At 32.6% G+C, this 72,089-nt stretch overlaps 2 protein-coding genes across 4 annotated transcripts; both read left to right on the top strand.

Annotated features, from left to right (window-relative positions):
• Positions 1-38,774: 38,774 nt before the first annotated feature.
• Positions 38,775-41,353, top strand: LOC112290164 (histone deacetylase 8). Of its 3 annotated transcripts, none has more exons than XM_024536174.3 (5): positions 38,775-38,944; positions 39,216-39,476; positions 39,770-40,032; positions 40,180-40,497; positions 40,601-41,353. In XM_024536174.3, the coding sequence occupies exons 2-5, from the start codon at positions 39,218-39,220 to the stop codon at positions 40,904-40,906; spliced, it is 1,146 nt and encodes a 381-aa protein (XP_024391942.1). In that variant the 5' UTR covers positions 38,775-38,944; positions 39,216-39,217; the 3' UTR covers positions 40,907-41,353. The 3 variants fall into 3 exon arrangements, with proteins under 3 accessions (XP_024391942.1, XP_073394376.1, XP_090111515.1); XM_073538275.2 differs by having other exon boundaries at positions 38,832-38,944; positions 39,204-39,476; XM_090255389.1 differs by lacking the exon at positions 38,775-38,944 and having other exon boundaries at positions 38,982-39,476.
• Positions 41,354-67,102: 25,749 nt separating this feature from the next.
• LOC112290112 (uncharacterized) lies at positions 67,103-68,701 on the top strand. The gene is made up of 2 exons (XM_024536070.3): positions 67,103-67,834; positions 68,050-68,701. The coding sequence occupies exons 1-2, from the start codon at positions 67,789-67,791 to the stop codon at positions 68,409-68,411; spliced, it is 408 nt and encodes a 135-aa protein (XP_024391838.1). The 5' UTR covers positions 67,103-67,788; the 3' UTR covers positions 68,412-68,701.
• Positions 68,702-72,089: the final 3,388 nt, after the last annotated feature.

Here is a 72,089-nt window from a genome sequence, read left to right as displayed (position 1 = left end):
CCTTGTTTCCACTGACTGTTTTATTAGATTAACCCAATAAATTTCATTCACTCGGCATACTCAATCCTATAGACATCCTTTTAATTCTTGAATCACAGACGTAACTTCAATTTTACAAAACAGTCAAGAATAATCAGACCCACTTCATTAAAACTCCAATTCACCAATACAACACATCGACTATTCAGCAACGATTGCCTTAGTCTTCCCAAAATCCTATAAAGAAAAAAAAATCCAATCCTCTGTCTTTTTTCCCCGCCCGAAGCATGAAGCTAGCTTTCCGACCCTTCAAAAAACTTATTCTCTCCCCTCTCATTTCTTAACCTATCCTCTCCTTTAACCCTAATTCTCACCTCTTTCAAACCCTAGCCTCTGAATTTCTTCAATCTTCTGTCTTGGATCCGAAATTAGCTCCGTCATCAGAGCTTTCTCCTCCGTTTTTACCTTTAAGAGATACTTTTATCGAAAGGACGTTCCCGGAACGACACAAAGGACGGAGCAGCCTGAAACGGAATCGGAGCCCCATAATCGGGACCACATTGAGTTGCCCGACCAATTCAGGTCTCATATTGGCTAAGAGGCCCGTAGTAAGACTTGGATGTTCCTGTAATTGGACCGCATTGTGTTGCCCAACCAAGTCAGGTTTCATATTGGGTAAGAGGCTTGTAATAGGACCTGGATTGGATGTCTTGAAATTGGACCCAATTGGCTCTTCGAACCAGGCTCACCCGTCGTTGAATTGGTCCTTTTCCTTTCTGTTGACTTTTGTTATTGGAATCAAATGGAGCATTTCAGTATGCCCCAGCTGACTGTAATGAGGTGAGTGAACCTGGCTTCTCAGTGTTTGCACTGGAATTGGTTGTTGCTCCTAATATTCGAGGTAACTGAACATCAATAAAAGTCCCCTTTCTTTATATTTTCACGGTATACTCGTGTTACAACACGACAACGGTCCATCTTTTGGTAGGATAAAGAGATTGAGGAAAGAGAGATCAGGGCCAGGTTGTGATAGTCGTAAGCCGGGGTAAGCTTGGTGCTACCTCTTTTTTGTTTCTTTATTGTTGACGATGTCGTGTTGTAACACGAGTATACAGTGAAAATAAAAAGAAAGGGGAATTTTATTAATATTCAGTTATCTCGAATATTGGGAGCATCGACCAACTCCAGTACAAATACTGAGTGGTCAGGTTCAGTGACTCCGTTACAGTCAGCCGGGGCATACTGGAATGCCCCGTTCGATTCCAATAACGGAAGTCAGTAGGAAGAGAAGGACCAATTCACACGACGGGTTCGAGGAGCCAATTGGATCCAATTTCGAGAATCCAATCCGGGTCCTCTTACCCAATATGAGACCTGTATTGGTGGGGCAACCCAATGCAGTCTAGTTACGGGAAATCCAGGTCTTACTACGGGTCTTAGCCAATCTGACGCGAGGACCAATTTGACCCAATTATGGGAACATCCAGGTTACTACGGGCATCTTTCCCAATATAGGACCTGAATTGGTCGGGCGACTCAATGTGGTCCCGATTACGGGGTTCGATTCTGTTTCAGGCTGTCCTGTTCTCTGTGCCGTCTCAGGGAACGTTGTTTTCGGTAAATGGATTTCTTAAAGGTAAAAACGGAGGAGAAAGCTTGAGGTGGGAGCCAATTTCGGATCCAAGCTTGAGGTGGGAGCCAATTCCGGATCTAAGACGGAAGATTGAAGAAATTCAGAGGATAAGGTTAGGGGGGATATAGTTTGGAGTGGTGTGGATTTTTATTTGGGGGGGATGGGAGGTTTTTGAAGATAAATGGAATTAGAGAGAGGAGCTTCATGCTTCAGGTCGGGGAAGGAAAGACATAGGATTTGGATTTTTCTTCTTCGTAGAGTTTTGGGGAAGACTGAGGCAATCGCTGCTGAAGTCAGTGTTGTAATGGTGAATCGGGATTTTTAAATGAAGTGGGTTTGAATACTCTTGAATGTTTTGTGAAATCGAGTTACGTCTGTGATTGAAGGATTAAAAGGGTGTCTATAGGATTGAGTATGCGGAGTGAATGAAATTTATTGGGTTAATCTAACAAGACAGTCAGTGGATACAAGATCGTAAGTACAAAGGAGTATTGAAGGTTAACAGTTTGGGTTGTACGGGGTTCTCTGTAACGTCTAGAGACCTACCGGCTGGGGCAAAAAGGACTCCGACAAGCAGTCGAAGAGCACCCGTATAGATTTACGGTATATTCTTGCAATCGTTTGTATTGCAACAGTCAAAAACTGATAGACTGCTTGACTATCGGCGAATCTCCATACTACCTTCTACAGCCAGACGCCCGGCGCGTTCTCGAGCAGGAAAGCACGTAATACGACATAAGTGGTGAACCCGACGTGAAAGCTTGAGGTAGAAGGTATTGGATTTCGGTTGATTTTATCTTTATTTTTTATGAAAAACGAAAATAAAAATTTTGAAGGATTTTTGGGAGAAATTTCTGGTGGGGAGTCTTCTAAAGGACAAGGTATGCACATGGATCCGTCTATTGCTAGTTTGTTTCAAGCCTTCTCATTGTCAATGCAGCAACAGCAAAGCAATGATCGAAAGGAAGCTTTGGCAACCAAAGCATTACAAGCAGTGGTCAATAAAATTGATCAATTCGATGGGAGGAATATTTCAAGGTATTTAAGATGTTATGTTCGTGAAATGGAATTAAATCGGGTTTCTGAGAAGAAAATGGTTGCACTATTTGGACTTGCCACGATACCGGAGATAAGGGACCACATTACATCGATTACGGATCATTGTGGGAATTCATGGGAGGATTTTTCACATGCATTGAAAGACGAATATTTCTTAGAAGATGCTGATCGCGTTACTAAGAAGCTGTTTCTGGGATGGATTGAACGGCCCAATAAGAATTTACAAGCAACAGAGCTACTAAGGGAATTTGAGAGGCAGTACTCTCAATTATCGAAGGTAGAAAAATTGACATTGGAGCCGAACAAAGTTGATTTATTTCTTCAAGCTGCTGATGGAGAATTGCAAGAGAAATCAGAACCCCTTCTTGAAGACAAAGAAGAAGATGAAGGATTGACAACGAAGTGGAAGAACGTTGAAGATGCGGTGGGGTTGCTTACAAAAAATGAAAGGAGGAAGGATAGGAGTAATATTCCGAAACAAGTACAAGCATCCAAAGCTCCAATACGTACTACACCACCGACAATGCCTACAGTTCAACCTTCGACATCCTTGTCAAAGAAAACAGATATGGGTATGGAAGAAATTATACGAGGAATGCGAGATCTTCAAATCAAATTGGCAAGACTTGAAGAGAATACTTCTATAAACAATTCGAAGAATGTTTCAAAACAAGGATATGTACAAAGATGCATTTGGTGTGATGATGCTTCACACACTAGAAAAGATTGCAATGAATTTAATAATATGATACGGCAGGGAATTATTTGCTGGAAAGATGGGAAGATAGCATTGAAAGATAGGGAGGATCTTCTTCAAACCAATTTTGGCAAGGGAGGAATGAGAGCATTGGTTCAAGATTACTTAAAAGAGCATGAAACAGTAGCACGAGAAAGTGCAAGTTATGGTGCTAGAGTAGATGATGAAATTGGTAGAAGTACGGAAACTAGTGAGTTTTGGGCTTCTGCCGTTTCTACAATGCAAGAAGGAAAATTACCTCGAGAAGCGTTATTGAGAACTGCAGCTACAATACGAGGAAGAACAGGTTGGGAGGATCCCGTTGAGTCTCTTTCAGTTCATGCATATATTGCTAAGAGCCAACATGAAGCTTTGATGGAAGAGAAAAGACGAAGAAATTTTGATGATACTAGAGAAGGAAATTCTTTTAAGAGGCAAACTCGAGGAGACAAGGCTCGGGAGGCAGCTTCACAAGAATTGCCTGTAAAGGATACCTCAGCATCATTGGAAGAAAAAACAACGGAGACAAAAGATAAGGGCAAATCAATTGCTTATAAGCTACTTTCTGACATTGAAGCAGCAACAAATTTGAAATGGGTGTTGGAAGAACGTATATTAAACGCTAAGGTGGAATTCACATTGAAAGAAGTCTTGGGAATTGCAAAGAAGGAGTTTCATGATGTTATCATTGACAGCATTAAGCGAAAGAGGCAATTAATGAGCGAAACTAGAATGAGTCATGCTATTGACGCAAGAATATTTAGAGATGAAGAAGAGGTTGATATTGGTTACAAGCAACCAATAAATGAAAAGAATTGGTATAATCAGCGAGTACGTTTCGAAGATTCTAGTGACAAGGAAATGGAAACTTTGAGCCATTATACTCGAAAGCATTGGGCAAGGGCAACTACTGAGGTATTGGTGAAGGTAGGAGATATAGAAGAACAAATAGTTGCTTTGTTGGACCATGGTTCTGAAATAAATCTCATGTCTAAAGTTCTTTATAAGAAGCAAAAATGGCCAATTGATATGGAACATGGATGGGCAATACGAGCAGCTAATAACACACGAGGCGAATTATATGGAGCTTGTCCAGATGTCAAAATTCGGATTGGGGATGTTGCTACGGAGCAACATTTCTTCGTTCAAGATACAACGTCTTATCCGTTGATTTTAGGACAACCTTATATCACGGCATCACGGATGGAAACAAAGGTACTTGACGATGGTTCTGCTTATGCAAGGGTACGGAGCGAAGATGGGAGGAAAGCTGTACAATTTCTAACAGTACTTCCTAACCATGAACGGAATCGAGATAGGTTGAGGGAGAAACCATTGCCAAAGATTGTTGAAGGATTTAAGGATTTTGGGGAGGTACCACTGTAAAGCGAGATTATGGAGGTACAAAAGAGGAGGTACTCTCGCGAGATGAAGGTGCCTTTGATGCGAGTTTTATTGGTATATTGGAGAATGGAAATATTATGTATAAGAAAGTTGAAGATTTTAAAAGAAAAGAAAGAAAAAGATTATATGATATTGAAGGATCGTTACGCAAGATAGGTACATTGCAAGATGATGAGAAGATTTTGGGTGTTTATGAAGAAAATGGGCTGGAAGATTCATTGGAATTGATTACATCTATTGGGTTAGGAGATAATGATAAGATTATTGAGATTCATTCGAGAGAGGTTTATACCATGCTTGAATCTTTTCAAGCACTAGAAGTCACAGTAGAGACGAGATATAAAACGGCAGATAAGAAGGTAAAGCCTGTTGCCGGACCATTACCAGAGGATTCTAAAGAACAAATGGGAGAAGCATCAAAAGAAGCAAGTTTAAGAGATCCAATGAGTATTGGACATCAGTTTCTTGAAGAGACTTTTGAAGAATTGAAGATTGGTTCTGATGGTTCTTTATTGCCGGAGGAAATTACTTGCTTCGAAAAGATGTTGGCTAAACAAGGTAGATCGTTTGCCTTCGAATCTCATGAAATTGGGTGTGTGGATCCAAATATTATAACACCTATGGTTATCTTCACTGTACCGCATGTACCTTGGAATCTAAGACCGATTCCAGTACCGAGGGTACATTTACCTAAATTAGTGGAACTATTGAAAGAAAAGATAAAGATGAAAATATTAGAACCTTCATTTGCGCCGTATTCTAGTCGATGGTTTACGGTACCTAAGAAGAATGGGTCACTGCGGTTTATTCAAGATATGCAGCCGGTGAATGCTGTAACTGTCAGGAATGCAGGAATTGGACCTATTGTGGATGAATTTGCTGAGGCGTTTGCTGGAAGGGCGATCTATTCAATGGGTGATTTGTATTCAGGTTATGATCAATTTCAACTTGCCGAAGGAAGTAGAGATATGACAACGATGAGGACACCGCTTGGATTGGTTAGAATGTGCACTCTTCCTCAAGGCGCGACCAACTCAGTTGCGCATATGATGAATGGGATGAATAAGGTATTGAGAGATTTTATTCCGGAAAAGACTATGCCTTTTCTGGATGATGTTCCTATAAAAGGGTGCAAAGAAGGAGACAAGGATGAAACTTTAGATACGAGGGGGTGTCGCAGATATGTTGTTGATCATATACAAGATTGTGAAAAGATTTTAACTCGGCTTGGAGAAGTTCATCTTACATTATCGGGTATGAAGTCCGTATTTGGAGTGCAAGAGGTTGTAATTGTTGGACATTTATGCGGATCTTACGGAAGAAAACCAGATCCGACTAAAGTTGATGCAATTGGAAGGATGAAAGAGGATTGTGGTTCTTTAACAGAGGTTCGCAGGTTTTTGGGTGCATGTGTATTTTATCGAATCTGGATCCCTCATTTTGCTCACATAGCGGATCCATTATATGAACTGTTACGCAAGGGTTACCGATTTGAATGGGAAGAAAGGCATATTCAGGCAATGCAAAGATTGAAGAAATTTTTGATGTCACCTCCAATATTGAGGAAGGTTGATTATAAGTGCAATAGACCAGTGATTCTTACTGTAGACGCTAGTCCAATTGCCGTTGGATGGGCTGTGGGTCAAGATGATTCGAATGGGAGTAGATTTGCAGTTCGATTTGGAGCTAAAGTTTTAAGTATTCGTCAGCGTGCATATTCGCAAGTCAAAAGAGAACTTTGGGGAGTCGTTTCGGTTATGAAAGCTGAAAAGAACTATTTGATTGGGGCAGTAGTAGTAATTGAAACAGATTGCTTGCCATTGCTTGGAATGATTATTAACTGTTCAACGCCAGATATTGCAATGTTGAGATGGATTGCTTATATTAAGTCACTAAATCCAAAATTTAAGCATATCACTGGAAAGGACAATTTAGTAGCAGACATGCTATCTCGAGCAAGATACGAGAAGGAGGACGAAATGGTTGAAGACATTGATGATGTCGGATTGAAATTCTATTCAATATCAAATCTCAACAGAGAAGACAAGCTATTTCTTGAAGAATCTTATGAAGGAGAATTATTGGATATTGGTCATTATTTGAATACCTTGTCTAAGCAGGGGAATCGGTCTACAGAAAAATTCAAACAAATAAGAAAAAAAGCATATGGATTTTTACATCGAGATGGTCTTCATCCTACGTATCCTCTGGCTATTCATTTTAAATGGGTTGTTGATTTGGTTATTATGCCGGTTGGGTTATGGCAGATGAGATATTTGGTTTTAGCTCGTGAAGATTTATCAAATCAAGTAGAAGGAAGAGCATTGAGGACAAAATCTACAGAAGGGATTTGTAGGTTTTTGCTTGAAGATGTCATTTGCCGTTACGGGTGCGTAGGAAAAATCACTGCAGATCGTGGAGAATTAAATGCACAAGAAGCTCGTAAGTTCTTTGAAAAATGTGGAGTTAAACTATCACTTACTACTGCTTATAATCCGGAAGGGAATGCGAAAAGCGAACGCGGTCACCCGCCGATTGTGAAAGCATTGGTTAAAGCTTGTAATGGGAAGGTTAAAGAGTGGCCACGGCTTTTGTCATTTGCATTATGGGCTGATCGAACAACACATAGTTCGGTGACAGGATATATGCCAGTAGAACTTATGACAGGTCAAAAACCAATTATGCCGATTGAAGAAAAGGTACTTACTTGGAGTATGCTACCATGGGAAGATGGATTGACAAGAGAAGAACTTCTGGCTATTAGGATTCGACAATTGGAGCAAAAAACGGAAGATGTCCAGATAGCATTGGAAAGGTTAAAAAGAGCAAGGTTACAAAACAAGGTACGATTCGATAAGCAACATCGATTGAGACCAAAAGCAATCGAGGAAGGTGACTGGGTACTTGTTTATGACAATAGTCTGGATAATCAACATAGTACTTTGCGGAAATTTTCAAAACGTTGGTTTGGACCATATGTTGTAACAACTGTTCATGATAATGCGACTTACTCATTACGGGAGTTAGATAGTACAAAATTGAAAATACCAATTGCTGCGAAGAGAGTAAAAATATTTAAACGAAGACATGCAGAGATGAATATGGAAGACCTTAATGAAGGCACAGAGATTCCGCAGCAAGAAGATGAAAGTGATATGGATAATGAAGGTGACGAAGACGAACTGGACAAAGACGTAGGGGATATATTCTGAATCAAACAGGTATTGGATAAATTGGTGCATACCGGAGGATGCACAGGTTCAGAGGGGGTGGATGTCGTGTTGTAACACGATTATACAGTGAAAATAAAAAGAAAGGGGAATTTTATTAATATTCAGTTATCTCGAATATTGGGAGCATCAACCAACTCCAGTACAAATACTGAGTGGTCAGGTTCAGTGACTCCGTTACAGTCAGCCGGGGCATACTGGAATGCCCCGTTTGATTCCAATAACGGGAGTCAGCAGGAAGAGAAGGACCAATTCACTCGACGGGTTCGAGGAGCCAATTGGATCCAATTTCGAGAATCCAATCCGGGTCCTCTTACCCAATATGAGACCTGTATTGGTGGGGCAACCCAATGCAGTCTAGTTACGGGAAATCCAGGTCTTACTACGGGTCTTAGCCAATCTGACGCGAGGACCAATTTGACCCAATTATGGGAACATCCAGGTTACTACGGGCATCTTTCCCAATATAGGACCTGAATTGGTCGGGCGACTCAATGTGGTCCCGATTACGGGGTTCGATTCTGTTTCAGGCTGTCCTGTTCTCTGTGCCGTCTCAGGGAACGTTGTTTTCGGTAAATGGATTTCTTAAAGGTAAAAACGGAGGAGAAAGCTTGAGGTGGGAGCCAATTTCGGATCCAAGCTTGAGGTGGGAGCCAATTCCGGATCTAAGACGGAAGATTGAAGAAATTCAGAGGATAAGGTTAGGGGGGATATAGTTTGGAGTGGTGTGGATTTTTATTTGGGGGGGATGGGAGGTTTTTGAAGATAAATGGAATTAGAGAGAGGAGCTTCATGCTTCAGGTCGGGGAAGGAAAGACATAGGATTTGGATTTTTCTTCTTCGTAGAGTTTTGGGGAAGACTGAGGCAATCGCTGCTGAAGTCAGTGTTGTAATGGTGAATCGGGATTTTTAAATGAAGTGGGTTTGAATACTCTTGAATGTTTTGTGAAATCGAGTTACGTCTGTGATTGAAGGATTAAAAGGGTGTCTATAGGATTGAGTATGCGGAGTGAATGAAATTTATTGGGTTAATCTAACAAGACAGTCAGTGGATACAAGATCGTAAGTACAAAGGAGTATTGAAGGTTAACAGTTTGGGTTGTACGGGGTTCTCTGTAACGTCTAGAGACCTACCGGCTGGGGCAAAAAGGACTCCGACAAGCAGTCGAAGAGCACCCGTATAGATTTACGGTACATTGTTGCAGTCGTTTATATTCCAGCAGTCAAAAACTGATAGACTGCTTGACTATCGGCGAATCTCCATACTACCTTCTACAGCCAGACGCCCGGCGCATTCTCGAGCAGGAAAGCACGTAATACGACAATGAGTAATGGATAGTTTCTGAATATTGAGAAGTTAGTGTGGAGTGTCAGACTGTGATAATCATAAGCCGAGATATTGAATTCTGTGTGATGAATTGAGAAACTGAATTCAATAAGGAAGCTGGAGATCAGTAATTGAATATATATATAAACCACAAAGAGAGTAAGTAGGAGATGATTGGATAAGAATATGGAAGTATTGTTGAATTGATAGTCATAGAATGGATTATGGGTTGAATTAAGACAGAAGTAGTTAGCCTTGGTGTTTTGTAGTTGATAATTTATTTCAGATAGGTAGAGTATAATCAATTGTGATACTAACAAATTCAATTCATATAATCAGTCTTTTCTCGTGTTCAAACCCACCTCTATTAATTCAATTGCTTTATTATATTCAAGCTTGAACACAACAAGAACAACATTTTGGCACCGCTCTTAGGAAAATGATAACAATATGAAATGTTAGAAATTGATTATATGGGAGATGGAATTATATGTTGAATGAAAACGTGAGAAGAACAAGTTTTAGGATTAAAAATATGTGAGTTATAATTCAAGAAAATATTGATTTTGTAAAGAAAAATGAAAGAATATGAGTGATAATCATGAAGGGGAGGATTATCAAAGAATTAATCAACAAGTGAAAGAAAGACATGAGCGGTTACGTATAAGAAATCTCCTATAGGAACGACAAAAAGGATTTGTAGATCCAAGTAAAACCAAAGGAAGAAAAATTCAAATTCAAATAGCAAAGAGACCAATGATAACACCAATGGTCGTGGGAGTGCCAGAAGTACTAATTGCAGTACGAATGGGAGCAGTATGAGACTAAACTACAAGTGTGGCACCATTACCTACTTTTAGTGGTTGACCGGGCTCTGATCTCGATCACCATATATTTCAATTCTTGACACCCTGTATGACTAATAATAGTAGAACTGAAGATATTTGGTTGAGATGGTTGCCAATAACTTTAAAAGATACATCTTTTGAATGGTATATTCGGTAATCAATGGATAGATTTTCCAATTGGAAGGCCTTGAGGAATGCCTTCCTAACCCATGTTAGACCAATTGGATTTGAAGATCGGCTTAGAGAAAGTTTTATGAATAGCAAGATGTTTGCGGGGGAATCAATGGAGTCCTATTATGGTCGGGTTGGAGATATACTTCGTAAATAGGTAAATAATCAAATGCCAGATGCGTTTATATTGTCGATATTAATCAATGGTTTGCATCCACCAAAATTAAAAATGTTTGTAAAAGAGGCTTGACCAGCTACGATAGAGACATCATTGGCATGAACAAAGGTATGGGAAGAATGTTATTATGACCAATTATTAATAGTGGGGGCGACGATGATTCCAAGTTTAGGAAGCCAACAAATACAACTAGTAAATGTGTCGATGGATAATTATCCACAAATGGCAGCCTCCAATATGAAGAATGTTATATTGCAACAACCAATTAATGCTACACCACTCCAAGCAATAGCGCCAATAATGATGACACCTTATTTTACATCGCCAATCTATCAACAATCGAAGTTGTTCACAAATGCAACTGTTAAAGATCTAAATGAAGCCTTGTTATTAAATGTAATAAAGAAGATGAAAGAATTGATCGTAAATTTAGCTAAAGACAAGGAGAAATGACATAAGCCTTCTAATACGAGACCTAATATATGGTGTAATAATTGTAAGGAACAAGGTCATTTTGATACGAAATGTCCATCATCCAGACAAACGGATGTTCAATGTACATTTTGTGGAGGAAAGTATCCTATCCAAAACTGCTGGCATTTACAAAGGCAACAACAGTTTAATAACTAGATAATACAGCCAACTTAATGGGATGTTAATCAAGAACAGACTGAAAATATGAGTGGTTGGAATAGTAATCGCTCAAATCAATCTAATTATGGCTTTGGAAATTTTCAAAATACTAATTATAATCCGATTTATGGAACAAAGATGCAGAACGGTGGAAATAATCAAGGGGATAATCTCCAAATTATACCAATTTAGAAATTTAATTCTCGACCAATAGTAATTGGTGAGCCAAGATCATCTACTATGGCTATGTGAAATCAACCTAGTTGATATATTCCAGTGGAGACTCCAAGTATATCTGATGATATGGATCAAAAACCACTACATTGCTACCGGTGTCGGCAAATTGGTCATTATACCAATGAATGTCCTAATCGAAGGTTTATAGATAAATATGCTCAAGTATGTAGAAATTACAAGTAGTTGAGTCATTTTTATTATCAATGCAATGTTCCATTTAACCGTAATAATCATGATCAGAAGATACAATCGATTGTATAAATTGTAGTGGAAAAAAATAACGTGACACATGAATCACCAGTTCATCGGATAGAAGTAGTCCAAGCTGTCCATACAAGAAGTCAGCAAAAAGAGAAAGGACCAATTCAATATTTGGATGATCTTGAAGCAAAGGGCCAATTGGACCCAATTATGGGGCCATCCAATCCAAGTCCTCACATGGACCCCTTACTCAGTATAAGACCTGATTCGATTGTGCATCTCAATGAAATACCAATTACGGAGGCTTCGGTTCCGTGTCGAGTTGTTTCATTTTCTAAACAGTTTTAGAAAACGTCCTTTCCGTTAAAAGATCTTCTAAGAGGCATGCATTCCAAAGAACCAATATTAGTCCAATTGGGAGAATAATCTTTCTCATTGAAAGAATCGATTTTACAGGCTCCATCAAATTCAATTCTAGTAGCTTTATCAATTTCCAATATAGAGAAAATCAATTTACTTGCGTCGGTGTCTAAGACTGAAAAGAAGAAATGGACATTGGGAATTACCACTTATATAGAACCATATGATATTCTAAAAGATTTGGACACCATACAACCCACGATCTCTATGAAGTAACTATTGGCGATAGCACTTGAGTGCCAAACTATCTTCAATTCCTCATTAATTCGTTGCAGATCTCAAAATAAAGAAATCCGATAAGTAAGTTTGAATCCCGATCCGGGTGCACCTATGATTGATGTCTCAATTGATAGAGTGTTATTATCGGGAGTGCAAGTAGACAGAGGATCTAGTGTAAATCTTATGAATGCCGCTACAATGGAGGAACTGGGTTTGGATTACTTATTGCATTTTACAGTGGATTTAAAAATGGCTGACTCCAGTCGAGTGAAACTTATGGATATTTTATGAAGTATTGATATAGTAATTGTGGGGATTACCTACAAAATTGATTATATTATTTTTTAATTGCAAAGCTCTATATTGTCATATCCAATTTTATTGGAGCAACCGTAGTTGTATCAAGGTAAAGCTCGAAATGATTGGGACCGTGGTACATTGACAATTGGAAAAGGTAATGATAAAATTGTCCTTAAAATATATCCTATCCAATATCATGGAGAAACTCAAGTTGTTAGTTCAGAATTCACATCGGATTATGAAGATGAGTCTAGAAAAGAAGAAATTGGTGCACCTGAACCAATTTATGCTGATATAAGGTAAGTTGTCGAGCACACTAGAATGAACTATCGGTGCAAGTGACCAGGAGAGTACTTAGTTCCTCTAGATGTTATTGATGATTCTCATCATATGATTGCATATTGGATGAATAGACAGGATATTAATCACGTTAGTACTATGGAACTAAAGTTGAAAAGCTCTAATATGTCGGATTTTATAAAAGATTCTAGAATTGAGCAGAACATCAGTCCAAAGACACCTGAAATTCCACAATGTCAACCAATTAATTTAGGTACAGGGGAGGCTCCCCAAATCATTCAGATTTATGATAGTATAAAAGGCAAGGAGAAAGAAATTTAGATGGATTACTTTTTAATGCATAAAACTACTTTCTCAAGATCATATGCGGATTTGAAAGGAATTCCAGCAGAAGTTTGTGAGCATCGAATTATATTGGAGGAGAATGCTACACCAGTATGTCAAAGACAACATCGACTTAATCCAAAATACTCACTTGTGGTAAAAGAAGAACTGGATAAATTCTTGGAGGTTGGATTTATCTATCCAGTTCCTTTTAGTGAATGGGTTTCACTAATTATTATGGTACCGAAAAAGAATGGAAAAATTCGCTTCTGTCAAGATTTTTGAAAATTAAATGCGGCTACCAAGAAGGATTATTTTCTTTTACCATTCATGGATAGTATATTGGATGTCATCGCTAGATATGAAAGTTATTCATTTCTTGATGGATTCTTCGATTATAATCAAGTTAAGATTGCAAAAGAAGACCAGTTAAAAACTACTTTTACTATGGATTGGAGGACCTTTGCCTACAAGATTATGCCGTTTGGGCTTTGTAATGCACCACCTACATTTCAAAAGGTAATGATGCAAGCATTGCAAGATTATCTACGAATTTCAATGGAAATATTTCTAGATGATTTTTGTACATTTAGTACGAAAGCTAGGCATTTAGAATGTTTAGGTCAATGTTTGAATCAATGTGTCAAATATGGAATTTCTTTAAATTTAGAAAAATATCAATTTGATGTGCCTTCTGGTAAAGTATTGGATCATATAGTTTCGATGGCAGGCATTGCTACAGATCTAGATAAAATAAAGATTATAGTAGAATTCAAGCAATCAGACACTGTTATGGATATTTGAGCATTTGTCAACCATGTTAGTTATTATCGGTAATTTATCTATCTATTTGCAGTTATATGCCTTCCCTTGACAAATCTCTTGAAGAAACCATCAAGCGATGGGACCAGTCCATTTTGGACAAAAGAATGTACAATTGTATTTGAAACATTGAAATAGAAATTGGTTTCAGCACCAATATTGGTGGAACCTTGTTAGATAAAACCATTCCAAGTTTATGTGGATGCATCTAATGTCGCGATAGATTCTGTACTGAGCCAGAAAGATGACTGGGGTTTTGATCACCGTATTTATTATGCAAGTCATTAATTAGTAGCAGCTGAAAGAAATTACACAACAATCGAAAGAGAAGTATTGGAAATGATTTATTCCGTACAAAAGTTTCAACATTATCTTCTTGCTTATAAATTTGTTTTCCATGTCAACCATGATGATTTAAAAATATATGATTAATAAGCCTCAATTGAGTGGTCGTATTGCACGATAGATTCTATTCTTGCAAGAACTTGACTTTACTATTCAGGTAAGATCAAGGAAATCAGATTCCAATGTGGACCATTTATCTTGGTTATCTAATATATTGGGTAATGAATCCATTAACGATGCATTATCTGATGCAGAACTGTTTACAGTAGATGTAATTACTCCAAAGTATAGTGAAATAATTCAATACTTGACATTTCAAACCTTCCCACCCAATTTCAATGTAAAGCTTAAACGATACTTAATATTAAAATGTACACCTTATATGATGATTGGTGAAGCTTTATATAAACAAGGCAAGGATGGAGTTTTGCGATGTTATATTTATTAGACTAAAATGTATTTATATTAGAAGGTTGCCACTTAGACAGTTGTGGTAGACATTTTGCAGGGGAGAGCACGGCTCGTAAAGCTTTACAAGCTTATTATTGGTGGTCAACAATGTTTACAGATGCCCACCAATTCATCTGTCATTGTGATCCATATTAGAGAATGAGTCGACCTATTGGAACTTTAGCAATGCCATTGGTACCAATTCTGGCTCTAGCGCCTTTTGAAAAATGGAGAATTGATTTTGTGGGACCAATTGTACTAGCCTCAAGAAATGGACAAAAATGGTATATACTGATAGCAATGGATTACATAACAAAATAGGCTGAAGCCATAGCTACGAAAATCGATAGTGCAAATACAATAGCAACCTTTTTATATGAAAATATTATTATACGGTTCGGTTGTCCACGAGAATTAGTTAGTGATTGAGGAATTCATTTTATAAATAGTACAATTGAAGCACTCATGGCTAAATTCGAGATAAAACATCAAAAGACTACACCATTGTCGTAGTGTAAATGCTTATAGTATGTAAAAATTAGTTAGAACACATTAAATGTTAATAAATCTAAATGTATGTTAGAGTAGATAATAGATTAAATTAAAAAGAGTTGGTATGAAAAAACTTTATTTTATTTTCCTTACTTAGTTTGATTATAGTATATAAAAGTTATAGAACCTTAATGTTAAGTATGAAGCCTTGAGAGGAGATAGGGGCCTAAAGATGAAGATTTAAACTAATAGGAGGTTAATTGGGAGGGATGAAACCAAGGCATGGTTGGATGAAGGTAGAAATAAGGATCTTCATTTCCATTGGTCGAAATCCATGTCCAATGGGCTTTTAGGAGGCTGCCCGCGACCTTGATAAGGATTTCGGCGACTTCAAAGAGGCCATTAGGAAATCATAGGCAAGGGTTGTAAAGTTTAGGGTTTTGGCTACAATTTTTGTGCAAATTTTATAGGGTTTGGAATTAGGGTGAATAAGTTATAGCCGTTTGAAGTTAAGGTGTCAATTTGAGACCTACTGTTACTCTTTTGAGTTTAAGAGGAGTCTTACGGAAGCTTTTGGAGATCGGAAGGTGCGGCTGGAAGGGCAACTTCAAGACATACATCTTTTGCGAAGGAAATTTTGCATTTGGAGTTTATGTAAAGGAGTTATAGGGAGTTAAAGACAGCGCATTCAAATCAAAGGTAGTAAGTGAGCGGTTTTGTTCAAAGTAGTGTTAGGAGCCATAACTTGAGTTTTCAAACGAAATTTTGGCTCAAACTTTGGAAGAATGTAAACATTTGTGTTGAAAAGCTATTTATATAAGTTTCGTGGCATTTGGACTTATGGTTTGTGAGATATGAAGAAACTTGTGTGTGGGTATATAAAGATTAGGGTTTGAAGCGACTGTTAGGGTTGTGAAGATATCTCAAGATCCGCGACGAATTTGCAGTTGAAATTTGTTGTAAAAATTAATAACAACATATCAGTACTTCATGTAAATTTTGATCTTTTTTGGACGGTTGGATCAAGAGTTATGAGGTGTTGAGGTTCGGGAGAATTTCCACACAAGGATATACAAGGTTTTAGAGTACTTCTACCATAATTTTGGGTGTTGTTGATTATTTAAGACTTAAGTATTTGGTGTAATTGTCCCAAAAAGAGAAATTATATATATAAAATTAGGATTTCCTTATTTTAAGCTTAATTGAGCAATTAATGACAGCCAGAAGCGTAGCGCTTTCTTGAGGCAAAACCTCTCTATCCCGACACCGTATCATCCTAGAGCCAATGGACAAATAGAAAAGAGTAATGGAATTTTATGTAAATCTTAACCAAAATAGTTTCAAGAGCAAGAACAGATTCGGATACTAAGTTGTTCGTAGCTTTATGGGCATATCGTACTGCGTATAAAGTTACTACCAATGCTACCCCTTTCTAATTGGTTTATGGCCATGAAGCAATACTACCTATTGAATTGGAAGTCCAAAGTTTACAAATTTCTATCGATAATAGATTGAAAGATCAGGATTCATTACGGCACCATTTAGAAGAATTGGAAAAATTGGATGAATCTAGAGCCAATACATTAATGATAATGAAAACTACCCAAAAACGAAAGAAGACTTATTATGATAGTAAGCTTAGACCAAAGGCTTTTATGCCAAATAATTTGGTACTTCTTTATGATAGTCGATTTAAAAAAATTTCAAGAAAATTTCAAGTTCAATAGTGTGGGTCATATCGAGTTGTTGACAGATTTTCAAATGGTTCCGTACAATTGAAAGATTATATGGGTACTAAATTTTCAACACGGATCAATGGCAATTGGCTTAAAATTTACTCTACATAAACCCAAGACGGGTTTTCTGTTCCAAAAAAGGAGAGGGGATAAATAATGATGATGATAGGATATTTCATCATGAAAAATCGTGGGAAATAAGGAGGAGTCGATCCAATTGATTGGACCATGGTAAGAAGTAGGAAGGAGGTTCTTGACAAGCATCATGTTTTTTTTTGTGGTTAAGGAGAAGATGGCAAACATGGTGTCTAAGAAAGTAAGGTTGGAGACCAATTGGAAGGAATGGTAAGAACGAGTGCAGGTAGAGGTTGCAATGTTGCAGATTAAACTAGCCACATTAGCAAAGAAGGCCAATAATTTAGTATGGACCAATATGCTAGTTTCAGCGACAATACCTTTGGAGATACCTTTGAAATCGATAGAAGAATGGCAGAAGATGTTGGAAGAGCATGACAACCAAATTGCCCGACATAAATCTCAAGTATGGGAATTGAGTTTGTTGAATGAAGATCTGATTATACGTTTGGATAGAGAACTCTCGAACACTGAGGTAGATAACGAAGATGTAAAGAAGAAAAGGTCACCAATTCAAAAGGTAGTAAGCCAATGCCATTGATTGAAGAAGCCAATGTTGCTACATCTTTATAAGTTGACGCTAAATAATGTTTGCAAGGACAGTGCACAGATAGGAGTGGGGCTTTGTAGAATAGACAAATAAACTTTGTAGTAAGTTACTAGTTGATTATTAATAACCTTGAGAATTAGATTGATGGTTAGGTAATTTAGTTGGTAACAATAGGTTGTTAGTGGAATAAATGGTTAAGAATTCAAAAAAGTCATAACCTTTGGAATCTGCTAGCCGATGGTCCATCTTTTGGTAAGATAAAGAGATTGAAGAAAGAGAGATTATGGCCAGGTTGTGATAGTCGTAAGCCGAGGCAAGCTTGGTGCTACCTCTTTTTTGTTTCTTTGTTGTTGACGAGTAATGGATAGTTTCTGAATACTGAGAAGTTAGTTTGGAGTGCCAGACTGTGATAGTCGTAAGCCGAGATATTGAATTCTGTGTAATGAATTGAGAAACTGAATACAATAAGTAAGTTGGAGATCAATAATTGAATATATATAAACCACAAAGAGAGTAAGTGGGAGATGAATGGATAAGAATATGGAAGTATTATTGAATTGATAGTCGTAGAATGAATTATGGGTTGAATTAAGATTGAAGTAGTAAGCCTTGGTGTTTTATAGTTGATAATTGATTTCAGATAGTTAGAGTACAGTCAATTGTGATACTAACAGATTCAATTCATATAACCAGTCTTTTTCAGTATTCGAACCCACCTCTATTAGTTTAATTGCTTTGGTATATTGAAGCTTGAACACAACGAGAATAATAGTGCCTTATGTAAATAAACTTTGATGCCAATGTTTTACCATCAATTATTAAATGGTGATTTAAAATGATTTTTCATCTTTCTTTAAATTAAAAATAAATTCAAATTTTATTTTCAATCTTCTAGATTTTGATCCTATTCACTATCAAATAGTAGAATTTAAAATGTAGAAAAAAAAGAAATTTTGCTTTTTTTTTAGTAACATATATTATTAATTTGGATAGATCTATTGATTAATTGACTATTTAATAAATTTTATATTTGATATTAATACTTATTAAATGAAATATTCTTAAATTATATTATTAATATAATTTTAAATTAGATCTTTAAAATATTTAAATAGAGTTTTATTTGTGTAAAAGTATTATCAAACCATAGTTAGAAAAAACATGTTTTATATTTTTAGGATGCAAGTTTGTGATCTTTAAAGACTATTGCATTTTGATTTTTATTAAACTTTTGTCTATATAAGTATAGAATTTATTTCTATGGAGTATTGTGTTATCTTCTAAGCTCGACTCACATGTCGGCTATAACACTCCATAGACGTGAATTCTATTTTTTTCAACTGAATAAGTCTTCATATAATATTTTTTTATACAAGTTGGAATAAATTTTAATCTAAAATCTTACATCTTTTTATTAATTAGTTATGCAAAGGATTTCTTAATAAAAATTTAGATTTCTTCTTGTATTCACCGCTTGTATCATAGACATATATATTTACTATAATATTTATTCATATGATTAAGTAGAAGTAGATAAAAGTAGATTTATTTCAAAATATTTTCTTGGAAAAGTTCCTAGAAGCTTTATAGATGTTGCTTTGATTTTGTATGTATTTGTAGTTGATTAGTAGGATAGAAACTTGATCAATAAATTAACCATATATTGGTAGCTTGTGGAACAAGCTAACTATGTTGTGTACATATAAAAACTTACTTTGTAAGTTAAGATATGTGTCTTGCAAAGTAAATACGTTTTGGAGGTCATGTAGGATATCGCCATGGAGCTCCTAGTTAAGAATATATATAGAGGCAAGAGTGAAATCTTCTTCACTCTTGTCAATACCTTTCTAATTCTCAGTCTTGTTTTAAGACTTTCTAATTTTCTTATTTTTGGCAATAGCTATTTTAGTTAAATATTATACCATCTTCGAGTAATTTTCTAGTTCTTTTGAATAATATAAGAGTGTGTTGAAGATTTCTTTCTTCAAGCTTTATATTCTTGATAGTTTGACAAGACTACTAAACTTTTTGTTCTTATTTTGTTTTAGAAGTGAGTGGATTACTCCACTTTTATTATTTTATTTTAAAGGTCGTGGATTATCCACTTTTAAACAAATATTTAGTTTTTTAATACAATTTTTTTTCTTAAAGAGAGCGAATTATCTCTCTTTGTGGAAATTTTCATTTGATATAAGAAGTTGCAGACTATCCTCCTCTAATTTGACTTGTGAATTTGTTAAGTTGTTTAAAATAGAAGGAAAAATTATAGATGCTATACTTGGTGGAAGTGAGAATAGATTTAGAACTATTACAAATCTTCATAAATTTGTCAATACTCTTAGAGTAGAAATTTCATGCATCACTAATGCCAACCATGGAAACACTAATTCTATGCCTATGAAAGAAATTCAAAACTTATAACAAGAAGTTGTGTAGTTGAAGGAAACAAGTAAATTGACCTTAGAACCAAATTTAGGAAGTTTTGCTTTTATAAGTATGAAGAAAAGATGGATTAATATGTCCAATAAGTTTGATGAAACGAGATCAAAATTTTAAGGAATTTTGCAATAAGTGAAGCTCTATTTAAGGTTGTATTTCTTCCAATATTATGATGGATTTACTCAAGTTGGATTTATAAGTATACGTTTATGTAGAAGTATTCTTTCTTGATTTGTATTGTTAATAGAAAAGGATTTGCAAGTGCTTTATGATTTGAATTCATTCCTAGAAGTGTTTATGGCTACATTTGGAAATAGTGATTGAGAAAGAGTAGTAGAAACTAAGCTTTTATCTTTATAGCAAGGATAATAGTTAGCTATCTTAGATGTTGCTGAATTCTAAAATATCGTTTGTAATGTGGACTGGAATGACGACACTTTTATCAATGAAATTTGATATGGATTAAAGGATAATGTCCAAGACTTGTTATTGATAATGTCAAAAGTAGAATCTTTAGAATAATTTATTAATTAAGCTATTAAATATAATAATTAATTATTTGAAAAGTATAAAAAAAATACTTTGTTGGAGAGAAACAAGTCAAGTCATGATGGTAGTTTCTAAGTTATCAAATACTTATTCATCAAGGTCGGAATCAATGCAAATTGATAAATTTTATTTTAAATTTCTTATGGAGTAGAAAAAGATTTGATGTCATTGAGAGGATTTATGCTTATATTATAGAGAAGCTAAGAACACTGCTCAATATTATCTAAGGAAGTAATGTAATTACAAAATGAGGTGCACAATTGCCAAAAAATACAATGTATCAAAAAACAAATTTCTTAAGCTATAATAGGGATAGTGCAGCTGAAATCATATGCAACATCTAATGAAGGTCCTAATTTTCTTTAGATTCCTCATCTTATTTTACAATAGACATATATTTAGGACCAAAAAATTACAAAGTCTTTGTATTATTAGATTCAAAAGTCTCAACCTATTCTATAGACAAAGACTTTGTTAAAAAACAAGAAATATCTTTAGTCAAGAAAATTAAATCCGTATATGTAGAAATCATAGATGGAAATTTGTTGTCATCTAAAAATATTACACTTGAGACTATTCTTTTAAATATAATAATTAAAAATCATAATAATATAATATTATTTAATATGATAAGATCTCTCTCTAATCTAATTATTTTAAAATTATTATCGTTAAAAAAATATAACCATTAGATAGATTGGATTTTTTGTAACTTTAATTTTTTTTATAGTTTAATCCAAAATTTTGATAATAAAATAAAAATAAGTAAGTCTAATACAAACAACCTTTATTAATATGTGCAAAAACTTTCATACATGCAATAAAAAAAGGACCATCTTTTGCTATATTACCACATCTATTTTTAATAAAAGAAAGATATCAAGTAATATTCCTACCTAGTATCAAGATTTCTAGAATGTTTTTGAAAAAAAAAATGTTGATATTCTTTCAAAGCATTGACCTTATGATTATACAACTGTTTTATATAAAAAAACTCAATTATTATTTGAACCAATCTATAGCTTATGATGAAATGAATTGGCTACACTAAAAGAGTATATTAATGAAAACTTGACTAAAAACTTCATACACTACTTAAAATCTCTAACAAGAGTTTCTATCTTATTTATAAAGAAAAAATATTAATCTTTGTAGATGTGCATAGACTATTAAGGACTTAATAAGATTACTATTAATAATAGATATCTCCTACCTTTGATTTCTAGACTTCTTATTAACTCAATCTATCAAAGATTTATATAAAAATAGATCTATGAAGAGTATATAACCTAGTGTCCATTAAAAAACAGAGATGAGTGGAAGATTACTTTTCAAATTAGGTATGGATATTTTGAATATAATGTCATATTTTTTAGATTCATAGATACACTAGTTATTTTTTAATATTTCATGAATGATGTTTTTAATGAGTTTCTTGATGATTTTATTATCTTTTATTTAAACAACATTCTAATTTATTACAAGAACATAGTAAAATATAAATTTCATGTTTGTGTTAAGGACATGAATCTCGAAGAAAGAAAATCCTCAATACACTCTTGTGTCATTGAAAGAAACTAGAAAGTCATTCAAATATGATATAATATTAAATTAAAATGGCTAATACCAAAAATAAGAAGTCTAGAAAGTCTTAAAATAAGACTAAGGCCTAGAAAGGCATTAAAAAGAATGAAGAAGGCTTCACTCTTACTTCTATATATACTCTTAAGTAGGAGCTACATGGCGATATCCTATAGGACTTCTAAAACATGTTGACTTTTTTAATCACATGTCTTAACTTGCAAAGTAAGTTATCTATGTATCGCCACATAGTTAACTTATTCTAGAAGCTACCAACACGTGGTTAACTTATTGGTTAAGTTTTTAATCTAAAAATATATCTAAAGTCAAAACCACATCTATGAAGCTTCTAAGAAGCTCATCTAGAAGACTTTATGAAATTAATCTATATTTAGCTACTTCTACCTAATTATATAAGTAACTATTAGAATAAATGTATATGTCCATGATATTACCCCTTCTTCTAAGGATGATTTCCAAGAAGAGTAGTCATTATCTTTCATAGATCTTTACAATTATTCATCTTAATTTTGATAGGTGTCGTCGATGAAAGGCATCAATCATCTTTGTTGTATTTGTAAGATTCTTTGTTGGTTCCCATGTGTATTCACTAATATCATATCCATACCAATGAACAAGATATTCTAACCTATTTCGATGCTACCTTAAATCTAAGACTTCTACTATCTCAAACTCTTAATTATTATTCACTTTTATAGGAGGAGGTGGCATTTGTCTTCATTCTAAGATATTCACTGTCTAATATGGCTCAAAAATGGATATATAAAATACAAGGTGGATCTTCATAGATTTTGATAGATATAATCAATAAGCAACATGATTGATTTGTTCACAAATAGAAAAAAGTTTCAACCTACAATAGTCCAATTTATTACAAAAATGAGTAGTTTTGATATTGCAACAAAATTATCATACCTTGTCACATATGTTGAATTATGGTTGCTCCTTGCAATAGGCATCTATATTGATCTTTTGTCATTCTTGAGATTTCTTTAATTGTATCTTCATTGTTGCATGTAGCTTTAACAAACGATTTACTTAAACTTTCATCATAGGGATATTAACTTTTGAAAAGTCAAAAGTATCGAGTTATAGATGATAACTATAATTGGCAAAAAAAGGTATTTCTTGAGTAGAAGAATGTACCAAATTATTTTATGTAAATTCTGCCAATGCTAAAAAAGGTGTCTAGTCATCTTGATGACAGTTGATGGTACACCTCAAACACTACTTTAGAACTTGATTCACCTATTTCGTTTATCCATCAATTTGAGGATGAAAAGTCGATAAAAGCTTTATATCTACCTTTAGAATCTTGAATAGGATTTTCTAAAATCTTGAAACAAATTGAGTCTTCCTATCCAATATAATATCCTTTGGTAATCCATGATAGCCATAGAAATTGTCAATGAAAAGCTTAGCTCTTTTTTCACTTGAAATAGATTTTGTACATGATACAAAATATGCAATTTTGGTGAAATGATCTATGATTGCAAATATAGAGTCATATGAACCTGAGATTAGAAGATCTATTGTCAAGGTAGAGAGAATTTGCTTCAAGAAAGCACTTGTCATGGATATATATATTTATGTCAATAGCTACTTGTATGATTAAGTAGAAGTAGGTAAATATAAAATAATTTCATAAATTCTTCTAAGAAAGCTTCTCGTAAGCTTCATAGATGCACTTTTTAACTTTAGATGTGTTTGTAGGTTAGAAACTTGGCGAAAAATCTAACCATGTATTGGTAGCTTGTGAAACAAGTTATCTCCATGTAGTAGCTTGTGAAACAAGTCAATTATGTGGCACATACATAAATAACTTACCTTGCAAGATAAGACATATGGCTAATAAAGTCAACATATGTTGAAGGTCCTATAGGACATTACCACATAGCTCTTAGTTAGATAGTATATATGGAGGCAAGAGTGAAGCCTTCTTTACTCTTGACAACACCTTTCTAGTCTTAGTCTTGTTTCAAGACTTTTTAGTCTTCTTATTTTTGGCAATAGCCATTCTAGTTAATATTACATCACCTTTTGAGTGACTTTTTAGTTCTCTTCAATAATAGAAGAGTATATTGAGGATTCCCTTTCTTCGAGATTTATGTCCTTGATAGCACTGGGCTCTTGACTGTCACTAATTGCTCAATTAAGTCTTTAGATAAGAAAGACTAAGTTCAAAAAATAGTATTCTATTCATCTCTTTCTTTGATACAAATTAAGTTGTATGCTCCTTGTAGATCTATTTTGGTATAGACCTTTGCTTGATTGAGTTGGTCAAGAAGTCTTGAAATCAAAGGCAAATGATACTTATTTTTTATAGTGATCTTATTGAGTCCTTGATAATCTATATACATTTGCACAAATCTGTCTTTTTTCTTCACAAATAAGATAGGAGCCTCGACTAAAGTTTTAGAATGGCATTTGAAGTTTTTTTCCAAGTTTTCATCAATGTACTCTTTTAATACAACCAACTCATTCTGCAATAAGCTATAGATTGGTCTGAATGGTAATTGAGTTCTTTCTTTTAGATCAATTGAACAATCATAAGATTGATGTTCTAAAAGAGTATCTACATTCTTCTTTTCAAAAACATCTTAGAATTCTTAATATTGGTTAGGAATACCACTTGATGTTTTTTAATTATTAGAAATGGGCATAGTATGTATAGCAAAAAATGATCCTTCTTTTGCAGCATGGATGAAAGCTCTTGCATATATCAATAAAGATTTGGATATATTAGACTTATATACTTTTATTTCATTAACTTGATCTTGGATTATACTACTAGAAAAATTAAGGTTATAAAAAATCCAATTTATTTGAAGATTATATTTTTCTAGCTATGATAATCCTAAAATAATCAAATTAGAAAAAAATCTTATTATATTAAATACTACTATATTATTATGATCTTTAATTGCTATATTTAAAAGAAAAATATCATAGATAATATTTTCAAAAGACAACGAACGACCATCTATGAGTTCTACATATACAAGTTTAGTTTTCTTGACTACAGCTATTTTTTGATTTTTGACAAAATCTTTGTCTATAAAATAGGTTGAGGCTCTTGAATCTAATAAGACAAAGACTTTGTGATTTTTAGGTCCTAAATACGTATCTATTATAAAAAAAATTGAGGGATCTAAAAATAGAATAGGACCTTTACTAGATATTGTACATGATTCCAACCACATAGCCTTTATTGTAGCTAGAAAAAATTATTTTTCAACATATTATCTTCTTTGGTAATTATGCTCCCCATTTTGTAATTGTGTTGCTTCTTTGGAAAATATTGAGTAGTGAGCTTAACTTCTCCATAATATAAACATGAACCCTCTTAGCGACGTCGAGTCTTTTCTTACTCCGTGAGAGATTTAAAAAGATATCGTATCAATTTGCATTGGTTCTGGCCTTAATGAATATGTTTCAAAAAACTTGAGAGGTGCTGTCATTACTTGACTTGTTCTTCTTTTGCCAAGTCTTTATTCTTAATACTTTTCAAATAATTAATTTTTACATGCAATGGCTTGAGTAATAAATTGTTTCAAAGTTTCTATTTTTGATATTATTAATAGTAAATCTTTAACACTATCAATTAATCCATATCAAAATTGATTAATAAGTGCTTTGTCATTCTAGTCTAAGTTACAAGCCAGGTTTTAGAATTCAACAACATTTATAATGGTTGGTCATGATCTTTATCATAAAGATAAGAATTTGATCTCTGCTACTTGTTCTCGATCTTTTTTTTCAAATGTAGCCATAAATACTTCTAAGAATGAATTTAAATCATAAAGAAGTCGTGAATCCTTTTCCTCCAAAGGTACAAACTAAAAAAAATACTTCCAAATAGAAGTGCGCCTATGAAGCGAACTTGAGTAAATCCATCCGTGTATTGAATAGGGTGTAACCTTAAGTAGAGCTTAACTTGTTGTAAAAACCTTTAAAATTTTGATCTTATTCTATCAAACTTCTCAAGAACACTAAGTCTTGCCTCTCTTGAGCTTGTATAAGCAAGACCCCCTGAATTTGGTTGTGGAGCTGATCAACTTATTTTCCTCAACTAAACAACTTTTTGATATAGATTCTTGACTTTTTTCATAGGTATAGAAGTAGTGATCTCATGGTTGATATTGGTGATGCATGAAATTTCTTCCTTAAGAGTGTTGACAAGCTCATGAAGACTTGCAATAGTTACAAATCTATTCTCACTTCTGCTATGAATAGCATCCATATCTTTTTTCTATATATAGTTTAAATAAATTCAAAAATTTAAATTGGAGGAGGATAATTTACAACCTCTAATAAAAATTTCCACAAAGAGGGTAATCTATCTTCTTTAAAGAAAAGATCAGTATTAAAAAACAAGATTTTTGTTTAAAAGTAAGTAGTTTATAATCTTTAAAATACAACAATAGAAGTGTGGGATAATCCACTTACTTCTAAAAAAAGATGAAAATATTATATTAGAACTCTTGTCAAACTATCAAGGATATGAATTTCAAAGGAAGAAGATTGACAATACACTCTTGTATCACTGAAAGGAATTAGAAAGTTAGTCAAAGATGATATAATATTGAATTGGCTAAGAGCTACATGGTGATATCCTATAAGATCTCTAAAACATATTGACTTTGTTAGTCACATGTCTTAACTTGTAAAGGAAGTTATCTATGAATGCACCACATAATTACCTTATTCCACAAGCTAGTATACGGAGTTAACTTGTTCTACAAGCTACCAATACAAGGTTAACTTTTTGGCCAAGTTTCTAACCTACAAACATATCTAAAGTCAAATCTACATCTATAAAGCTTCTAAGAAGCTTTTCTAAAAGACTATAAAATTAATCTATATTTAGCTACTTTTATCTAATCATATAAATAACTATTGGAATGAATGTATATGTTTGTGATAGTTTGTCATGTGTTACAAAAACTTAGAGATATAAGATTATATGTAAAGATAAAAAAAAAATATGTATTCTATACTACTCAAGTTGATTTCATAGGATACAACATTTCCAACAAAGGATTAATGATAGATCCTAAGATGGTTTAGACTATCATGGATTGGAAGGTTCCAAAATTTTTAAGAAATATACAATATTTTTTAAAATTTGCCAATTATTATCAAATCTTCATCAAAAATATTTTTCAAGTTGTGGCTCTTCTTATACGTTTGACATACAAAGACAAACTTCAGTGGAGGAAAGAAATAAAAATATCTTTTGAAATCTTGAAGATATTATTCATTTCTATATCAATTTTTGTATCTTTTTAATTTTTTTAAGGCATTCTTCATTCAAACAGACACATCAAATTTTGTTATAGGTATTGTTTTATCACAAATAAGAATAAATGATAAGCTCTACATAGTTTTTTTTATTCTAGGAATTTTTTAGCAAATAAAATTAAGTACGAGATCCATAAAAAGAGCTTCTTGGAATTGTGGATTCATTTCAAGAATGGTGTTATTATTTAGAATGCACTTCTAGTCCAATTATTGTATATATAGATCATTAGAACCTTAAGTATTTTATGTTTGCACATATTTGGAATCGCCACTAAATCTATTAGAATATGTTTTTATTAAGATTTGATTTCAAGATCATATATAGATCTAAAAAATAAGATTTATCATATGCCATTTTTAGACATTCTTATCTTGGACTACAAGAAGGAGATATAACTTTTGATCAATAAAGAATAATTCTCTTGAAGCCAAAGTATTTTCATCTTCAAGTAATAGAATCAATATTAATTGTTGATTCAATCTTTGTCAAGAAAATTCAATGAAATATGTCTTTTGTTCTTCTTGCTCATAATATCAAGAATAATTCTTTTAAGTCTCATAATACTCTTAAATTTGAGTTTAAAAATAATTTAATTTATATCAAGGTATGATTATACATTCCAAAATACAAAGCACAATTATATATTCTTCAAGCTTGTCATGACTTTTGAATAGCTGGATATTTTATATACAATAAGACTTTTGAGTTAATATCTAAATTTATTTAGTAGATTCAATTATGAAAGGCAATCAAAGACTTTGTATAATCATATGATATTTGTTTAAGATCCAAAACTCCACGTCTTCAACCTTATGGACTTCTTCAACCATTACCTATTCCGGAAGAACTATTGAAATAAGACTAGACTATTTCAAAAATCCAAAATCCTTCTAATCTATATCAACATAAAGCTTTATGACAAAATAAGATAAACAAAATAGAACAAAATTGAATGGAAGTAAATAGAATAGGACATGGAAGACAAAACTAAGTTAACAGAAATAGAACAAAGTAGAATTAAATAGAAAGATATAAAATTTTATTAAGAAAAAGGATCCGAAGCCATATTTGATTAGATGCTCCAAAAGGCCTTGGCTATTCCTATTTATATCTTATCCTACCACCTTGGGCTTTCTAAAATATTCATAGGTGGTAGGTTCTATCTAAATAATTGCCTCAAAATCTTTTTTTAGAAGATTTTATAGGAGGTCCTACTTAAATAATCATCCTAAGCTTTCTCTAGAAGGTTCTTTATTGGACTCCATCTAAATAACCATCCTAAACTCTCTCTAGAATGTTTCACAATAGATCCTACCTAGTCTATTATCCTAATCTTAATTCCAAAAACTTCCATGGTTTTAATTATTTATAAAATTATCTTATCTATACCATGTTACAGTTAATCCTCCTCTATTAATGTAAAACGTCCTCATTTTGCTCTTGATGGTATCTCCATATTGTTTCTTGGCAATAGATGAGGTTTTACACAAGTTTTTATGTTGTATCGTAAATGGAATAACCTTTCTAAAGAACTTTATATTGAAATTATCAACATCTACTACTACAATGAAGATAGTGATGCTCCAAAATATTATCCACTTCATATTCTTGTTGATCATCAATTACAATTGGTAGTGGTGGTGGTGGTGGTAGTAGTTGGTATTGATCCAAAAAGTACTTTAGCTTGATATGAAATTCTTTCAATTACAAAATATGGAAGATTGAATAGACTTAAACATGTAGCAAAAGTTTGAGGTAGTATACAATATCAAAAATCATTGTAGAAATGCAAAAAAGTCCAAGCCATGAAGGTGCTAGTTTATGAATTTGAATTGATGTAGCAAGTGATAAGTTGGTATTAAAGAGTAACACTTGATCATCCTCTTGGAAGGTCTTATGTTGCTGATGGTTATCCACCTACTGCTTCTATCAATTCTATGCAATAAGGAGGCAATATTGTGCTTCTTGTAAGGCCATTGTAAGCCATTGTATAAATTCTTCCATTGTTGAGTTGTTGATATGAATGAAATAATGGAGAATTATTAGTATAATTGGATGTTGACATGCATTAAAAAAAAATGGTGAATAATTGATACTTGCTTGAATACCATTATTGTAAGCAAACTCCAAGGCCATGAAGTATTCATCCTAATCATTATAATGAACTACTACAAATGCTTGCAATATATCTTCCAACATCCAATTTGTATGCTCTGTTTGTCCATCTATTTAAATATAGAAGGTTGTAGATATGGCAAGTCATGTATTTAGTAGCTTAAACAAGACTTATGAAAAACTTCCAGTGAAGTATAGATCTCAATTTGAAAGACAGTATTAAAGAAGATTTATACAAGCATTAGGGCATTAATATTTGAATGCTTTAAGGCCAAGTAAAGTTGCTTTGAGAGTCCTTTCACAAAGACGGCAATCACCGTATAACTATGAGGTATCTATGGTAAATACATAATGAGATTCATAGTCACCTGCTCCCAATATGTTGTAGGTAGTGGAATTGGCTGCAATAGTCTAAGAGACGCTGTTTTGTGTGCTTTATTATGTTGACATGACTCGCAAGAGTATAAAAAGGCTTGAATATCATGATCCAAATCTGCCTAAAATCATGTCCTTGAGATCTATTTTAGAATCTTTTCTTGTCATAGATGTCTAGATATTTGGATGTCATGTCCCTTTTGAAGAATGCGTATTTAGAGTTTAGCATTGTTGGATACATAAATTTACTTCTTGAAATAGAACAAGCCATTATTAAAATTATAATCCTAATATTGTATATCCTTATTATATTGTAAATGCTTATAATATGTAAAAATTAGTTAAAATATATTATATGTTAATAAATCCAAATATGTATTGGAGTAGCTAGTAGATTAAATTAAAAGGAGTTGGTATAAAAAACTTTGCTTTGTTTTGATTTTGGCATTAAAAATAATATAGAACCTAAATATTTAGTATGAAGCCTTGGGAGAAGGTGGAAGCCTAAGGATAAAAATCTAAAGTAGTAGGAACTAATTGGAAGGGATGAAAGTAAGGCATGGTCAGATGAAGGCAAGGAATGAAGAACTTCATCCCTATTGGTCGAATATCATGTCCAATGGATTTTGAGGAGGCTACTTGCGACCTTAACAAGAGTTTTGGCAACTTCAATGAAATCAATTAGAAGCCAAGGTTATAAAGTTTATAATTTGGACTACAATTTTTGTACAAAAATTAGAGGATTTCGAGTAAGGATAAAAAAAATATAGTCATTTGAAGTTAAGGTGTTGATTGAAGATATATTATTGCTCTTTTGAAGATATGAAGAGTTATATAGCAGCTTTTGAAGATTGAAAGGTGTAGTTAGAATGGCGATTTTAAGGCCTAAATCTTTCATAAAAAAATTGTTGCTTTTGGAGTTCATATAAAAAAGTTATAGGGAGTTGAAGGCAATGATTTCAAATCAAAGGTAGTAAGTGAGTACTTTTATTTATAGTAATGGTTAAAGCCATAACTTGTGTTTTCAAACAAATTTTTGACTCAAAAATTTTGGAAGATGAAAATTTTTATATTAAAAAGTTATATATATAAATTTCGTGGCATTTGAGTTTATATTTTGGAAGATGTGAAGAAAGTTGCATGTGGGTATATAAAGACAAGGATTTGAAGCAACTGTTAGGATTTTTAAGATATCTCAAGCTCCGCAATGAATTCGCAATTGAAATTTATTGTAGAAGTTAATAAAAATACATTAGTACCTTACATAAAATTTAAATTTGTTAAGACAATAAAATTAGGAGATATGAGGTATTAAAGTTCAAAAAAATTTCTACATAAGGATATACAAGGTTTTAGAGGATTATATCATATTTTGGATGTTGTTGATTACTTGAGGCTTATGTATTTGGTGTAATTGCTCAAAAAAGAAAAATTTATATATAAACTTAGGACTTCATCTATTTTAAAGCTTGATTAAATAATTAGTGACAGTCAAAAGCCTAACATTTTCTTAATGCAAATTCTCTCTATCCTGACATTGCCGACCTTCAGCCAATCTCTAATCATCTTAAAATAAGTATCTTGATGCGTAGCTTCTTTCTATTCTACTTCTTTGATTAGATCTAAAATGACTATCTAATAGTAACAACTTCTGCCTTATTTTTTAATATGACTTTCAAGTTTGGTCTCTACAATAAGTTATTTGGCACAATATGTTGTCGCCCTTGCTTGTTTCAAGTTACATATCAAAAAGCTATAACCATTCTTTTCAATGATGATGTTGTAATTTTATACTTTCGAAATATAAATCATATAACAAGGGTCAATGGTCAATCCAAACAACCACTAGTTTTTCGAATAGACAATATTGCTTCACCTTTGTGGCATGTACAATGGCTAATTGCTTTCCATCACATATAGGGTAATTGCACTCTCCCTTTTTGAGCTTGTGTGATTCATATGCCATAGATTGAAGGCCCCTACCAAAATCTTTTTGAAGGACCACTCCAATAGTAAAGTCAGAAGCATCAATGTAGAGTATAGAAAGAAGATTAGAATCATACGGTTACAATATTGGAGCAATAATGAGTGCCTCCTTCAACTTATTAAAGACATTTTGCTGCTCCAATTTCTATTCAAATGAAGCACCTTTCTTGAATAGTTTTATCAATGAAGTAGCAATGTGAGTAAATTATCTAATAAAATGGTGATAGTATTTAGTAAGACCTAAAAATAAGCAAACTTCAAAAGCATCTTTGGGAGTTGGCCAATCTTCCACTGTGAGAGGATATCTTATCTTGTTCCATATGCATGCTTGTGGAGGATACCACATGCCCCAAAAAGGTGACTTTCAACTTTTAAAGTTCGCATTTTTATTGCTTGTAATAGAAGCAACTATCTTATAGTTGGTGCAACACATCTCATAGGTGTTGTTTATACTCTTTAAGAATTTTATCATATACAAGGATATCATCAATGAAGATGACTACATACTTGTCCAAAAAATCTTGAAACAATATGTTTATTTAATCCATGAAAGAGGCTAAAGTATTGATGAGGCCAAAATGTAAAACCAACCATTCAAAATATCCATAGCGCATACAAAAGGTTATCTTTTTTACATCCTCTCTTAAAATTTCTAAAATCATCAAATATACTAAAGATGGTCGCACCTCAAAATTGGTCAAGAAGATCATCCACACATGGAAGTGAATATGCATTTTTAATAGTTTGCTTATTGAGGCCTTGATAGTCAATGCAAAGGCAAAGTCCACCATCTTTCTTAGATGCAAAGAATATAGGTGCTCTCTACGATCATGTACTTTCTTGAATAAGGTATTTTTCTAAGATTTTGTCCAATGTCTTTTGTATCTCTTTAAGTTTTATTAGTACTAGGTGACAAATAAGTCAACTTGCTGGTTTGGCATTAGGCAATAGTTCTATTTTAAAGGAGGCACCTTGATTAGGAGGTACGCCTTTAAGAAGATCAATTGAAAAGACATCATGATATTTTTACATGAATTGTTCTACTTGTTCTATTCTTTAGGTTGTCTTTTCTACCATTGATGTATGCTTTAGAACCATCATATATATCAGTTGCTAATGTTATATTTACTTCTTTATAAAGGTCATTCCTACAAATAAGTCTTTAGTTGCAGATTATCTTTTGTCTTTATTTAATGCGAAGGTGTAGAGAGCTCCCTTGCGCCCTCCATCTTTAAAAGAGATTGTTTTTATTATTCAATCAACTTGCTTATTTTTCATCTTTAGCCATATCATACCAATGATAATATCATATCTTAGCCTTGTTACCTTGAATCTCTCTTTTAAGATGTAGGCATTTGTCAATCTTATAGTTTCTTTTTTATAAGTCTTGTTCAATATGTTCTCTTGGTCATTTGTAAGCTATATACTTTCTATTTTGATTTCCTTAGTTTAAATTTCAAGCCAATCGGTAATTTCATTTAAGATACAATTTTCTGTAGAGCCACAATCTACAAGCACTAAACATGGTTGTTTTTTTAATAGTTTAATTAGATGTACCAATCGACTCTTTTTATAGTTGTCCAAGGCCATACCATTTGTTTGTGAGAGATAGTAGCTATCTCTAGTACTAGCTCTCAACTCCTTTATTATGGAGCTCCATTTTTCTGCTCTAATTTATTATCAACTTGGTGAGTTTTGAGACTGTAAATCAACCTTATCTTGCTGGTGCTAGAATTTTGACATTTAGGACTACCTCCAATCTGATGGCCTAGCTCCTGGCAATAAAATGTAATTCCTTTTGCACCAATATTTATTATCTTTTTGATGTTAATGATCTTTGTAGGGCATCAATCTCCATTGGTGTTGGTTGTTGTGCCATGATATTAGATAGCAGCATAGAACTTCGTACTATAGATTGAGCTCTACAATTTTTGAAATCTATAGCATCGATCTTCTTTGCAATCCAAATTGTCTCTTTGAATGTTTGTGGATTCCTTAGCTCCACTTCTTGATAGATCCGAGGTTTCAAATCTTGTAGAAATTGATCCATCATCTCTGCCTTAGAAATATTGGCAATTTAAAGATATAAGAACTTGAATGACAAGACATAATCTTATACTGACTTAGCTTGAGTAAGATTTTTCAATTGATTGCATGCTATCTTCTTTGGATTGTTAGACCAAAATTGATTCTTAAACTCGGTTTCAAATTCCTCCCAGTGACAAAATCTACCTTGAGCTCCATAGCTTTGAATTCGGTGTTGCGACCAAATGGCTCCCACATCTCTCAAATAGCTAGCTTCAAATATAATTCCTTCAGTGGTATTTGTGTTGGATAGTTGGAGCTATTGTTGCATGTTGAAGAGCCATTAACATACATTTTCTTGTCTTGAAGTTCTACAGTATGTATTAGGCTTATTCAATTTCAATGTAGCAGATGTCGACTTTTTTGTCGTCAAGGCTTCTATTTGTCCTTATAAAGTAGCTATCTTGCTTAAAAGATGTTGTATTTGAGCCTCCGTTTGGGATTGCTCTACCATATCTCCCATACTATAATTTCTCCAATGAACTCCACTATTATAATGCCTTTTTATCTTTTGATTGATTTTTTTTAAAAGTAACTTCATTAGCTTCAACACAATATCTAGTGTGACTACAATAAGTGACCTTAGACTAGATGATAACTATTAATATGCTATCAAAAGTAAACAATCTAACTCTTTTTTTAATACCAATGAAACAAGACCAAATTATTTCAAAAACCCAAGATCGTTCTAATTCACAACAATATAAAGCTTTAGCATAAAATAAGACAAAACAAATGAGAACAAAATTAAAAAAAACTAAAAATAAAATAAAATAGGACATGTAAGAAAAAATTGAGGAAATAGAAATAGAACAAAATAAAATTGAACATAAAGATGCAAAATCAAATTTCACTAAGAGAAAGGGTCCAAAGCCATACTTGACTAGATGCTCCAAAAGACCTTAGCTAGTCCTATTTAAACCTTATCCTATCACCATAGACTTTCTAGAATGTTTATAGGTAATAGGCTTTACTTAGATAATTCCATTAAATTCCTTTTATAAAAGGTTCTATGATAAAAACTACCTAGATAATCACTTTAAATTCCTTTTTTAGATGGTTTATGGTAGACACTACCTATATAATTATTTAAAGCCTTTTCTAGAGGTTCTATCGTGGATCTCATTTAAATAACTATCTTAAATTAGAATATTCTATAATAGATCCTACCTAGTCTATTAACTTAATTCTAATTCTAAAAACTTCTATAGTTCTAACTATCTATACAATTATCTTATCTATACTATGTTACAACCATGGTCTTTTGTTTCTATGGATTTTATCATGGATCTTCTAATTTTAGGTTTGTATGATACTATTGATGGCTAAGAAGTACTATCAACCATCTTTGAATAGAACAAGGATCAAAGTATGTGGCAAATATAATTTGGCCCATCTTAGATTTCTTCAATATATAATGACTGCTCCTTGTGGAACTCATCCATAGAAGAAGGAATAATGTCACGGATATACATATTTACTATAATATTTATCTATATGATTAAGTAAAAATAGATAAAAGTAGATTTATTTCATGATATTTTCTAGAAAAGCTCCCTAAAAGCTTTATAGACATTGCTTTGTCTTTATATTTGTTTATAGTTAATTGATAAGATAGAAACTTACTCAATAAGTTAACCATGTATTGGTAGCTTATAAAACAAGCTAAATATGTGGCGTACATATGAAAAATTTACCTTACAAGTTAAGATATGTGTTTTGCAAAGTCAACATATTTTGGAGGTCTTATAAGATATCGCCACATAGGTCCTAGTTAAAAGTGTATATGGAGGTAAGAATGAAGCCTTCTTCATTCTTGTCAATGCCTTCTAGTCCTTAGTCTTGTTTCAAGACTTTCTAGTTTTCATCAATAGCCATTCTATTCTAATACTATACCATCTTTCAATGACTTTCTAATTCTTTTGAATGATATAGGAATGTATTGAAGATTTCTTTTTTTAAGCTTCATGTTCTTCATAGCTTGTTACTACTACCAATTGAGTTTAAGTTTTTTGGATTGCAATAATGTTGGCAAATAGGGGCTAGTGATATTCAAAGCAGATTATTAAATCTTATCATTTAGAAAAAAAAAAAAAGTTGTAGGAAGGTTTTTATATGTGAACATATTAAAGGATTATAGCACAAACAAAATTACAAACAATTCTTTTATAAATATTTTATTCATACAAACTATTGTTAGTAATTAGACTTATTTTTGTCTTACAAAAGTATAAGCAAAGGTAAGCTCAAATACAAACACTATCCAATGATTTTTATATTTTTTTGATTGAATTTATATAAAGATCCTAATCTTCTTCTTTTACTTCCTTCTTTGTAAGTTGAGTAGAAAAGAGGTTTAAATTGGAATTTTATGCATATCTTATTGTGATAATATCTTATTTGATATTTTTAAAAATTATATATTTTTAGTTTTGAGCAAAATAATACTTTTTTATTGATAAAGAATAAAAATTATATAAAAAATAGGAATAAAAAATTATAAAATAATCCAATTATTTTTTTAAAAATTTTATAATTTAATAAAAAAATATATCATTTTATTTCTTTATATGTATAAAAGAATCTTTGATTTATTTTCAGTTTTGATAAAGTTTTTAGGATTTAGGATCAATTAATAAATCTTTAATATAAAGAAATTATTACAACTACCATAAATGTGTACAAACGTCTATGTCATATCTACATATGTAAAATTAGTTTTTAAACCTTATATATCTTTTAATATAAGGAAAAATTTATACCTGAATATTTATTTTAAAAGACCATGATTTAGAATTTTCTTTGTAGAAAAAAGTCCTAATATAGAAGCATTAAACTTTAGATAGAATATAAAGTGAATGATTCATGTTACAAATGTATTATAGGTTGCTACCATCATATCCAATAAAATAAAAGGCCTTTGGTTTATTGGTTAGTTGTTGTATGGAACTTGACACATGCAATAATTGGAAGGGTCAGGAGAAACAACAATCTTCTTTTGAAAGCATAGTCACATTAGCCACTATAATCAAAAAGAAGAGAACTAAGAAGAAAGTTGAGGCAAAAAAGAAGTGAGAAAGATGTTGAGAAAAACACATAATTTGCAAGTCTAGGATTTCAAAAAAGAACATTGAGATTACAAAATCACTTGGTCCTTAAAAATTCAATTTTTTTTTTAGGAGGCTTTGCATCCAAAAATTCTTGTAAAGATGTTGTTCCTTGATCCCGCTTGTTGATTAGCTAACAAGACTATTGTAAAGAGGGTTGTTACCTTCTTTAATCCCTCTCCTTTTTATAATTATTATAATAATAACAAGCCAATTAGATGACTTCATTTTCTTTGGATGTGCATGTAGTAACTTGAGGTGTGCTTGTAGAGTGAGCTAAAGTGAATAGATGCCATAAAATAAACCATATAAGTCTTTTATTACAAGTCCAAATATGAGAAAGATAAAAAAAAAATTATTTCTCATTTTGTTAATGGTTAATTTAAGCATTTTTTAAAACATTGCTTGTTAATTTTTTGTAAAATCCAACTCTTTTAGATAGATCCAAGAAACACTTTTAGAGACAATACTATTCATGTTATATATAAAAAATATATATTTTGACTTAACTTTTCTTCTTATAGTCTTTGAATTTATTTTTTAGAATATAAAGTCAATTTAAAGATGCTTCTTAATTTTAAACAATCAAAACATTTAAAGCCCCATTGCACTATATTTGAAGTAATTATATTTCTTTAAAATTGAAGTAACTACTTTATACAAAGAAGTAGCAAAAGATTGTACTTCATAAAAGTAGAAAAATTGTTCTTCTTGTTGGTTGAGACATTAGAGATAGATTCAATTTTTTTTTTTATAATTAATTAATTAATTTATTTATTTATGGAGAAACTTTTAAAGGCTATTTTAATACAATACTAATAGATTTGAATGTTCTTAAAAGAAGATTTGATACAATCTCACGATTTAAAAAATACAACTGATTTTTTCAATACTAATCTCAGATTGATGAAGATTTATTTGAATCAAATTTCATTTATTTATTTATTTATTTATTTATTATATTATCATTTATTCCCACTCATTTACCCAAGAATTCACAACAACTTCTTCTTCTTCTTCTTCTTCTTTTTGAGTTAAAGGTGATTTGTTTTTGGGTTTATTTTACTAACACCACTCTCATTTTTCTTTTCCTTCTTGATTGTTTTTCTTGAAACTCAATTTTTTATTGTTATTAATTAATTCATTAACTTTTTTTTTTTTTTTTTTTTTTTTAGAAAATACTTTGAAAAAACACATATCAAGTACTAGTTTGATACTTACACTTGACAGAATTTTGACACATTTAGAACTCATAGAACAAAAAATATTAAAAATTTAAGTGAAATTCCACAATAAACAAAATCCCTAGGCAAGAAATAATAAACCAGTGTGAAGAGAGTAGAGCAAACCCAAAGAGTTTCTGTCATCAGAAAAAGTGAAGTGCTGGAAATGGCTCCCACTCAATCCCTCTGTTCACTACACATTTGCTTCACCACAAGTTTGCTTGAGCCGATCGAAAAAAAAACAAAAAATATATATATATAAAAAAAAAACAAAAAATATATATATATAAAAAAAAAACACACACACACACGCACAGTGAGGTATCCTCAGCAAGCAGTCGATCAGTCAGTCAGTGGTTCTATTGAGGCACAGGGTGTTGTGAGTTCATCCTCACGAGGCGAGATCCTCAATTTGCTTCGAGAGGAGAGGTGGGTGGATTTGATGTTATGGTTGCTGTATGTACTCTTTATTTTTTTTTTAATAGAATCTGTTGCAAGCAGCAGAAAGACGCGGCTTGCTTCAACCTATGATGAGAGTTTTGCGAAATTTTGTCGAATTTGAGTGCCTTGTTGCGGAGAGTTCAGTCGTTGTCCATCACGAGTTTTTCTCGCTTAGATTGTTATTGTAGTAGCATTGCGATCGAGTAAGAAAGTAGAAATTTCACCTAATTGTTGCATTGTTGTGGAGTGTGAGGGACAGTAATGACGGACAATAGCCCAGACATGAATCAGGTGCACGTCTTCTTCCATGAGGACATGCTGAAGCACAACAACGGTTATGGCGTTTTCGACACTTTCGAAGATCCAGGGTTTTTAGACGTCCTTGAACCTCACCCAGAAAATGCTGATCGCATCCGCAACATTCGATCTATTCTGCAGCGAGGACCCATTGCGCCTTTCATTACATGGCACGAGGGACGGCCATGCGAAATTGAAAGCTTAGAGAGGTTTCATACCCCAGGTTAGAACAAACCCCACCGTCACCTCCCCCACCCCCCTCGCTCTAAAATGAAAATAAATTTCTATGTAGTGGTTTTTTTGCAAGTGTCTCATCACTCAAGCCTCAGTGACTTCCAAATGTGAGGAGACAACTATGGATGCTGGCGAAGTTCTCTCACTAGCCAAACCTGGAGGGTTCAGTATCGTTCGAGTTTTACGCTGCTTTTAAACAAATTCCTATTTCCCAATCAGAAGGTCACTGATAATCGTTGAAACAGAACAACTTATGGTGGAAAACTTGTTTCGGAACTGCAGAGTACATTAAAGAGCTTATCGATGCTGATTCGGCCGGGGGGGAAATTATTTGCGCGGGCACGCGCCTGCATCCTGGGTCGTGGGCTGCGGCTCTCCTGGCTGCAGGGTCAGCACAACAAGCGATGCAATACCTCCTCGATGGCCATGGCCAGCTCGCATACGCCTTGGTACGACCCCCTGGTCACCATGCGCAGCCCACACAGGCTGATGGTTACTGTTTTCTTAACAATGCTGGAATCGCAGTGGAGCTCGCAGTTCATCAGGTCTGCAAAGTGACTACTTCCCCGCCTCTGCCAAAAGTGTTTCTTCACCCATCAATTGCAATCCACAGCTGTATGCTCTCTTAAGTTGTTCCAGATTTTCAACCACCTCTCGCCTTAAGAGCCTAGTGTTTGCTTGTTCCAATCCAGGGATGCAAGCGAGTGGTAGTGCTTGATATTGACGTACACTACGGCAATGGCACTGCCGAGGGGTTTTACTCCAGAAAAGACGTGTACACCATTTCTCTTCACATGAATCACGGCTCGTGGGGACCCTCTCATCCTCAGACGGGGCTGACAGACGAATGCGGGGAAGGACTAGGTAAGGGATTCAACTTGAACATACCTTTACCTAATGGGACCGGAAACAAGGGTTACGAGCATGCCATGACCGAGTTAGTGGTTCCAGCTATGGCGGAATTCAAGCCCGAGATGATCGTTTTGACTGTAGGTCAAGACTCGAGTGAGGTTAGTGGGATCATAAACTTGCAGCTTCAGTCGATTCTTCGATACCCATTTTGGAGGGTGATATTTCTCACCTTCTAAATATGAAGTTTTGTCCATGGTGCAGTTTGATCCGAATGGGAGGATGTGCTTGACGATGGAGGGCTATCGCCGGATCGGCCAAATTGTGAGGGAGTTCGCCGATGAGTATTCTGGCGGTCGTGTGCTTGTTGTCCAGGAAGGAGGATATCATGTATCATATTCGGCGTACTGCGTCCATGCGACATTGGAAGGTCTCCTTGATCTGCCAACACCACTGCTCGCGGATCCAATTGGGTACTATCCAGAGGACCAATCTTACTCCACAGCAAGGGTTGCAGAGATAAAGAGAAAGTTGAAAGGGTTGAAACGAGAGAGGAACGAGGAGAAGTAAATTCGAAGCAGGTAGCACTCATCTGATGAAGTTTGAGATAACATCAATAGTTGCTTGAAATCTTCAGTGCAAACTCAAGAAGAGCCACCCCGCAGATACTTTTTGACTGATGGAGATTGATGTTTTAGAAAGACGTTTCTTCGAATTCTCACAACGCAGTAAGAGTTTCAGCTGAAAACAATCGTGGAGGTTTCTTTCCAACTTTCTATTGTGGTGTATCTACATTAAGTCATAGAAGTAGAAACGAAAATGTCTAGTTTGACTGGAAAATGATCCTGAATGTTAGACCTCTCTACTGTGGATCTGTTTGGAGGTAATCCCCTTTTTTTTATCCGCCCTTAAACGTGTGACTGATCACGTAAAGGTTAATGGGTTTAAAAATTGATTATCAACAGAATTTCTAGAATTAAATCTAATGCAACTAATCAAGCAGAAGCATTTACTGATGATGGAATCGGTGCATTTAGTAGAGTCTGTGCAGTAGCAAGTTTTGTTGGCTCCAGGCAATGAATTTTTTCTTTCAAAGAAGATCAGCTTCTTTTTCTTCCCTTCTCCTGCACCAGCAAGCTACATTCTGTATCGAGAATACAAATGAAGGTCTTTCATTCAACATTGTATCGTTTTTTTTGTTTTTTTTTTCATATTCTAGTGCTAGCAAGTTTGAAATTCTAAAAATGTGTTCTTACCAAAAGAAAATTCACACCAAATATTTTTGCAAAACTTTGTGATTAAATGAAAGGAAACAAGAAGGCCTCTACAATTGCTAAGACCAGTGATGAAGAGCATAAAGATGTTGATGATGATGGTGATGAGGATTATGAACCTTTAAGTGAGAAAAGACTATCTTCAAAAGAAAAGAAGGTTGGAAGTGACCATGGAGTACAACAAGTTGAGTCTTCTTCAAATAAAAGGAGATATCCTTTGAGAGATAGAAGACAACGTGGTGAATAGTGGAAGGACCATATTTTTCCTCAAATAAATAAAGAACATACCAATGTTGCACTTCTTGCTGATCCATTGAGTTTATGAACTGCAATGAAGTCCATAGATGCTATGAAGTAAGAGAATGCTATGCAAGAAGAGTACAAATCATTCATGGACAATGGAACATGGGAATTGACTCAACTTCCACCAAATCGAGCTTCAATTGGTTGTAAGTAGGTGTCTAGAATCAAAAGAGACGCAATGGGTAATATTGTGAGATATAAGGCAAGATTAGTTGCCAAAGGCTACTTACAAGTTGCTGGTGTTGATTTCAATGAGATAATTGCTCCCGTGGCCAAATTCACCACCATTAGAATCATTGTGGCAATTGGGGCAATAATGGACTTAGAGATGCACCAAATGGGTATGAAGATGGCTTTCTTGAATGGAGAATTGGAAGAAGATATCTACATGGATCAAACTCAAGGATTTGTTGAAGAAAGCAAACAAGACCTTGTGTATAAGTTGAAGAAATCATTGTATGGGCTTAAGCAATCATTAAGGACATAGTACCAACGTATCGACACCTTCTTTGTGAATGAAGGATTTGTGAGGAGTGAGGCTGATCATTCCATGTATGTGATGCAATCAAAAGCCTTCTTGCTGATTGTTATTCTTTATGTTGATGATTTGATCATTTTGACCAATACTTTGAAAAAGATGGATTGGTTGAAGGCAAAGTTAACAAAAGAATTTGAAATGAGTAAATTGGGAGAGCTCTACTATTGCTTAGGAGTGGAATTTGTGAGAGATTGAGCTAAGAAGATCATTAAATTGACCCAAAAGAAGTACATTGAAGAAGTGTTGAAACGGTTCAACATGGAGGAGTGCAAGTCCATTGGAACATCTTTGGAGGTAAATTTGAAGTTGATGAAGCTCACGGTGTCGTACAATAAATGCTTACAGTATGTAAAAATTAGCTAAAATATGTTTTATGTTGATAAATCTAGATGTGTGTTAGAGTGGCTAGTAGATTAAATTAAAAGGAGTTGGTATAAGAAACTTTACTTTGTTTCTTTACTTCTTTTGATTTTGACATTAAAATATATATATATATATATATATATAGGACCTAAATGTTTAGTATGAAGCCTTGGGAGAAGGTGGAAACCTAAAGATGAAAATCTAAACTAGTAGGAGGCTAATTGGGAGGGATGAAAGCAAGGCATGGTCGGATGAAGGCAAAGAATGGGAAACTTCATCCCTATTGGTCGAATACTATGCCCAATGGGCTTTGAGGAGGCTGCCCGAGGCCTTATTAGGGATTAGGGTTCCTCTTTCGGAGGAATTAGGAAATCAGAGGCAAGGGTTGTAAAATTTAGGGTTTTGGCTATAATTTTTGTACAAATTTTATAGGGTTTGGAGTTAGGGTGAATAAGTTATAGCCGTTTGAAGTTAAGGTGTCAATTTGAGACCTACTTTTACTCTTTTGAGTTTAAGAGGAGTCTTACGGAAGCTTTTGGAGATCGGAAGGTGCGGCTGGAAGGGCAACTTCAAGACATACATCTTTTGCGAAGGAAATTTTGCATTTGGAGTTTATGTGAAGGAGTTATAGGGAGTTAAAGACAGCGCATTCAAATCAAAGGTAATAAGTGAGCGGTTTTGTTCAAAGTAGTGTTAGGAGCCATAACTTGAGTTTTCAAACGAAATTTTGGCTCAAACTTTGGAAGAATGTAAACATTTGTGTTAAGAAGCTATTTATACAAGTTTTGTGGCATTTGGACTTATGGTTTGTGAGATATGAAGAAAATTGCACGTGGGTATATAAAGATTAGGGTTTGAAGCGACTGTTAGGGTTTTGAAGATATCTCAAGATCCGCGACGAATTTGCAGTTGAAATTTGTTGTAAAAATTAATAACAACATATCAGTACTTCATGTAAATTTTGATCTTTTTTGGACGGTTGGATCAAGAGTTATGAGGTGTTGAGGTTCGGGAGAATTTCCACATAAGGATATACAAGGTTTTAAAGTACTTCTACCATAATTTTGGGTGTTGTTGATTATTTAAGACTTAAGTATTTGGTGTAATTGTTCCAAAAGGAGAAATTATATATATAAAATTAGGATTTTCTTATTTTAAGCTTGATTGAGCAATTAGTGACAGCCAGAAGCCCAGCGCTTTCTTGAGGCAAAACCTCTCTATCCCGACAACAGATGAGGAATTTACTGAAGCTGAAGAAGAAATGAAAGATGTTCCATACAAGGCAGTAGTAGGCTCACTTATATATGCAATGGTTGGTACAAGGATGGATCTTGCATATGCGGTGAGTGTTGTGAGTCAATACATGTCAAAGGCTGAACCAATTCATTGGCAACCATTAAGAAGATCTTGAGGTACTTAAAAGGTACTTTGAACTTCAAATTGTGTCTTGGAGGTGATAGTGTTACATTGCATGGATATTTTAATGCGGATTGGGCTGGAAATGCAAATGATAAAAGATCAACAATGGGATATGTATCCTTTGTTGGAGTGGGAGCAATTTCATCGAATTATAAGAGATAACCAATAATTGCAAGGTCTACAATGGAGACACAATACATGGTAGCAAGTCATGGTGCAATGGAGATAATATGGCTAAGACAAGTTTTAGAAGATATTGGACTTGTGCAATTGGAAGCAACTCCAATAAAGTGTAACAATCAAGGATGCCTTGCTTTTACCAAGAATCCAAAGCATTATTGACATTCAACATCACTTCATACTGGAAAAGATTGAGATGGGAGTAATTAACATGAAATATTGTGCAATGAAAGACATGCTTGTTGTTTTACTTACAAAAGCATTGGTGAAGGATAGAAATTATAAATTGACAAAGAGATTAGGTTTATTAGCCTTTGACCAATAGCAAAGTGGGAGTGTTAAAAGTAAATAGAGGATAAGTTAGAAGGTAAAAGATATTATCTTAGATAAGTTGCTAATAGTCAAAGGGCAGCAAAAAGATGAAGAAAAGTTACCAAGGTAGCGGCTAGGATTTTAAGTGGCGGCTAGGGTTATAGGTGGTAGCTAGATTAAGAAAAATCTAGGGTTTAGTTGGATGAAAGTAAGATGAATATTAGCTAAAATGGATGTAACCTCTACCTATAAGTAAAGGGTGTTGGAAGTGAGAGGTATCTCATTCCACACTTCTCTTGTATCTAACCTTGCTAATTTCTACTTATTTGTATCTTGCTTATTGTGTTTCTTCAATAATTGTTACCACAGAGTGTCAAGCAATATTATATTGGATTGTGGGCCACAATTTGTATCAAGGTTTTGAAAGGAACTTTTCAAGATTCTTAAGATTAACATCAACTTTTTTTCTACCTTCCACCTTCAAATTGATGGCCAAACAAGGCAAATCAACTAAATTCTTGAGCATTATTTGAGGTACACTATCAACTATTAATAAAATGATTGGAATTTCTACTTATCATTAACAAAGTTTCTATATAACAACACAATTCATGTATCTACACAATAAATGTCATTCTACTCAAACTACGGTCACCATCCAAAGTTGGATATGATAGAACCTTCAAAGTTGGCAAATCCAAGAGTAGAAGAGTTTGCTACAAAGATGGCGAAACTTCAAGCAACCATGAAGACTCACCTAAAAAGAACTCAATAATATTATAAGCTACTGGCAGATGAATTGAAGAAGGAACATCCTCCATTCCAAGTTGGTGACAAAGTATGGCTTCTTTGGCACAATATAAAAACTAATAGACCATGTGATAAGTTGGACTATCAAAGGCTGGCACCATTTGTGATTCAAAAACAAATTAATTATATAACTTATTGCTTGGAGTTACCTTCATCTATAAAGATTCATCCAATCTTTTATATTTTACTTTTAAAAAGGTATAAAAGAATCGAATATACCAAGTCCAAGATAATTACCCCCTCCTATGGTTGAAATCAATGATCATGTTGAATTTGACATAGAAGAGGTATTAGATTCAAAGATAAGACAACAAAGATTCAAATATCTTGTCCATTGGCATAGATGTGATATCAATGATTACATATGGTAACCAGTTGACAACCTTATAAATGCACAAATAAAAGTTCAAAAGTTCCATCAACGACATCCATCCAAATCAAAAGTGACAAAATGTAGAACAGTAGCTTAGTAAGATGGCTTCACTATGAAGATTCTTAATTCTTGGCCTCTTAAAGAAGGGGAGGAGGCAACCTTTGAAGAGGCAATCTTTGTCAAATGTTTAGAATAGTATAAGTTAGTAGTTTGAGTTCACAACCATAGCCTGTTTATATTCTTTTGGTCTTGTTTATTTTATATGATATAGATAGTCAAGAGATAGACACCTTGCCGATTATACCATCTCAACCAAGTAGTTCACGGAGACAAGTTTGAGATGAAGAGCCGTTTGAACCATGAAGATGTCAAAGAAAATCTTATAATAAGTCACTAGTAATTATGTTTGAGGTAGAACTTACATAAAGGACTTTTAGAAATAATGTTTGTAGGACAATTCCATAACAAAGATACTAAAGTTTAAACTTGATCACGAGTAAAAGACTTAGGATACTATCGATGGCTACAAGGGCCTATGAACCATTTGCCTTGCAAAAAATAATTGGAATATATAATGGACATAATGTGAAAAATCTTCAACTTCTTGCACATATATTGACTTGCAGTAATATTACTTCTCAGAGACCTTGAAGCTAGAGGAGGAGGTGATATCATGAAAATATAATTGGAGAAGAGTCGAGAAAGTTCTAGGAGGTTTTAGAAGGATCTAAGAAGGTTCTTATTGATCTTAGAAGGTTTTAAAAGGTTCCAATAGGCTCTAAGAAGGTTCCAAAAGGTTTTAATAGATTCTAAGAAAGTTTTAGAAGATCATAGGACATCTTAGAAGGTTCTAGGAGGCTTTAGATGATTTAGAAAGTTGCTAGAAAAGGATCTTAGGCTTACTTTTTTCCCAAGCCTCATGAAAACTTCTCAAGAAACTTTCTACAACCTAATATATATAAAAGTCAAGGCTGAGGGGATCCTCAATCTTAACAACTTACTTCTTGTAGTTTAGCTTGGATCTTCTTGTCTTGTATCCAATTATTGTTCTAATGTTGAGCTAACTCTATTTCTTAGTCTTGAATCCTTGTCTTGTATATGGATCTTAATAACTAGTAGTTGTGTTTTGAGCTATATCTTAAGAAATTTGACAAGATTAGCATAAAATTTTCTAGAATGTATATAATTATGCTAATAAATTTTATACACAAATTTTGTGGCATTAGAATTTTGGATTTTTGAGATATGAAGTAAATAGTATTCAAGTGCTTATAAGTTAGAATTTAGACTATTTGCTAGGGTTTCTAAGATGTCAAAAGATCGGTAGCAATTTTATGATTCATTTATTTTGTATTTAAATTTAAGGATAATAGCTATGTTTTGTAAGAATTCGAAAGAAATTAGATGTTTTGATTAAGTGATATGAATTTTTAAAATTTAGAAAGAAAAAATCTTTTTGTAGAAAAAATATGTTTTGAAGGATTTTGCTACAATTTGGACATTTTATGTAAAGTGAAGAGGTTTTGGGAGCCAAGTCTTTGCATATAAGTTAAAAGTAGAATAAATTACTCATTCGAGCTTAGCCAATAAGTAAAAACTAAAGTCTTTATAATTGAATACTCTATGTATTTTTAAATTACAAATCATGCCACATAACAATATAGAACTCATGGAGATACTTTATAAAATCACATATATAGACATTGAGCTCTTCAAAGAGATTCTTATTTATATTAGCTATTTTCTATAATTAGTTTATTTTAAGCCAGATCAGTCCTAATTTGATATTAATTACAAAGTTTTTTCAATAATTAGAAGGTTTATAATAAAGTTCATAGAAATAGATGATTATGGTTGGTTTGAAATATGTAGAAGTTAAAGAGGTCATGTTCAATGACATAGAGTATTTGCTTTAGAATAAATATCATAAGATTGAACAAATGCTTTGATATCTTTCTATATTTGAGATAAATTTTATTAAAATATATTTATAGACTTTATAGCTCAAAGATAGAATATTTTTTATTTAAAAAAAACAATCTCTTATCAATTAAATGTAACATTTTTTTTCTTCTATTCCAAACTAAAAATATCTAAAAAAGAAATTTAATAAATTTTACCATTTTTTAAGACAAAAAATAATATTGAATATAAAATAAAACAAAGTCTTATTCTAATGAGCTTTGCAGTAATTTAAGATATATTTCAACATGAAATATTAAATATTTGTGTAATTGGTATAAATTATAATTGGATATAAAGTATCTTTGAAATATTCATGTCATTTTTAGAATGAATTAATAATAATAATAATAATAATAATAATAATAATAAGTTTTTTATTATGAATAATATAATTAACTTTAGTTGTTAAAAAAATTCTTAAATATAAGATAATAGAATAATGTCTATTATTTATATATATTTGTGATAGAACTACATGTAATAAAAAATCTAATGTATTTTTTTCTATAAAAAATGATTTCAAAAAAATTAAGAGATATAAAATATGAATTGAAATATAAGATTGTATTATGATTTTTGATGGTCAATTTGTTGAGTCTACAATAATCTATGGACATTTATAAAGATCCATATTTTCTCTTTATAAAGAGAATTGACACATTTGTTATTAGAAATATCTATATTTATTATTAAATTTATTTTAATAAGTAGAATTAAATAAAAATAAGTTAAAGTAAATAAAATTGATAATATCTTTTTAGAAGTTTTTTTAAAGATTTTTAGATATGAATTTGACTTTACAAGTAATTATAAGTAATTGATAGGTTGAAAAGTTGGTCAACAAGTTGGCCACATATTACACATATTAGCCATTTGTGTTGCAAGTTGGATATATTATAGACTAAAAACTTTTTTACAAGTTAGATATATATTCTATAAGTTTGATTTGTATAATGTAGCTTATAAAATATTATCACATAGCTCTTTAATTAAATAATATATGTGGAGGTAAAAACAAAGCTTTTTTAATCTTCTCAATATCTTTTTTATATCTCAATTGTATTCTAATACTTTTTAGTTGTCAAAAGTATAATTAATAATAGATATTATTTAGATAAAAAGAATTAAATAGAAATAAATATAAATACATAAATTTAATACTATCTTATAGAGTAGTTTTTTATAACCTTTATAGATGCAAATTTGACTTTATACGTGGTTGTATGTGGTTGATAGGTTAAAAACTTAGCAAGCAAGTTGGTCACCTCTTGCACATGTTGCCTAATTGTTTTACAAGTTGATTGCATGGTACATATATTGAAAACTTGTTTTACAAGTTAAATATGTATTTTACAAGTTGAATATGTATTGGATGATATATAGAATGTTGCCACATAGCTTTTTAATTAGATAGTATATATAGAGAAAAAAATTGAATCTCTCTTTATTCTTATCAATATATATATTTTTTTTTATTTTTATCCTTGTTTCAAGAATCTCTAATTTTCTTATATTTGATAATAGTCATTATAGTTTTTATCTTAAATATAATTTTGATTTGTATAATTTTTTTTTGAGTGTTACAAAATTCTATTATTTCTATAGATTATTTGTTATAATTCATATATTTAACAATTTGATAAGAATATCAATTTTTTATTCTTATTGTATTTAAAATTAAATAGGTTATATTACTTTATATTTTTGTATTTAAAAAGTTATAGACTATTAATCTTTAAATTTACATTTTTTGTTTTCTAACATTGATTATTTCCATAAGATAGTAGATCATCTTTCTTTGTAGAAATTTTCATTTCACATGAGAGATTGCAAATTATCTTCTTCTATTTTTACTTGTAGATTTTTTAAAGTACTCTATTATAAAGATTGAAGAAAATTTTATGGATAATATACTTAGTAGAAGTGAGAATAGATTTGCAACTATTGCAAATATTTGCAAACTAGTCAATACTTTGAGAGCGGAAATTTTACATATTATCAATGTCAATTATAGAAGTATTATTCTTATGCCTATAGAAGAAGTCAACAATGATGTCTAATATCTTGGCCAAGAAGTTGTGGAGTTAAGAAAAGAGAATAGATCAATTTCACATGTGAATTCAAAAAGTCTTACTATTACAAATATGAAGGAGAAAAAGATAAGTATGCCAAAGAAGATTTATGGAATAAGATCAAAATTTTGAGGATTTCTATAACAAAAGCTATATTTAAGGCTACATCCTTTCCAACATCTTAATGGATTTATTCAAGTTGGATATATAAGTGCATTCCTATTTGAAAGTATATTTTTTTAGTTTGCACCTTTATTAAAAAAGGATTTATAACTCCTATATGATCTAAATTATTTTTTTTAATTATTTATAATTAAAATTAAAAAAATTATTAAAAAATAATAGTAAGATAAAATTTCTATCTTTACAATAAAAATTATAATAAACAACTATCTATGGTATTAAATTTTAGAAAATATAATTTTTAATAATAAATTATTTTATCAAATTTCTTGCATTAATCAATCAAATATAGCAATAATAAAAATTCAAAGCTTTTATACTCTCTCTAAATTTTTTGCTTACATTTACTAAAATCTTCTTGTTAAATTCATAGAATTTGGCTTAATTTTCTCAATTTTTTCTTATAATAGTTTTTTTTTTCTTTTTTTATAAACATATATATTAATCAAACCTTAATTCTAAATTTTAATCTTAAATATTGCTATGATAAAATAAAGTGTCTAAAATAAAGTATCAAATTTTATTTATAATATTATTAAAAAATATTATTTTATGTTAGATTTATTTTTTAAATTAAAAAATTCATATAAAGATTAAATAAAAATATTAGATAGAAATGAAGATTAGTAATATATCTCAAGTCTATTCATTTAATGTAGATGAAGTGAAAATTGGTAATAAATCTTTATATTTTAAAGACAAATTTTATGCAAAAATAATTAATTTTTTTAGTTTTATTTAAATTTTTTAAAAAATAACAAGTAATTATTAGATAAAACTATTTAAAATATAAGATATTAATTTTATGGTAGTATTCCATAAAAAAAAATCTTATAAAAGAAGTCTAATTAAAAGAAAAAGAAAAAAATTAATCTTATCAAAGATTTAGAAAATTAATATTAAGTTTTAAGAAGAAACTATTGATAGTAAGCCTTGCATAAGGACATAAAAGAAAGTTTAAATTTTATATAGGATTTTATTTATAAACAAAAAATAAATACAGAGATAGATTATATTGTTGTATTTTGTGAAGTTTACTTGAAAATGCACTACGCACTTTGCTATAGAAGGTAAAATAGTATTTGCAACAATAAGATTTTAATAATTCTAATAAAATCCTAAAAAAACTTGAATTAAATTGTAAAAATACTAATAAATCTTTAATCAAATTCCAAAAAAAGTTTCAAAAAATTTTCAAAAAAATATAAAGAAATCACAAATTAACCTTAAAAAAATATTAAAAAAATATTAAAAATTAAATCTTTTGGAAATGATGTCAAGATTGAGCATCCAATTATATCTAATTAAGTCAAAGATGTAAGTTTTTTTAAGTATTTTGATAATGAGATTAAGTTTCAATATCCATTTATATCTAATTTTATCAAAGATGTAAGATTGCTTAACTCTCTTAGTAATGATGTCAATTTTAAGTACCAACTTGTATCTAATTATGTCAAAGATAGAAGATTGTTCAACTTCTTTAACAATGATATTAAGTTTGAACATCCAATTACATCTAATCAAGTTAAAGATGAAAAGTTGTCTAATTCTTTTGGTAGTGATGTCACGTTTGAGTATTTATAATTATCAAATCACGTCAAAGTTATAAGATTATCTAATTCAAATAGCAATGATGTCAAGTTTGAGTATTTACTTATATGTAACCAATTCAAAGATATAAGGTCGGCTAATTCTTTTAGTAATAATGTCAATATTAAGCATCATTTTTATATATAATTTTATCAAAGATGTAAAGTTGTCTAATTTCTTTAGAAATGATGTCAAGTTTGAACATCCATTTATATCTAACCAAGTCAAAGATATAAAATTTCTTAACTCCAATAGCAATGATATCAAGTTTGAGCATTTACTTATACCAAAGTACTTCAAAGATGTAAGATTGCCGAACTCTAATAGCAATAATGTCAAATTTGAGCAATTCCATATTTTAAAGGTAGTAAAAAATGTGAGGTTTTCTAATTCATTTAATAATGATGTCAAGCTTGAACATCCACTTGAAATCATTACCAAAAAAGTTTGACAACCTTATATCTTTGACTATCCTTAATATAAGATGTAAGGTTTTCCAATTTCTTTGGTAATAATAATAAGTTTGAACATTTTCTTATATTTAATTTTATCAAATATATAAGGTTGCTTAAATTCTTTAGAAATGATGTCAAATTTGAGCATCCACTTATATTTAACTAAGACAAAGATATAAGATTGTCTAACTCTAATAATAGTGATGTTAACTTTAAACATCCACTTAGATTTAATTCGTTCAAAGATATAAAGTTACCTAAGTCTATTGATAATGATATTAAATTTAAGCACTAACTTATATCTAATTTTTTTAGATTGTCAAATTCCTTAATCAATGATGTTAAGTTTAAGCATCCATAAATATTCAATCATTGTAAAGAAATAAAGTTTTTTTAATGCCTTTGGTAATATCTTTAAGCTCTTACATCCATTTAAGTTAAAAATCTTTAATAATATTAAATTAAGCATATTTTTTGGTAATATTTTTAGGTTTAAATATTTTTAATAATATATTCATTGCAAATAATGAATTTTAAAATGTTTATATACACTTAAAATTTTTTATTTGTAAAATAGTTATTTCTTTCAACTTCATCTAAACATCTTTGTTATTGATTATTGAAGAAAAGTTTTATAAATTATTATTATAATTAAATGTTTTTGTAGGCATATGTAGCAAAAGTATTTTTAATTTGCCAACGTCCTTTATCAATAATAATAATAATATATTCCATACTTCTAAACTACCATTTAATTTTTTTTAGTATGTAAATTATTAATCTAAAAAAAAGAAAATAAACATCTCTAATATTACTCGGCATGATATTCTTTTTATTGTTATAATATAAACCTTCTAATTATCAAAATATACAATAGAAATAAATCATAGTTTAGATTTAATATGCTTTTTATTATTTGATACGATTGAATTAATTAATTATAAATATTATCATAATATAATATCATTATATATATATATATATATATTTTTTCATTTGATGAAATTTATTCTTAAAAATAAAAAAGATAAGATATTTAGCTTTATAAATTCCAATTAAAAACTTTGTCTTCAATTGTATAAGACTTTCACAAATATCTCCAAATTTTGGACATTTTGAAGGATTTAAATCTCAATATTCTTCAATCAATTATAACTTAAAGGCAAATTTGGCATATTTTCTTTTCTTATTTTTTTTAATATTTTTTTTTGCATTAATATCAAAAAATAGCTTTAAAAATGCTTTAAGATTCTTTATATGCTATTTTAAATAAAAAAAAAAATCTTCAAAAAGATATATTTTTATTGATTTTTCTTTATTATCTAATATTTTAGGAGCTACATATTCTTAATGTGCCATAGATAAAATTACTATTTTTATTTTTTGGAGTCTTTCCAAAAATAATATTAGAAGTACTAAAAATATTTATTTTGAAAAATATCCATTCAAAAATATTATTTTTTACTTTTTCTTTCTTAAAATTAATGAGCATATTATCTAACTTAAGATCATAATGAGAAATTTTCATATCATGCAAATAATATATTTCTTTTGCAATTTGATAGATGATATCAATAAATAAATCATATGATATAAATTTTTTTCTTCAACATTTTTTGCAAACTCACATCCATCAATTTTGTAACTAAATATAAAGTTTTATTTTTATCTTTTGTACTATAAGTCTCATCATTTTTATTTTTTTCTTTTTAGCTGCATAAAAATATTTAATATGATTTGGATGGCTAAAATCAGCTAAGATGCTTACTTCAACAAGAACAAGTTTTTCAAGAACTTCTTTTTTCTTTGTGGTGCTTAAGATTCCAAACTACTTAGATTTAAAAACAATTCCAAATCTACCCTTATTTATCTTAGTACTAATTTGTAAGCCTTTGATGTTGTTTGGAAGATCTAAAGCATATAACTCTCTATCTTCAATATAATATAAATCTTTTTACCTTTGCAAAAAAAATTCTATTAATTTATAATCTTCAAGATGTGCATCTTGAATTCTACTAGCCAATATTCTACAAAGACTTTCATCATCTCTTTTTAACTTCATCAAATGTTACAACATTAAATGTAATGGATGTAATGCCTTCCAATCCTTATAAATTTTTCATCACTACAATATCCTTGGTTGCATTAATATAATGCTTTAAGCCTAAAACAAATTCTTTGTATCTTCTTTTTTATTAAAATTCCAATTTTTTCTCAATCAAGATTTGACAATAGAAAAAAAAAAAAATCTATTGTGCTTTGACATATTTTATTTTTCATGATATCTAAGCCTTTGCAAGCAATTAATTGAAGAATTGGCCATTATAGATTATTTGAGAATATTCAAATTTAATCCTTGAATTATGCAATAAAAGTATCTAAATCAAATAAATAAGATAATTAAGACCAACTCAACTAATATCGAAGCATATTTTTATCAACCTTACATATGATCCTTAAAAATGTCAAATATTATATCTAATCATTAACATTTCATATTCCACCTTTTGAATCTGTTAACAATTACAACTCTCAAAATTCATGGACTTAAGAAGTTGATTTTATAGTTCTACAAATAAAAGTTCAAATTTTGCAAATATATTAATACATCTTTGAATATTATATCAATATAATAAAATTTTCTCCTTATATATTAAAATTTCTCCTTATATATAAAATTTCTCCTTATATATAAAATTTTCTCCTTATATATAAAATTACCACATCATATACCAAATCTTAAACTCTTCTTTAAATAAATAAAAAATTAAATATTTTTTATTTCAAATAGTCTTTCTTATCTTACTGTTGTTTTCGTTGCATTCAAACTTTAGTAGACCAAAGCAATTAAACTAATAGAGGTGGGTTCGAACATAGGAAAAGACTGATTATATGAATTGGATCTGTTAGTGTCACAATTGACTGTATTCAGACTATCTGAAATCAAGTATCAAACTACAAAATACCAAGGCTTACTTCTTCCATCTTAATTCAATCCATAATCCATTCCACGATTATCAATTCAATAATACTTCTCCAAATCACAATTCTTCATAAGCAAATAATAAAGAAAATAAAGAAGTAGCACCAAGCTTACCCCGGCTTACGACTCTCACAGTCAAGCTCTTGGCTTACTTTCCTCAACCTATTTATTCTACCAAAAAGATGATCCATCAGTAAGCGGATTCCAAAGGTTATGACCCTTTGAATTCTTAACCATTTATTCCATTAACAACCTACTGTTACCAATTAAACTGCCTAACCATCAGTCTAATTCTCAAGGTTGTCAATAACCAATCAGTAACTTATCACAAAGTTTATTTACCTATTCTACATAGCCCCACTTCTAATTAAGCAACGTCCTTGCAAACATTATTTAGCCTCAACTTATAAAGACGTAGAAGCATTGGCTTCTTCAGTGAATGGCGTTGGCTTACCACCCTTTGAATTGATGACCTTTTCTTTTGCTACATCTTCATCATCTGCCCCGATGTCCAATGGTTCTCCATCCAAATTGTCTTAAATACCATCTTTGCCATCTTCTCCTTAATCACAAAAGAAAACATGATGCTTGTTAAGAGCCCCCCTCTTACTTCTTACTATGGTCCAATCAATTGGGTCAACTCTCCCTTTTGTAACAAAAAATCCATCTCGGGTTTATATATAGTAAAGTTTAAGCTGATAACTATTGATCTATGTTATAAATTTAGTAATCATAAAATCTTCTAATTATACTAAATCATTTGAAAATCCATCGATAACTCAATATAGTCCATGCCATCGAACTTGAAATTTTCTTGAAAATTTTTTAAATTGACTATCATAAAGAAGTACCAAATCATTTGGCATAAAAGCCTTTGGTTTAAGCTTACTATTATAATAAGTCTTCTTTCATTGTTGGGTAGTTTCTATTATCATTAATACATTGGCTCTAGTTTCATCCAATTTTTCCAATTCTTCTAAACAGTGCCATAATGAATCTTGAACTCTCAATCTATTATCAATAGCAATTCATAAACTTTGGACTTCTAATTCAATAGGTACTATTGTTTCTTGGCCATAAACTAATTAGAAAGGGATAGTATTAATAGTAACTTTATACGCAGTATGATATGCCCATAAAGCTGCGAACAACTTAGTATCCCAATCTGTTCTCGCTCCTGAAACTATTTTTGTTAAGATTTTACATAAAATTCCATTAGTCTTTTTTATTTGTACATTGGCTCTAGGATGATACGGTGTAGTCTTTCGATGTTTTATCTCAAATTGAGCCATGAGTGCTTCGATTGTACTATTTATAAAATGAATTTTTCGATCACTAACCAATTCTCGTAGACAACCGAATTATATAATAATATTTTCAAACAAAAAGGTTGCTATTGTACGTGCACTATCGATTTTCGTAGCTATGGCTTCAGCCTATTTTGTTACATAATCCATTGCTATCAGTATATATCGTTTTTATCCATTTCTTGAGGCTGGTGCAATTGGTCCCACAAAATCAATTCTCTATTTTTCAAAAGGTGCTTGAGACAGAATTGGTACCAATGGCATTGCTGAAGTTCCAATAGGTCGACTCATTCTCTAACATGGATCACAATGACAGATGAATTGGTAGGCATCTGCAAATATTGTTGGCCACCAATAACGAGCCTGTAAAGCTTTACGAGCCATGCTGTCTCCCGCAAAATATCCACCACAACTGTCTAAGTGACAACCTTCCAATATAGTACGTACTTTAGTCTAATAAATGTAGTGTCATAAAATTCCATCCTTGCCTTGTTTATGTAAAGCTTCACCAAACATTGTATAAGGTACACATTTTAATATTAAGCATCATTTAAGCTTTTCATTGAAATTAGGTGGAAATGTTTGAAATGTCAAGTATTGAATTATTTCACTATACTCCAGAGTAATTACATCTATTGCAAACAGTTCTGCATCAAATAGTGCATCATTAATAGATTCATTATCCAATATATTAGATAATCAAGATAAATGGTCTGCATTGGAATGTGATTTCCTTGGTCTTACCTGAATAGTAAAGTCAAATTCTTGCAAGAGTAGAACCCATCGTGCAATACGACCACTCAATTGAGGCTTATTAATCATATATTTTTAAAGCATCATGGTTGACATGCAAAACAAATTTACAACCAAGAAGATAATGTTGAAACTTTTGTACGGAATAAATCATTTCCAATGCTTCTCTTTCGATTATTGTATAATTTCTTTCAGCTGCTATCAATTGATGACTTGCATCATAAATAGGGTGATCAAAATCCCAGTCATCTTTCTGGCTTAGCATAGAACCAATCGTGACATTAGATGCATCCATATAAACTTAGAATGGTTTTGTCCAACAAGGTGCCACCAATATTGGTGCTGAAATCAATTTCTATTTCAATGTTTCAAATCCAATTGTACATTCCTTTGTATAAAATGGGCTGGTCCCATTGGTTGGTGGTTTCTTCAAGAGATTTTTTAAAGGAAGGCATATAACTGCGAATAGATAGATAAATTGCTGATAATAACTGACATGGCCGACTAATGCTCAAATATCCGCAATAGTGTCTAGTTGCTTTAATTCTACTATAATCTTTATTTTATCTAGATCTGTAGTAATGCCTGCCATCGAAACTATATGATCCAATAATTTATCAGAAGGCGCAATAAATTGGTATTTTTTCAAATTTAAAAAAATTCCATATTTGGCACATTGATTCAAACATTGACCAAGACATTCTAAATGCCTGGCTCTTGTACTAAATGTATAAAAAACATCTAGAAATATTTCCATTGAAATTCGTAGATAATCTTGGAAAGCTTGCATTATTATCCTTTGAAATGTAGCTGGTGCATTACAAAGCCCAAACGAAATAACCTTATAAGTAAAGGTCCTCCAATCCATAGTAAAAGTAGTTTTTAACTGGTCTTCTTTTGCAATCTTAACTTGATTATAACTAAAGAATCCATCAAGAAATGAATAACTTTCATGTCCAGCGATGGCATCCAATATACTATCCGTGAATGGTAAAGGAAAATAATCCTTCTTGGTAACCACATTTAATTTTCAAAATTTTTGATAGAAGCGAATTTTTCATTCTTTTTTGGCACCATAACAATTAGTGAAATCCATTCACTGAAAGGAACTGAATAGATAAATCCAACCTCCAAGAGTTTATCTAGTTCTTCTTTTACTATAAGTGAGTATTTTGGATTAAGACAATATTGTCTTTGGCGTACTGGTGTAGCATTCTCTTCTAATATAATTCAATGCTCACAAACTTCTACTGGAATTCTTTTCAAATCCGCATACGATCTTGAGAAAGTAGTTTTATGTGTTAAAAAGTAATCCACCCAAATTTCTTTCTCCTTGCCTTTTATACCATCATAAATCTGAATGATTTGGAAAGCCTTCCCTGTACCTAAATTAATTGATTGACATTGTGGAATTTCATGTGTCTTTGGACTGATGTTCTGCTCAATTCTAGAATCTTTTATAAAATTTGACACATTAGAACTTTCCAACTCTAGTTCCATAGCACTAACATGATTAACATGTTGTCTATTCATCCAATATGTAATCATATGATCAGAATCGTCAATAACATCTAGAAGAATTAAGCACTCTCCCGGTCCCTTGCACTAATAGTTCATTCTAGTGTACTCGACAACTTGCCTCGTATCAGCATAAATTGGATCAAGTGCACCAATTTCTTCTTTTGTAGACTCATTTTCACAATCTGATGTGAATTGTGAACTGACAACTTAAGTTTCTCTGTGATATTGGACACGGTACATTTGAAGCACAATTTTATCATTATTTTTTCCAATTTTCAATATACCATGGCCCCAGTCATTTCGAGCTTTACCTTGATACAACTACGGTTGCTCCAATAAAATTGGATATGACAATATAGAGCTTTGCAATCAGAAAATAATATAATCAATTTTGTAGGTACTCCATACAATTACTGTATCAATACTTTATAAAATACCCATAGGTTTCACTCGATTGGAGTCAGCCATTTTCAAAACCACCATAGTAGGGAATAAGTGATCCAAACCCAGTTCCTCCATTGTAGCGGCATTCATAAGATTTACACTAGATTCTTCGTCTACTTGCACTTGCGATAATAACACTCCATCAATTGAGACATCAATCATAGGTGCATCCGAATCGGGATTCAAACTTACTTCTTGGATTTCTTTATTTTGAGATCTGCAACGAATTAATGAGGAATTGAAGATAGTTCGGCACTCAAGTGCTACTGCCAATAGTTGCTTCATAGAGTTCGTGGATTGTATGGTGTCCAAATCTTTTAGAATATCATATGGTTGTGTATTAGTGGTACTTTCCAATGTCCATTTTTTCTTCCCAGTCCTAAACACCAATGCAAGTAGATTGGTTTTTTTTATATTAGAAATTAGTAAAGCTCCTAGAACTAAATTCAACAAAGCTTGTAAAATCGTTTCTTTCAACAGGTAAGATTATTCTCTCAATTGGACTGATATTGATTCTTTGGAATTCATGCCTCTTAGAGGATTTTTGAATGGAAAGAAAATTTTTCAAAATTGTGTAGTAAACAAAACAACCCGACACAAAACCAAAGCTTCCGTAATTGGTACCTTGTTAGGGTGCACAACCGATTCTGGTCTTTTACTGAGTAAGGGACCCATGTCAGGACCTGAATTGGATGGCTCGATAATTGAGTCCAATTGGCCCTTTGCTTCAAGATCAACTAAATGCTGAATTGGTCCTTTCTCCATTTGTTGATTTCTTGTAAGGACAGCTTGGACTACTTTTATACAATGAACTGGTGAATCTTGAGGACCTTGATTTATCTCCTCCATTTTTCCTTGGCTTTGAATCTGCTGATCTTGATTATTGAAATTGAACGGAGCATTACATTGCTGATAAGTATGTCTCGACTGCTTGTAATTTACACATTTTGGTGCATAATTGTCACTTACTCTAGGATTGGGACATTCACTGGCATAATGACCAATCTATCTACAACGAAAACAATGAAGTAGTCTTTTGCACCTCCATCCGGCATATTGGGTGTTTCCATCGGTATATATCTTCTAGGCTTGTTCCATGTAGGGTTAGAAAATGATCATAGTTGTCCTATTTGTATGGAAGGTACTTGGTTCGATGACGTCGGTGGAGCATATTGCTGATACCACTACTGCTCCTTCTCGTAGTTCTAAAGATTTGATGTAGATCCTTAATTAAAATTGGAACTTTGAAAATTATTGAATGTTTGATTTTGTTGATTAGTTCGATTTCTATTCCATCTATACGTATTTCTTGTTTGAACTTGATTGACTTCCTATTGAGTCGATGGGATCATAGTTGATTACTGAATTGTTGTTGCTTTTGTAAATGCCAGCAATTTTGGGTAGGGTGCTTTCCTCCACAAAATGTACATTGAACACCCGTTTGTATGGGTGATGGACATTTCGTGTCAAAATGACCTTGTCCCTTACAATTATTACACCATACATTAGGTCTCATATTAGAAGGCTTATGTCATTTCTCCTTGTCTTTAGCTAAATTCACAGCCAATTCTTCCATCTTCTTTGTTAGATTTAATAACAAGGCTTAATTTGGATCTTTAGCAGTTACATTTGTGAACAACTCTGGTTGTTGATAGATTGGCATAAAATAAGATTTCATCATTATGGGCGCTATTGCTTGGAGTGGTGTAGCATTAATTGGTTGTTGCAACATAACATTCTTCATATTGGAGGCCGCCATTTGTGGATAATTATCCATTGACACATTTCTTGGTTGTATTTGTTGGCTTCCTGAACTTGAAATCATCGTGGCCCCCTACTGTTAACAATTGATCATATTGACATTCTTTCCACATCTTTGCTTGTACCAACGATGCCTCTACCGTAGCTGGTCGAGCCTCTTTTACAAACATTTTCAATTCTAATGGATGCAAACTGTTAATTAATATCGACAATATAAACTCATCTGGCATTTGATTATTTGACCATTTACAAAGTATATCCACGATCCGGCCATAATAGGACTCTATGAATTCCCTCGTAAATATCTTGCTATTCATAAAACTTTCTCTAAGCCGATCTTCAAATCCAATTGGTTTAAAATGGATTAGGAAGGCATTTCTCAAGGCCTCCCAATTGAAAAATCTACCCATTGATTGCCAAATATACCATTCAAAAGCTGTATCTTTTAAAGTTGTTGGCAACAATCTCAACCAAATATCTTCAGTTCTACCATTATTAGCCACATAAGCTATCAAGAATTGAGATATATGGTGATTGGGATCAGAGCCCGGCCAACCACTAAAAGTAGGTAATGGTGCCTTACTTGTAGTTTGGTCTCCTACTGCTCCCATTTGTATTGCAATTGGTACTTCTGGCACTCTCGCGGGCATAGGTGTTATCATTGGTCTCCTTACTATTTAAATTTGAATTTTTCTTCCTTTGACTTAGACCTATAATTCTTTTTTGTCTTTTTTGTAGGATATTTCTTATGCGTAATCGCTCTTGTCTTTCTTTTGTTTATCGATTAATTCTTTGATAATCCTTCCCTCCGTGATTATCACTCATAATCTTTGATTCTTCTTTATAAAATCAATACTGCCTTGAGTTATAACTCACATATTTGTAATCCTAAGATTGGTTCTTCTCACGTTTTCATTCAACATATAATTCCATCTCTCATACAATCAATTTCTAACATTTCATATTGTTATCATTTCTCCAGCAACGACACCAAAATGTTGTTCTCGTTGCATTCAAGCTTGAGTATACCAAAATAATTGAATTAATAGAGGTGGGTTCGAACACGAGAAAAGACTAATTATATGAATTGGGTCTATTAGTGTCACAATTGACTATATTCTGACTATGTGAAATCAAGTATCAAACTACAAAACTACAATTTACTACTTTCGTCTTAATTCAACCCATAAACCATTCTATGATTATCAATTCAACAATACTTCTCTCAATCATAATTCTTCATAAGCAAATAATAAAGAAAACAAAGAGGTAGCACCAAGCTTACCTTGGATTACAACTCTCACAGTCTGGCTCTCGACTTACTTTTCTCAACCTATTTATCCTAGCAAAAAGATGATCTGTCGGCTAGCGGATGCCAAAGATTATGACCCTTTGAATTCTTAACCATTTATTCTACCAACAACCTACTGTTACCAACTAAATGTTTAACCATCAGTCTAATTCTCAAGGTTGTCAATAACCAACTAATAACTTACCACGAAGTTTATTTACCTATTCTACACTTACTCTCTTCTATTCTTTAAATTATTGATTCTATATCCGCTCACTATTAATTCTTTTTTTATTCTATTTAAGATCTAGAGTTAATATCACAAATATACTATATAGAAGACCAAATAAGAAGTTGAATAAAAGAGTTTAAAAAAAAACTAGAAAAAATTTGATTAAACTAGATGAATATAAATCAATACCAAGAATGGTGAGCTAGAGCTTCAAAAGATGTCTTGTTAAAACTAAAAATCCCTTCAACTTCGATTCTAATATATATGAGGTATTAAGAAGCTTTTCAAGAAGTTTCTATGTTGCTTGGAGACATAACAATCTTAGCAAACTTCTTGAGAAGTTTTCATGTTGCTTAAAAATATAGATACCTTAAGAAGCTTCTTAAAAAGTTTTCATGTTGCTTAAAAATGAAGCAACCTTAAGAAACTTCTTAAGAAGTTTTCATACTCTTTGAAGATGAAGCAATTATAGGAAGCTTCTTGAACAACTTTTTTAATCTTCTTAACACTTTTTAGAATTTATTAGAATATTTTAAGAACCTTTTAGAATCTTCTAAAATATTCTATTAGAATATTTTAAAATCTTTAAAAACTCATATTGAAATATTTTAAAAATCTTCTAGAACCTGATGAAATATTTTAAAAATATTTTTAATATCTTCTTGTTGGATGTTAATAATATTACCTCTCTTTTTAACTTTGAGTTCCATAAAGAGCATTGATTTCATATTTGCAATAGAATGATCAAAATTCAAGCGTTATCTTCAAGGTTTTTTTATTTGAGTTGACTGTAATATAGGCATTTGTTCCTTTGAGAAGATCTAGCTTCATCTTGAGGATGAGCTTACAAAAGTTGCAAGATTTGTAATAGTTGATCTAATAGCAATAATAAAGAAAGCTCCAACTCTAGTTATATTTTGAGATTCATGATTTAAAGACTCTCTAAATACTTTCTAATTTATTATATTAGATCATGAATTAGATACGTTAAATTTTAAGATTGTTGAGAACAATACTTATTTTATTTGTTGTATACAATATTATAATAGTATTTTTATAAAAAAATCATTCTAAAATAGGTTTAGATTTATGGAGATAGCATTAATGAAACTCTTGTATCTTTTGTAGCATATTAAATAGATTTTTTATTAGTTCCCATATATGTTCATTGATATTGGAGCTTTAACAATGAATAAAATATTCTAACTTATTTTTTCTTTGTTGAGAATCAAATACCATTTTATATCTCATATTCCACATGACTATCTATTTCAAAGTAAGATCATGATGGTTGTATTCTTCCTAAAATAGTTGATTCTATATATGCCTCTAAGAAGGAAACATGAAAAACTGGATGTACTTTCATGGATGTGGGTAGTTCCAATTGATAAGCCACTAGATTGATTTTCTTTTGAATACAAAATGGTTCCAGTCTTTAATAGTTTAACTTATTGCAAGACTAATTGATCTTAATATTTTTTCAAAAAAATCATATTTTTTCAAAAAAATCATATTTTTTCTCTAATTTAAAAAGTAGGAATTTTTTTTCTAAATTTATTTCAAGATGCTTTTTAAAAATCTTGAACTACTTATAAATAGAGCTTTAAAGTTGTATAGAGTTGTAATAATTATTTTACAAGATCTTCAACTACTAGTTTTTTTATCTTTTAATGTACTTAATAAATCAAGCTTTGAATGATAATCATAATTGGTATAAAATAGTATTTTTTGTATCAAAGCATACTATATTTTTATTATAAGAAGCAAACTCTACTAATGATAAATATAAGATTTAATCATTTTCTTGATAGTTGATGATACATCGCATATATTGTTCCAAAACTTAATTGACTTGTTTTATTTGACTATTGATTTGAAGATAGAAGATAGAATAAACTTTCATATTTACTTTCATTATCTTAAAAAAGAATTTTTAAAATTTTGATATAAATTAAGGTCTTTGATAAAAAAATGATATTATCAAGTAGGCCATGATATTAATGTATATTGTCAAGAAAGAGCCTAGTCATTTCTTCTTCAAAATTTGTTTTTTTGTATAGGACAAAATATGCTATCTTTATAAGTTAATCCACAATAATATTGGTAGCATCAAATATAGCCAATGGTAGGAAATCAATGATGAAATCTATTGATATAAAAGACTATGGTTGCTATAGAATTGGTGGTAGTTGTAGAAGTCCATAAAGATGATGTTTAGAATTCTTGGATCTTGAATAGATATTATACAAGACAACAAAGTCCTTTACAATCTTCTATATTTGAGGCCACTAAAAATCTTCAGAAATAAGCTCTAATGTTTTGTTAAATCCAAAATATCTTGCAACTAAGAAATCATGATAAGATTCAAGAATACAAAGTTGCATCCATCCTTTTAGAATATATAAATGATCTTTAAAATATAAGAGATCTTCCATGAAATTCAACTTATTATTATTAAGGCATTGCTTGATATTATAAACTAATGAATCTTTAATTAATAATGTACAATTTTTTTTTTTAAATTTTAATCAATAAGTATAATTATAGAAGATGTATAAAGATGAAATTGTTTTAGCTTCAAGATTGTGATATATCATTGATCAAATGTTGCTTATGTAAGCTTTAGAGTAAGATTTGATATCATTGATAATAGTCTTTGTTACTTTCTTGGTTGATATGTAATTACAAAATCAAAATAAGATAATAATATATTCTAATAAGCTTAGTGGAAATTGAAAATCTGAGTTGATATGATATACTCTAAGTTTTTCTGATCTATATGTATGGTAATAAGATATGTAGTGCCTTCCAACAAATGACGCCATTTTTGAAAAGAATCTACAATTGCAAGAAGCTCTTTATTGTGAATCTTATCATTGAACTTTGCAGTTGTAAATATTTTAGAATAGAATGGAAGTAGGTGGAGCTTTCCATCCTTTTCCATTTGTGATAATTTTCAATGGAAAATTAGAATGAAACGAGATTAAATTTTCTTAAAGATCTAAAACCCTTCCAGTTTATAGTAACACAAATTCTATCACAAAGTAAGAAAAAATAGACCAAAACAAAACTAAACAGAACTAAACCGAATAGAATATGAAAGACAAAACAAAACAAAAGAAAATAGAAAAAAATTGAGAAAAAATTGCAAACCAAACTTTACTGAGAGAAAAGATCCAAAATCATACTTGATCAAATGCTCCAAATGGCCTTGGTTAGACCTATTTATCTTTATCCAACCATCCTAGAACTTTCTAAAATTTCTTTAATGGTGGGCCCTACCAAGATAACCACCTTTCTAAAAGATTGATTTAGGTATGTGGTTTTGTACCTTAAGATCTAATGTCAACCTAGATTCACAACCAATCCTCTTTATATATCAATATCTAATTTATCTAAGTAATTTTTGCTAAAATCTATTATTTATTCCTATCTTAAAGTGTCTACAATATATAATTTACTAATCTATTATGATTTTTTTTGATATGATTCGAGTTGTAGATTGCACTTAGATATCACTTCTTAAAATGTAATGAAGGTTTCTAGAGATCCATCAGATCTCCAAAAAGAGCAGCAGCAAAATAAAGACCTCATGAAGGAAGATAGTCAAAAGCAAACAAAACAAGTCCAAAATCAAACCTTAGCTTCAAAAATAGGCTTGTAAGCTCAGATACTTATAAACTTGACTACATTATAGACTTTGGTAATAGGTTTAGAAGTCCTACATCAATATGTCATATCATTGAGCTCATGTGATTGGAGTAATGGACAGGCAACCTTGATTGGTTTTGTTGAACTATATCAAATTCAAGTAAAACCTTCCACAGTGTTAACAAACAACTACATATTAAAAAGATATCAGGAAAAAGATTGATTCTAAGTATTGATTTGCATTTCATAACATGCATGTCAGATATTAAGTTGAAGTACATTTTGTGCTTTTATTCCTTTTGCAAACAGTTTGACAAGAATAAAGTGGTCATGCAACACAAACCATTGTAAGCATGTGTAACCTTTTGCAATATTGTGTGCTTAGTTCGTAAAATGATACTTCAACAAAACCATTTTGTAAGACACATTCAAGATAGTCATGTTAGATGTGGTCTCCAATTCAGTAATAACCTGGATGCACTTCCAGCACAATCAATTTCGCTAGCAATAGGTTTAATGACAAATACTTGTGTGCCAATAAAAATCAAACAAAGACTCACTTTGCCGCATACCACTTGGTAATCACAAAATAGTTTCTGGGCTGAGGCTACGAGCACACCCTAACTTGCTGCAAGCACACCTAATGTAGTTATGTGCACACCCAAAACACGTGGAGGGTAGTGATTAGTTGGGTGTTCTAATGTGGATCCATGTGAACCCACAAGTGCGAGGGTGAGGGGGGCAGCGGGACCACCGGAGCCCCTCTCCGGTGGTCCCGCTTACCGGTCAGCCTCCGGAGGCGCTGCCCCAGGAAAAAAAATTGAATTCACCGGAGTCCATGCACAGAAGTGAAGAGGCGTTAAGCATTCCAGGCGGTTTTCCACGTCTCTGAAATGCAGTAGTAGCTTCAACAATTCCGAGACAACAAGCACAGAAGTGTCTCGTTCCAGGTCGCGGATCCTCTCCATTGATGCTGTTGTAGGGGCAAATTTCAGTAAAATTGTTGCGTCCTGACATCGGTTTTGTCGCAACACATCAGTTGGATCAGTCGACGACGATCATGAATCTGCTTTTTGCTCTGCTGATAATTGGCGTGTGATCTTCCAATGCTCACATGGTGTACCTGAGAACCGGAAGAGTAGATGCCCGATTTTGCATGGGATTGTAGACATCTCCTTATGAAATGTTGCTCAGGCATGGGCTGCGGTAATATCCCAGGCGCGAGACTACGAAGTGGAGAGCCGTCCATGTCCTGAGGAAAGTGTGAGATATCCGGGTGTTTTCATGGAAAAGGGATGCTCTTGCACTGCCTTGGGTGGTCATTGCCACTTGGATTCTGCAAGGATCGTAGACTCTTCACTTTGATGCTATACGCCGAAAGAGTTAGACTGTCCCATTCCGAGGACCCACACGCTTACTTTGAGTGGCCGAGATCATTCGCTTCCCGGAAAGTGAAATTAATAAAGGTAACCTGACAGCTCTTATGTCTGGCCATGGTGTGCAGTAGGCTATGCTTGTGGGGGAGCTCTGGCCAGGAGCTTTTGGTTTTTTGGATGCCTAGACGGGGGGTTATATTGCAAGCGCTCAGTCTCTGAGAACGACGTTCGTCGTTGGAGAAGGTGGTTGTAATGGCTGCAGCCTACTTGCCTTCGCCTTGTTCTCTCTGCTCGACATGAGGCGCAAATCACAGGATTTCCGCCGTGGCGTCGCTGTGCGAGGTGGCTTTCATTGCAATGCTGCATTCTTTCCGTGCATCTCGACTAGTGACACTGTAATTGACGTTTGCTGAACATGTAGTAGCATCCGCTTGTGGGTTTCACTGGATTCCTCTTTTCAGGATGCTTTTGTTTGAAATCAGGCATTGAACCTCCACAGTACGCGTTGTAGAGGCGAAATAGTTTACAAGCTAATGAAGGTCCTGAATCTGTTGCAGGTGCAGAGGTACGATGGGAGATCGACTCAACATTGTCGTTGAAGAAATTGGGCTGTTTTCCGAGATATTCTCGGACCCATTTTTCTTTCAAGAAAGCAGCACGATGGCAGCGAACAGGGACTGTTTGCGCACGATTCGACTTCCGTGGGAACAACACTGAGCAGGCGAGAGAAGAAGATGCTTCCATCCTTATGAAAATGACAACTCTTGTCGATGAGCTCTTGAAGCTGGAAGATGATTTGTGCATGGACTCCGGTGGATGCAATTTTTTTTCCTGGGGCAGCGCCCACGGGAGGGGGGGCTCCGGTGGTCCCGCTGCCCCCTCACCCTCGCACTTGTGGGGACACAGGGATCCACATTAGAACACCCAATTAATCACTACCCTCCACAGGTTTTGGGTGTACACATAACAACATTAGGTGTGCTTGTAGCAAGTTAGCCTCAGCCTAATTTCTGACTTGCCTATGTAGATATACATGTTAAAATACCTGTTGATAATGTCCCATCATTACTAAATGAACGGTATGTAAATATATATACATACATGTAAAGACCAATACGAAGAACCACAAAAATCAAGTTATTAATATACAAGATTATGATAACAAAAGTATAAATTTCCACAGAAATCAACATGACATCTCCACACTTTCGTACAACTGTAACAAAGCCGACTAATATTCTATCTAACAGTAATCACACTAACTTGCAAAACTCAAAATGTTTGACGACAGTCGGAAAATTCTCTCCGCAGTTTGATAATTGTTCCAAAGATGTTATTAACTAGATCTCATATCTACCAACATAAATCCATTTCTGTGAAAACAATGCTAACCTACTCCACATCCAAAGTGTTGATTTCATTGAATTAAAAGCAAAGAGCTCATTTGAACAAACTGTGAAGCAACACACTCCCAACAATTCCGATACCACCCTTCCTCAAATAAGTTGCCAACCCATGCTAAAACCCAAGACTCAAATTATACTCTCCAACCGTCCAGACTGATCGAATCCAATTAAACTTACTCAACACGTGTAAACATGTACAAATCACCCAATAATCACAGAATCTGATTACAACACAATTCAACTTCTGCACAACCATCACGCCGCGTACCACATATTCAGAGTGGAGGTTACAATCCTGGCAGTGCCACCAAGACCGGCAACCCAACATCCATTGCCCGACTTCTTCTGCCTCTATCAGAATATGAATCCCATACTGAAGCTTGGCACAGATGTTGGAGAGGATGGTGCCAGGATGCTGCCTTTCCACAACCACCACAGTTGGTCCATGCAAAGAGAACTCATCTCGGATGTTGATTCAATCTTCTTCCCAATGAACGACAATGTACATGCTCCGCTGTGGAGCCAATCGATGCTTTACTTCGACGTGGCAACCCACAACCAATGCTTCACTTCATCTACATCTACACCTACCACTACTGGAACTGCTCATGAATCTGCGAGTGTTCCAAACAATGTGTCGCTACAAAAAATGTTTCACGCGCTCAGCCAGAAGATCCACATGACTGAGCTCAGAAACCTTCTCCCGACATGGGTCCCGGTGCATCAGCTGGGGATTGGAATGGGGAGCCAGAGCTGGGACCGTACGCCGGAGAAGCCACCACCGGAGCAGACATGGGCGACCCCTCTGGAGCGGACGCGGGGGCGTTGCTGGGTGCCAAGCTTGGAGCGTACTCGGGAACGCCATCGTACACCGCAGCGGGAGCTTGAGATGGGGCGTAGCCTCGCATGTAGGGAGCCGGCGCAGGAATGCTTTGAGCGTCCACTTGCGCGCCCATGACCGCACAAAGCACCACCACTGCCGCCAACGCCGCTACCAGGTGCTGGAATTGCTTGGCCATTTTGGAGGAGGGTCTACGGTTTCACGACCACTGCTGGACTCACACCCCTGTGGACTCGTGTGATCGGCGACGGTTTTCACGTCCTCGCTGCACGCTCCGATCTCCTTGAGCGGCACACCTCCACAAGAATCCTGGCCTCCGAAATTCGATCTAGAAATCCTGCGATCCCCGATGAGTCCGAAGTGTCCGAAATACTGCACTGCTCTCCTGGTTCCTGATGCGTGTACTTGCCGATGAAGTGACTTGGGAGCTGGAGGTTGTGGAAGACGGAGGAGGGCTCTTGTATTTATAGGAGCAGGGCCATCGTACCGGACGTGGACATGGGAGACTTTGTTGCGCGTGCGTCGTCCTCGAACCTGGTGACGGCATGGTCATGCCATTTTCAACGCACGCGGTAAGGTCGGAACTTTGGCACTGTAGCGCATGAATATCAAGGACTCGGTAAACCCCTCCGGCTGGACCCACGGGTCCGTGAGGAAGTGTTGCAGGCAACAGCGTTCGAGTGCGGTCGCCGCACTCATACGCCTTTGACAGCAAGCAGCAAAGGCTAAATGGATTGAAGCCGCTGGAGTCCGGGCAAGGGGCTTGGTCCTCCTTCGCGGAAGACGGGGAGGGCCGTGTTCGGCGAAGCTCGAAGTCAGAAGGGTCCATGCCGCAACGTGTTGTCATCCTCAGATCCAACATTCGTCGGTACGCTTGCTCACTGCCTCTGCTGGCGGCCCAAATGGGAAAGCTGCCATGGTGTTTCAACGAGAAACCATTGGGCTCACGGTGCCGATTTCTCTTCGTCGTCAGCTGAACTTGGAACCAACCTGCACGATTGCGCACAGTTCGATCTTGGACCACTGGATGGCCTCGTTGTTTCAGACTGCATGAGCATCGTTTCGAACCGCCTCCGCAGGAATAGCATTCTTTATCATCTATCAAGAATGAATTGAGGTAGTCAACACTGCATTTTTAATTGGACCGAGGAATGGAAGTACACAAGGAGGTGCACAACTGATGGGCAATGTACAAAACAGCAAGCAAAGTGTGCCAACTCAATCGTGTGGTATAAGGATTGAATTAAGCCCTTGGGGTGTGGTTTTCCAACATCGACGCCTTTCTATAGGAGAAAGAGTTGCAATGAAGTACTAGAGATCATAATTTGTATTACTCTATTGAAAATGCAAAACATATAATTCTAATATATTTTATGTGGACAACCTGTTATTAAGAAGTGGACCATGTCAAAAGCATAGACAATATCAGAACCAACTTGACAATATCAGATCCAATTTGATGGCCACTTATGACATATCAAACCTAGACTAGGTGCAAATATAGCTTGGTAGAAAGTTCAAATTTACAAACAAAAGAATCTAGTGCATTAACAAAAATAGACAAAAAACTATTAAGGAAGTTTAATAGGAAAATGTATAATCTATTATTAATACTTATGAATTTGTGAATAAAACTATAGATAGATATGAAATCTTTTAGAATAGATACATTCCAACATTGCTTAGTAATTGGGAGTTTAATATTACAAATATATATATATATATATATATATAGATACATATATATATATATATATATATATATTTACCTAAATAAGATGTGTTAGATAGAAGATAAATGTAGGTTGATTTGATATTATCTTGTGGCAAAGCTTCTTAGAAGCTACAAAGATATATATTTGACTTTTTATATGTGTGTAGTTGATTGGTAGGTTAAAAACTTGGCCAATAAATTAGTCACATATTAAATATGTTAGTAGTTTGTAGAATAAGTTAAGTATGTGGCACACATATATGAAACTTATTTTATAAGTTAGACATGTGTTGTAGGTTCTATAGATTATTATCATGTAGCTCCTACTTAGATAGTATATATGGAGAGAAGAGTGAAGCCTTTTTCACTCTTGTTAATGGCTTTTTAGTCTTTACTCTTATTTTAAGACTTTCTAATCTTCTTGTCTTTTAAAATAGCCATTCTAGTTTAATATTATGTTATCTTTAAGAGATTTTTTAGTCATTATGAATGACATAAGAGTGTATTGATCTTTTAGATTTTGTAAAATTCATGTCTTTGATAGTTTGCTAAGAGTGCCAATTCATTATTTTTGTTTTGTTTTAAAAATAAATAAATTATTCTATTTTTATTATTGTGTTTTGAAGATTATAGACT

The sequence above is a fragment of the Physcomitrium patens genome, chromosome 13 (genome assembly GCF_059467195.1).
Source record: "Physcomitrium patens ecotype Gransden chromosome 13, ASM5946719v1, whole genome shotgun sequence".
Classification (NCBI taxonomy): domain Eukaryota; kingdom Viridiplantae; phylum Streptophyta; class Bryopsida; order Funariales; family Funariaceae; genus Physcomitrium; species Physcomitrium patens.
This window is presented reverse-complemented; position numbering and strand designations above follow the sequence as displayed.

Coding starts and splice junctions, on each gene's coding strand:
- LOC112290164 (XM_024536174.3), top strand. CDS start 39,218: ATGACGGACAATAGCCCAGACATGAATCAGGTGCACGTCTTCTTCCAT. Junction 39,477..39,769: donor AGAGAGGTTTCATACCCCAG/GTTAGAACAAAC, acceptor TCGGAACTGCAG/AGTACATTAAAGAGCTTATC. Junction 40,033..40,179: donor TGGAGCTCGCAGTTCATCAG/GTCTGCAAAGTG, acceptor GTTCCAATCCAG/GGATGCAAGCGAGTGGTAGT.
- LOC112290112 (XM_024536070.3), top strand. CDS start 67,789: ATGAGGCGCAAATCACAGGATTTCCGCCGTGGCGTCGCTGTGCGAG. Junction 67,835..68,049: donor CCGTGGCGTCGCTGTGCGAG/GTGGCTTTCATT, acceptor AATCTGTTGCAG/GTGCAGAGGTACGATGGGAG.